Here is a 71,907-nt window from a genome sequence, read left to right as displayed (position 1 = left end):
GGAAGTCATTGTTTAAGGTTGTTTAAATGAATATTTTGAAATGTAATTTAGAAAAATGTAATAAAAATTATTAAAAAACAAAAACAAAATGAATATTAGCACACTCCAGTGTTCTTTCATTAGACTGCAAAAATTAGAGCATGATCTGATTAAGCATTTTTTTGGGTTCCATTGATTTTCATAAGCGAGTTCATTATCTGTTTCATTGAAATAAATAAACAGCACAAATAACACGCTAAACGTTAGAGAAGGAAGATTGCATTGACATACTAAACTGTTTGAGCGACAGAACAAACCACAAACTTACTAGTGCTATTTCATGAATTAGTGAAAGAGAGCCTAGCCTAGAAACTGAAGAAGAGTGTAGGGCGGGACAGGTTCCTTCTGACACCCTAGGATAACCTTTATTAGTTACCTTTGATTCTTGTCACCAGCCCACATACAGGCAGGTGGGCATCTGTTCTACATTACAGAGGACCGCAATTTTGTTTGAAGGTCTATCTGTTGCTGATGGACTCCAACTCCCATCAGCCCCAGCAAGCCTGACAAATGGCCAGGGATAATGGGAGCTGTAGTTCAGCAGCATCCAGATGGCAAAATGTTTCCCTCACATGACACAGAGTTTTAACTTCTTTGCTCCATTTCAGGCTTTACCTGACAGTTCATCTTAGTCTATGACAGGAAGAAGAAGTGATTTTGGCCTATTGCAATTTTTCACGCAGAGAAGCCACAGCTGCTTTAAATACAGTGGTACCTCGGGTTAAGTACTCAATTCGTTCCGGAGGTCGGTTCTTAACCTGAAATTGTTCTTAACCTGAAGTACCACTATCTAATGGGGCCTCCTCCTGCTGCCGCTACGCCGCAGGAGCACGATTTCTGTTCTCATCCTGAAGCAAAGTTCTTAACCCAAGGTACTATTTCTGGGTTAGCGGAGTCTGTAACCTGAAGTGTATGTAACCTGAAGCGTATGTAACCCGAGGTACCACTGTACTCACTTTTGTTTTTCTATTTAAGTTAGAAAAGCCCTGGTCTCCTTTGTATCTGTGAGAAAGGGGAAAAGGCAGTACCTAAAACGAAAACATAAGCCAAAGCCTACACCAGTGCTGAAAAATATGACTTGATTTTGCAGAATAAACGTAATAAAAAGTTCTATTATCTTTTGGTTCTGAAGGGTAATACAGTCAAATGTGATTTGTTCTTTAGAGGCAGAAGCAGTGTTGAGTGGTCCACTTCCAGTGTTGAGTGGCCACTGGGAAGACCTTCACACAGGTCAATCATCAATAAGGTGGTAAAGCATAGAGTCTGAAGTGGTTGACGCTGGGAAAGTTGCTCTTTTAGGTGCTTGTGCCCTGAGCCACTTATGGCTCTGGTAGTTCACTGGCAGCCAGTGCAGTGCTTTCAGGACCAGGGATCCATTGTCCCATTGAGCTGCCGCACTTAGCAGCCTATCAGCTGCCTTCAACACTAGGTGCAGCCTCCAGATTGTCTCAAAGGGCAGCCCCACACACGGTGCATTGATGTAGTCCAGCTATAGGGAGGTCACCATAGCATGGATAACTGAGTCCAAAACTGCAGAGAAAATGCATATGAGAAAACAAGAGGAACTCACTGTCTGAGGATAGGAGAGAGGTCTCAAGCGGTCATAGTCCTCCTGGCCAGCCGTATCCCACAACCCCAGGTTTACAGGTTTGCTATCAACCATTACATTGGCAGAGTAGTTGTCAAATCTGTAACAAAAGTAGGTGTCAGTTCCTTAAAGCTTATTGCCATATTTCAAAAAATGGAAATCTGGACACAAAAGTTGTTCAGTTGTTGTTGTTTTTGCCAGTTTCTACCCGGACACTGCTTCCAACTACAGTAACATGAGCTGTTTCGAAGGGGAGGATCTTTGCCCATTTTAAGTCAAATTTAGGAAGTTCACAGGAGGAGCACATCTCAGCCTACCCCTTCTTCACCCAGCAGCCACATGTGTCCCACAGAAAGCCTCTCCAGAAGGAATGGGTTTATGGGGTGGCTGTGGCGAGGGGGATGGGGAATTGCTTAAAATTGGGCATGGGAGAATGTGTGCAAACTGTCATGATATAGCTTAGACATTAGGTGGCACAGAAATTTATTGTATCTGGGTGGAGTCAGGCGTTTCCTGTTACTGTTCTTTTTCGTTTAAGGGAGAGAGGCAATATAGTTCAAGTTCTGGCTTACTGACAAATGCAACCTCATAGGTTTTACATGACAGATCCTAAATAAGTTAATTTAAGGAAGTTAATGGCAGGAAAGTTTCGCACCTCCACCTCTCTTTTAACACAGATTGGGAGAAAATATAACTACAGCCCTCGATAAACCTTTTAACTTTCTATGGTTGCTACTTAGGGGACACGTGACATGTCATTCCAACATGTAACCTTGGCAGTGATATCACAGCATGCCTGTGCATCGCAACAGTGGCCTGCTTTTTGTTTTTTGAAATTAATAATTGGTTAATTTTTACATGATCATGATCTGGATCAAGGTGAAGTATTGTGCTTTTATAAGGGATAAAGCACTACAGCTTCTGCCTTGGAAATCAGTTGAATGGATTCCATTTCAAACTGCAAAGAGATCCGTTTACATCCCAGCAGGCAACAATAGCACCTAGGGTGACTCAAAAGTATCTCTCAACTACTCTGCCTGTTCTGACTCAAGTGGTAAAATTCCGGGCTGCACCACTTCAGATTGGAGGGGTGTTTATGTGTCAAAGCTTTAATCATCTCTCATATAAGTAACTCCCTGCATGTATACTAAGCCTAAACTAAACCTTTTCCAGTCAGATGGCAACATGCCGGTGATGGGCGGGGCCAGAGACAAAAGTGGGTGGAGCAATACATGACAATGTTACCTTTGCACAGCTAGCTAATTTCTACACACACTGGATTATCAGAGTTCAAGGACACATAACAGTCAGGCGAAAACACACAAGGAGAAGGGGTGTAACCCAGGGAGTCTCCCAAAGGCCAAGATAGAGAAGTCTTGGAAGCCTGAGCTTCCAAACCCATTCTCTACACTAAACCAATACACAAATGAAGCAATGGACTCCCAGCTATAGTCTGAACAGCTCGAGAATGTTACCATGTCCTTCCAGCCCCAGGCTAACTCAAGATGGTGCCCTCCAGATATTGTGGACCCCAACACCCATCAGCCCCGGGCAGCATGACCAATGGTCAGAGAGTTGTAGTTAGCAAAACACATTATGCGGCCTCTGAGCTTTCCCAACCATCATGAAGTGTGTTTTATCCTAATTAATAGTGATTAAAATTTACAACAACAAAAATCCCATATTCTCCTCCTTAAGCCCACTTGTGAGGAGGATACAAGAACTATATCACCATTGCATTCATTTTATCTGTATACTGCTTTCCCACAAAGAAATCATGCTCAAAGGGGCTCACAGCAAAGAAACAGGGATGCATATCAAGCACACTACAAAAACATTTTCAAAATAGCATAGCAAAACCACAGCATGGCAACCATTTCATGGCATAGCAAAAATAAGAACCATTTCATAATAACATAGCAGAAAAAGCACATTTCGAAAACACACATTTCAATACTGAGAAGGCAACATACAGCAGAAGAGAAACTAGCCTCTCTACACTGGACTATAAGTAACACTGGATAGAGCAGTAATACTATTATTTACATATAAATTAAACAACGCTGCTGCACATCCCTGGAGGTTTGGATATTATTGGATAGTTCTCCAGAGTGTCCTACCCTTTACTGAGGTATGGATAGTGAAGCCCTTTGATTAAATAAAGTGGTCTGCCATCAATACTGCAGTCCTGTCTATTAAAAAGAAATGCCCTGCCCACCTGGTGGTGTCCTAGTCCTCTGCTTGAGAAAAAGCTGGTTCACAATTTTCAGTTGAAATAGACCGAGTCGTATAACAAATATATGTAGCAATATACTTCCTTTTGGTCATGTGCTGTGCAGAAGGCTGGATGGGATCTTTTGTTTCTATCTTGTTTTCAGTGTGTGTTCTCAAAGCTACTAGCATAAGTTTGACCAAACTGCGGGAGGCAGTGGAAGACAGGAGTGCCTGGCATGCTCTGGTCCATGGGGTCACGAAGAGTCGGAAAAGACTAAACGACTAAACAACAATGTGGGGGGGAGCAGGGTTTGTACAATAGGCGGCCTCTGGCTAACTAATAAAGACCTTGACTATTAAAGGTAAAGGTAAAGGTACCCCTGCCCATACGGGCCAGTCTTGACAGACTCTAGGGTTGTGCGCCCATCTCACTCAAGAGGCCGGGGGCCAGCGCTGTCCGGAGACACTTCCGGGTCACGTGGCCAGCATGACATCGCTGCTCTGGCGAGCCAGAGCCGCACACGGAAACGCTGTTTACCTTCCCGCCAGTAAGCCGTCCCTATTTATCTACTTGCACCCGGGAGTGCTTTCGAACTGCTAGGTTGGCAGGCGCTGGGACCGAGCAACGGGAGCGCACCCCGCCACGGGGATTCGAACTGCTGACCTTTCAATCGGCAAGCCCTAGGCGCTGAGGCTTTTACCCACAGCGCCACCCGCGTCCCTACCTTGACTATTAAAGGTAAAAGGTAAAGGTACCCCTGCCCGTACGGGCCAGTCTTGCCAGACTCTAGGGTTGTGCGCCCATCTCACTCTATAGGCCGGGGGCCAGCGCTGTCTGGAGACACTTCCGGGTCACGTGGCCAGCGTGACATCGCTGCTCTGGCAAGCCAGAGCCACACACGGAAACGCCGTTTACCTTCCCGCTTGTAAGCGGTCCCTATTTATCTACTTGCACCCGGGGGTGCTTTCGAACTGCTACGTTGGCAGGCGCTGGGACCGAACGACAGGAGCGCACCCCACTGCAGGGATTCGAACCGCCGACCTTTCGATCGGCAAGCCCTAGGCGCTGAGGCTTTTACCCACAGCGCCACCTGCGTCCCTACCTTGACTATTAGGCAGATCCAAATACACACACACACTGCTCCGCCATTAGTTTACAACTAAAGCAGTGGTTCTCAACCTGTGGGTCCCCAGATGTTGTTGGAATACAACTCCCACCATCCCTGACCACTGGCCATGCTGGCTAGGAGTGATGGGAGTTGTAGTCCAACAGCATCTGGGGACCCACAGGTTGAGAACCACTGACCTAAAGGAATGCAATTACTGTGATACTGTGGGGTGTAACATCACAAAAGGCAGTCAAATACAACATTGCCTGTTTGCCCAGAGTGGGCACACAGGGGGATGTTCCTCTCACACCTGGTCTGGAGCTTCCTCCCCCTGCATGTGACCAGGTAGACTGGTGTGACCCTGGGAAACCCCATAAAGGGGCTAGTCATGCAGCCATCTTCCCTTCTTCTCTTGATGCTCTTGATGCTTTTTGCTGTCTGCTGGCTCTCAGCCAGCAGCACATGGGCTCATTCCTCACAAGAGGAATCCACACCTTTCTCTGTATCTGTAACTACAAGCTAAATCCTGCCTTCAGGATATTGTGAACTGAATGTAAGTAAACTTCCTATTACTTTTAAAAGAAGACTGTTGTATCTTTATTGTTTTTAAGATGGAATAAAGAGGAATTTACCTGGAACAAATCCAATCTGGACAAGCTAGACCAGATTGCTTAACTCAAGTGATTCTAATGAATCTACCAATTAGCTTCCTGCTATGTACAAGGGAAGGTGCGCCGCTATTAGCTCACTAGTGTGAGTAAGGAAAGATAATATTTAATCAATATATCATCTCCTACTGTCCACAACTTTCCCACAGATAGTGCATTGACATGAGCTGTGGGGACTTGCTACCTTCTTATTTTCTCTCTACAGGCCAAAGACTTAGTGGAGAAACAAAAATAAGCTTTATCTCAATTCTTCGAAAGCTCAAGGTTTGCAGGCTCCAGATCCTTTGCCTCTGAGCTGCACTATACTCACACGGTAGGGATGTATTCTCCTGGGAAGGCATTTGTGGTGTAGCTGATCAGGAGGCAGGTTTTACCCACAGCTCTGTAGAAAAGGGAAAAGAAGCACATGGCACATATTATTCCAGTTTCTGCAGTAATATGCCTGCTAATGAAGCAGAGCAGGAAGTACAGACAGTAAGGAAAGGGGGAGCCCCTTCTAATCCCAAGGTAATGAAAAGCTGGAAGAAACGCAAGAAAAGGTGTCACTTTCATTCATATATTCATTTATTAAATTCACCTTCCCATTTAACAGCAGCAGCAGCAACAACTCAGAGCAACTGGTATGTTTTCAAACCAGTTGAAATACACAGCAATAGTAAAATAAAAATAATTTAAATGATTTTTAAAACTCTCGATAATTTAAAAGCTGGGATAGTTGGATAGGTTTTGGGGGGACGTTATAAATGGGAAGGGGGTTGGTGGAGTAGGGTTTCAATCTGCTACAAATCTTGAGCAGTGAAAAGGATTAGTGGGTGTGCCTGGGGATATTCTGTGACATTGTGGGCGCCACCACTGAAAATACCCTGCTGTACACATTTACAGATTGTGCCTCTCTAAAAGAAGGTATATAGAGCAGGACATCACATGTGATGGTGACATGGTTCATACAAGATTTTAACAGGGCGATCCTATACATGTCTACTCTGAAACAAGTGTCACTGAGTTCAACGGGTCTTTCTCACAGGTAAGTGGGTATAGGATTGTAACCTAAACTAGGACCTGAACCCAATGAAGCTCAGGTGAGCTCTCAACAACGGCCAAAATAGGAACCCATTTTTGCACAGTAGAATAGAATAGGGCTCTGTGCTTGGCCTCCTGCTGCCCACACGACATTGGGTGGGGAGGAGGAGGCAGAGTAGGGACACAGGATTTGGGAGGGGCAGCCCCATCCTTGAAAATTGGGGGGGGCCTGAAGACCCCTCAGCCCCCACTACTACAGGATCTGTCATATCCTTTTCGTTAGAGATTGAATATGTAATCTAGTTCATACACGTAGTTGCGCTACTGAACTGCTCAAGAGAACGGTGCTTTCTGTTTTCTAAAATTTGCATGCATATGTGAGAAAGAGAGCTTACAGACTTCCTCTTTGGGGTATTTTTTAAGAGGAAGGGACTGGTAAAGTGCAGGGAGTGGGAAAGTCTCTTTGTCTACTGCTGGCCCAGGTGATACCCTTATCCAAAACTCCTGGCATTGCAATATGCGCCACCCTCTTGATGCTGCATTCAAAACTTCTCTTCAAGCTTCTCTCCTCCTCCCTAACTGTCCATAGTGCTACTTAGCAGATACATGCACAGATCCTATCCAAGATGCAAGAAACTAAAGTTGCAGTCCAAGGAAGTGCAGGGGTGGGGGAGAAATGGGACTGAGTTTGCTTTTAAAGGGAAACCTATCAAATTGGGACTTTCCAAAACAATGTGTGAATGAAAACCTAGGCATCTTTCAAAATTCACACTTCTCTGAATTTTGCATTGTAGTTCTCCAGCCAATTAATGTGCACCAAAATGCTTATTCTGGGGCAAAGTGTGTATAAAAACGTGTTCATTAGAAAATAACATGCAAAAATGTGTTGCATTAGGGGAAACTGACACCCTCCCAAAAATGTGTGCATTAGCAGAAATTGCCTTCAAAAATGTGTGTGTTAGGAGAAATTCTCAGTAAAATGTTGTTTCTTGTGCAATTTTTTTAATGATGTGGAAATGTGGAGAAGTGAATTTAAGATTGCAAAAATGGGAAACCAGAACCTGACAGATTTGTACATTCCTAAACTGAGTCAGGCTTTCATCTAAGAAAACATGCGTAGGATTGGGCTGCAAATCTCAGACATAGAGAAGTTGAAAACTTGTATGGAGCTAGCTTCTGTTTGTGGAAAATAATATGTTTTTGAGTCACCCAGAGCACATCAGCAGAAAGGAGGTGAAGATGCTGCCCAGTGAAGAAGTCTTTGTACTGCAAGCACTTTCCTGAGCTGAACCTTTTACAAGCTGGTGCAGTAAAAGATGCTCTTGTTTAGTACTGCTCATTTCTCACCCCACCATCCATCATGGTGGTTTCTGACTCTGGCTCTCTCCAATCAGCAACTAGTTTTACTGGGGGAGTACTTAGAAAAAGGAAGAGGTGTGTGTCAGGCCAAAGGCCTAACTCCACCTGCACATGTCTACTGCTGCATGGTGGGAAGCCCACAATCCATCTGGCTCCCCATGTTTTCACCTCTCACTTAGAAACTGTTGGGCCAGGTGGTATTCTCCCAGAGGTCCACATTTAGCCGTTGCCCCTCCAGCTGCTGGCCCAATTGCTGATCTTTAGCAACACCAGGAAGTGATTATTCTGGTTACACTTTTAAAGGTCACATAGGTGCCTTATACACAATAGAAACTCTTAGTGCCTTAGGCTGCCACGGTGCAAAGACCTCCTCTTTCCCATGTAAGCTTTTGCCTGTGGATGGTCACATGCATGTTCTCTCTTGAGAACCCTTAGGGGTGTTCACATGCTGCATTCAACCTGCATGTACAACCTGTGTACACAAATAATTGAGCTGTACACTCATACAATGATCCACACGTAGCATTCAATAAGTGCCCATTCTATGTACCCGATAACCTAAGCTGCACAAATCAAGAGCTGTACACTTTCACACAAGCACTCGTTGTACGTGTGTTGAGGCAGATCGGTGTAATGTGTGAACAAGCCTAATGGAATGTAGACGGTTGGTCCATCTAGCTCAACCTTGTCTACACTGACTGGCTGTGACGCTCCAGGGTTTCAGGAAGGGGACATTCCCAACCATACCTGGAGTTGCAAAGCAGATATTCTACCACTGAGCTGTGGCTCTTCTTTCAAGGGTGTTTCAGATTAATCAAACTCCTCAGCACAGCAGGGAAAGATCCCAGGGAAGGATTCAGAAAGCAATGTGTGTGTGGTGCATGTAGGTTTAATGCAGAGAAAGCATGGCCTAAATGCAGGGTTGCCATTACAAGGGCCACATCTTCACTTGCAATTCATTTCAGAGATGACTCTGCTGTCTCACCCTTCAAACCCACCAACCCACAGAATACAACTGTTTCTGGATATGCTGTCAGAAAGACCAGGGAAGTTCTCCAATCATTCCCACAGAAAGTAGCCTCGTACCATTTGGAAGTGGACAATAACCTTCTGCAATCTGTCCTCAACCCCACAAGCAACGCCATAAAATGCAACACAGAAATAACACACACTGTATCCAAGTCAGAATTTATAGAAAAGCACCTTCTTCTTAAGCAACACATTGAAATGGGGGTGGGGAACCTGTGGCCCTCTAAGATGTTGCTGGACTCCCATCCCTGACCACTGGCCATTCTAGCTGGGACTGATGGACCACTGCTCACACTAGCTGGAGCCCCACGATATCTGACAGGGCCACAAGTCGCCCACTCCTGGCCTAAGGCGTGCTCTTCCCCCACCCTTGATTGCTCTTGAAGCAAGTCACAGTTCCTTCCTGTGCTTGCGAGGCCTCTCTGAAAGACACACAGAGAGAAGCTGTCAGCTCTGGGGCCTCGGAGCAAGGAAGGATCTACTCCAAGGAAGAGGCACGCCTTCCCTCACTCTCCCCTGTCCCCTCAAGCAAATGGTACATACCCATCTCCAACCACCACACACTTGATGGCTTGCATGGCTGTGGCCTAGCGGACTTATGGAGTTCCGTTGAGTCCCCCGGTCAAATCTAACGGCTCGCAAGCGATGATGGCGGAAAGCCTCCGGCAGTTATGTCAAAACGGAAGCCGAATTGAACAGCAGATTGTGGGTTAGGAAGGAAAGGGAAGAGAGGCTGTTTCTCAACCCGCCCACTGGTCCCTTCCCCCCACCAGGCAGCCAGGGAGGGGCATGTGCAAGCATGCCATTTCAAGAGATATTTTCTATCTTTGCTTGCCCCATATGGCTAGCCATTTCCTCTCATCACACTCTGTGACTCCAGGCTTTGGACTTGCAGGGGAAGCTACTTGTGTAGCTTCCAAACATCCAGAAGAGCAGATGGAGGGATGGGGGAAGCACAGAAGGGGAGCCTCTTCTCTTTCGTAGCATTCCTAGTTTAGGAGAAGATATCTGGGTGAGGAATGGATTGGGCTCATGCTGTAGCTCTTTCCAACCCCCTGGTGAAGAAAGAGAGAAGCTGCTTTCTTCCAATGGGGAATGAAGGGTTTCCATGTTAATAAGACACTGACAAAGTTGCAGGTTGCCTCCGATATTTTGCCGGAGGGATTCAAGAGCATACCGGAAATTTAGGTTTGTGCAATTAAAGTGGATTAAAGCGCTCTGTCATCCAATTGCAATCGACGAAAACAACTTTCTGCTGTTAGACCAAAGGCTCAATAAAGACCAAACACCGTCTAAGCTTTGTGCAAGCAAGCAAGTCTGAATGGATGCTCATTAAAGAGATCACCTGGAGGATGAAATCAACACCTCCCAAAAGAAAAGGGGCCTCTTATAATTGAGCCATAAATCTTTCAATCACCCAGTTTATGTCTATTCTTTGACGCACAGGAAACCACAGGAGGGGGGCTCTTGTGCTTCTGTCCTGCTGGAGGGTTTTCCACAGGCATTTGGTTGGCCACTGTGAGAACAGGATACTGGACCAGATAGGCCATGGGCTGATCCAGCAGGCTCTTGTGTTCTTATAAGTAATGTGGCCCAAGAAGAGAGTGTGTGCCCACTCACTGGAAACCCGCCCCTTTAAAAGCAAATTGGTGTGTTTTAATGAAGGGTGAATTGTCCATGTGATCATTGCAGCTATCACTTGACAAATTACAGCTTTCATTAGTCGCCACTCTGCTCCGCTAACAAGCACACAATTAATTACTGCCATTGCCTGTACCAAGTCATTACGAAACAATGGGGAGCAGTGTGGCACCTTAGTGATCTGTCATGTGTCAGCTACTGAACCATAGTGAGGTAATTTAGCTCCTGTGGAGGGGCAACTGGATCATGTCCTTAGATACTATGAGGCTGGCATGGTTTCCCACAGTATTCTCAGCCTTTCAGAAGAAGGGATTGTGACAACAGTGATTACACAACTCAAAAGATAATTGCTAAATTACCATCAATATGTCTTCCCATTCCATTGCCATCTCTTCTTTCTGCAGGACTTTCTTCCAGAGCACTTTCAAGATCTCTCCTCTGCAAATTTCCCCCCACTCTGCTGTCATGGGGCATCACCCATAGTGGTGCAATTTGGTCATTTCAGATTTGGGATATAGTGGTCTCATTACAAGCTACTGTGTATCAAGGATGGACAAAATTTGCAAATTAATACATTCTTGTGCAAATTTCAGTTTCTCTCGGTTTCTCATTTTTCCTTTTGTAAAAAAAATCGTTTTTATTTGATTTTACAAATACAAAATTATAACAAACCAAATGCATATCCATATATAATGATTACTCTGAATCTCCCGACTTCCCTCCACCCCCTCCGTGGGTCTTGTTCTCAACTGCATATTATTCCATAATCTATATTGTATATCAGTTCATATTATCCATGGTATTTGTTACATTACAAATGCAATTAAAATCCTGCTAATACACTTGGAAGAGCAGACCTACACAAATGAGTTTCTATATTACATTGCCAATCAGACTTTACAGTCCACCATATTGTCTTTGATGATCGTTCTCAGTTTTGGGGCTGCAACCGTGAATTTTGCCACTTTGTCTGTCACGAACCTATTGGTGCAGACAGCAAATACGTGATCTTCACTTGATCATCCACATCGAATGGCAGATTTCTTTTTTAAAAAGCCATTGCCTGATGACCAGCACAAAGCCTCCAGTTTTCTTCTTATCTTCTTCTCTGTCCAGCCAGGGGCGCTGTTGCCCAGGGTTCTCTGTCCTGTACATAAGAAGCAAGTGGAGAAAGGGTGGTGCTGTCTTCTATTTCTCAGCCTTGCTGTTTGAGGAAGAAGATGCTAAAAGGAAGTGGAAGAGGAATTATTGACATGCTGACGCCGCCTGGCTGTGCCTTGTGACCCAGAGGAAACAAATGTGGTAGTAAAGACAGGACTTCAGTGCTCATGGCCTGCCTTCAGTCTCCACTCATGATCAGAGAGGCTTCCCAAATGATGAAAATAGGCCTCAACACATCATTTCATTCCCATAGACCAGTGGTGTCCAAACTTTTTTCAAAGAGGGCCAGATTTGATGAAGTGAAGGGCAGTGAGGGCCGACCAAACCAAAGGGCCGACCAAAGTTGTTAACCTTTTTTCATTTTAGGATTGAAGTTGTTGAGCTTTTTTTTTTTTATTTTGCCTCAAAGTTGTTGGAGTGAGATTAAGGGGAAAGGCATAAACTACACAAATCCTACAAAGAATCCCATTGCATTATGGCTCCAAACTGGGACCACTATGGATAATATTGAGGCAACGGACCACAATTTCTATTGCAATTGCATGGTAGTCGCCTATACAGAAGTCAGAACAGTGTCAGGTTAGGATCTTTGTGCTTTGCACACACTCTCAATTCCCCAGAGCTTCCTGCTTTGTTGAAGAAGCAGAAGTGAGTTATGCATATTGTCTTTAATGGGCAAGACTGGGAAACAGAGACTGTATGCACATTGGGGCATTAATGCATCTTTGGGTCTCTTTTTCCATATGCACTTTGGTTCACTTTCCCCCATGCATGAGCACTTCTAATTTTATGCCTCCCAAATCTATCTCGAAGTTTTCTGTCTAAATCATGGGCAGCACTTTATGGGATGTATTTGTAAAGTGTGCTGTTGTCCTCTCCTCTCCATTACTACTTCCCTACCTCCAATAGTTCTGGAAATGTGAGGTGCACATTATCATCATCATCATCATCATCATCATCATTATTAACCTGCCCTTCACCATAAGCCCCTAGAGAGCATGTTTGGCATGGTGATTAGAATGTCAGACTAGGACCTGGAAACCAGGGTTCAAATCCCTACTTGGCCATGAAGCTCCTTGGGTGACCTTGGGCCAGTCACTGCCTCTCAGCCTTACCTACTTCATAGGGTTGTTGTGAGGATAAAATCAGGCAGACAGGACTACAGTGGTACCTCAGGTTATAGACGCTTCAGGTTACAGATTCTGCTAACCCAGAAATAGTACCTCAGGTTAAGAATTTTGCTTCAGGATGAGAACAGAAATCGCGCGGCGGCGGCATGGCAGCAGGAGGCCCCATTAGCTAAAATGGTACCTCAGGTTAAGAACAGTTTCAGGTTAAGAACGGACCTCCAGAACGAATTAAGTTCTTAACCCGAGGTACCACTGTATGTACTTCATTTTGAGCTCCTTGGAGGAAAGGTGGGGTACAAATGAAACAAACAAACAAACAAACAAACAAACACACACAGTAAAATACAATTTTAAAAAGAGTTTAGAACAACTTACACAGGTTCACTTAAATATGTTTTGTCCATGGAATTGTGCAACAAGTAACTTCAGACAAAGCAAACATTTCAAGCCTGTTTCATGGTGGGCAGAATGGCCATTTAAAATAAATAAATAAATACAAATGTGTTTTTTGATGTTCTGGCTTTACATGATGTTGAAAAATAAACGTACAGCATTTTCAAAAATAAACAAACATGAGCATGTTGCATCTAGCGAAGCACTGTGCCAGAATGCCAGGGTACAGAATGGCAATGGGTATCTGTAATACCCAGACCAGAACTTGAGGTAGAGTAGAAAATATGTGGTATGTTTCACACATATATACATATGGCTAAGGAAGGATGAGGAGATCAATTTTGGGGTGAGGGGATAAATTAGTGTGTTCCTTTCCCTTTCCCTTTTTATTTCACACCTCCTGCAGTGGCTGATTCTTCCTGAAAAGCCTTTTAATATCTATATCCATATTGCTGTTTTGTGCAAGAGCAGTTCTATACAAAACAGCTTTAAAATAAAAATAGAATAAAATTACCATGTATGTGCCTTCAGCAACTACTGCTGGAAACAGGGAGACTGTCAACTGCATCCTTTTCTTTCTGCTGATGAAAACAAGATAGTTCAGGTGTGCTCAGGCAAGGAGCAAACGGAAGTATGAAGTGTGACAGTAGACAGTACCCAGTGAAACATCACCACACACATGAACCCCTGCCTCCCACCCACACAATGCGCTTTATTGCATCCACAACTGGGTACCTTGCAATTTTATATTGGATTTTCTTCCCTTATCAAATTAACCATAGATGGGGGAAATCCAACTTAATTGGGGAGAAAGTGTGGGCTTCCACTTGAACGAGGAAGATTCTGTTCAGCTTCAAACCCACATTAAAACCTCGTGTGAACAAGCCCAGAGATCCAGGATGCAAAGAACTGAAAAACTCCCCTCCTTTTTATTTACTCGGCTGATTTGCTGCGCGGAGCCTGAGGACTAAAAAACAGATGGGGATACATTTGCAGCACCAACTCATCCTCTTAATAAGCAAATCCTTTTTGCACTTCCAAGTTCCCTTTTCCTTCCCAGAGCATGCGGGGTAAAACAGCCATCACAGACCTGCTCAGTCCTAGACTGCATGACAGCTCAGGCCACAAAATCCCATTTTCCTCAGCAGGGCTGACATTTTGTCTGTAAACACCTTGCAAACTGTTGCATTGCTGCACATCTGCTGCTCAAGACCCTTTTCAGCAAGAACAGAACGGCTGCTCATAGCAGCAACACTGTGGCTTTTCTTTCAGGAAACAACCAAAGAGCATTTGCACTCGTTTCTGAACCAGGACCACATGGCTTCCTCTGTCAATCTGAACCCACAAGGAGGAGGAACCAGAGAGAAAGAAAGGGGTGGAGTCACAGATGAGTGCAGTCCTCCTGGGCTGCTCCCTACATTTTAGTTACTGTTCCTCTGTAGTCACTTTAATTCCAAAGAAGCACAAAGGGAAGAGAAACCCACACAGCTGTATCAGAGTTGGGAGGATTGTCTTCTCAGCCCGGCTTCAGAATGGATGCACGTCCCACCAGTAAGTCAACTCTTTAGAAAATGGGGGCCATATCTTTATTCTGCCTCCAAGTTATACATGCTGTGGGGATCCAGAAGGGTCTGCCTCATAGGATCACCGCCAGCCTAAACCAGTTATTGAAAAGAAATGAGACAACAGGGATCTCTTGGGCAAGAAGTTGAGGTTTGCCAGTCTGGTCTGAATGATTTATTTCTTTTACTTCCACCCTCCCAAAGCCACCTGTGACTGAAAGAGGTCTGGCTCATGTGTCCTTTCTGTGTTTGATGCTTTACGGCTATGTGTGAATGGAGGGATACCAGGGCCGGCTGTACCATTAGGGAGAAGGAGGTGGCTGCTTCAGGCAGTGGATGCTGAGAGGCTGGGAGTGGCAGCAAGAGCTACCTGTGCCACACAGCCTGTCTGGTGTGCTCCTAAACTAGCCTGTGGAGGTGCAGTGGAGGTTGCTGCCCTGTGGCCAGTGTTGACTCAAGATTCAAGTGCCACCAGTTTCCTTGGTTTCTGGATATGGAATAGGAAGGGTGTCCACCTTCTCCTATATCTCAGCATTCCAGTGTTGTTGGTCCACAAAGATGTTGTTGGGAGACAGCCAGATTTCACCCTGTGCTTTTTATTTTATGCCATCCAGAGGAAAGCTTTCATATTCTTTGAAGTGTGCTTACAAGTACACCTATTCTGGCTCAGATCGTGGATGAGCTTCCCCAGTTTGCTGACCTTTCTGCATAACTTTCAGATTGGGTTCAGCAGACCCAGCACCTTGGGGGTGAAGGGAAAGGATGTGTGCCAAATGACCTAGAGAAGTACGTTCGGTTAAGGGGAAAGATTGGAAGAAGGGGCGATCCAAACTGGGCAAGCAGAGGTGCCCGCAGGATTTTTCCTGGGGAGGCAGAAGAAAAACACTGAAAGGAGCGATCAGGTTAGTTTTCCAGGGAAGGGTGTGTGGCTAATATTGCCTGTACGTTTTGCCTCAAACCTCAGGTTCTACAATTGGTAAAAACTTATTTTAATTAAAAAACCACACACAACTAATGTTGGGAATCTGGGTTTCATGATTTATCTGGGGTGGGGTGGGGACTGTTCCATTGCTCCCCAATTGTGGATCCCTATGTGTGAAAATGCTGTTTGTGTCAATGGTCTTTACATGGGAGTTTTGAGACTTCCATTGCATTCTCCATTGTATCCTCCATTGCATCTGAGAAACAATAGGAAAATTTGGGACAGTCAAGTGTATAGGGCAGAAAGGGTTTGCTGAAGGCAGGAAATGAAGGGTGGTATTCAAGTAAGGGTTACTCAGAGTAGACCCGTTGAAATAAATAAACATGGTTATGTTAGGTCCATTAATTTTAGTGTGTCTAATCTGAGTAAAACTTAGTTGGATACCATCTGAAGTAGGGGTTGTATTCAGCTAGGAAGCCTCTGCCCATTTCAGTTTTCTCAGTTTCTCATTTTCCCAGACTTAAATTCAGTTCTCCATTTTTGCAGCAATTTGCAAAAAAAAAAAAAAAAAAAAAAGAAAAGAAAAAAAGGAAAAAGAATCCTCACAAAAATCCACCAGCAAGATTTCTCTTAAACACATTTTATATGCAAGCATTTTCCTCTCATATAATGCATTTTGTATGTTGTTTTGACTAATTTATTCCTTGTCATCCACATGTTCCCCCAAAATGTGCATTTTTGCAAACCTCGTTTGGTTGGAGAGCTGCCTTGCAAACTTCAGATAAGTGTGCATTCAGAAGGATAGCTGCGCTATGGTTCACGTGTTGCTTCAGAAAGTGCAGATTTGATAGATTAGGTTTTAAATGAATATTGGATCAAATTTCCCCTCAATCCCTACTCACCATAGACCTGTTGGATTGTATCTATTTATTTATTAAAATTTATACTCCTTGACTGAAAGAAAAAATCCTCAAAATAGTTTACAAAAAAAAAAAAAAGTTAGTCCAACTCAGGAGTAGACCTATTGAAAATAATAGACCTAAGTTTCTCATGTTCATTAATTTCAATGGATCTGTTCTGAGTAGTACTGGATCCAACCGAATCTGCTTTCCTATTAATTATTTTACTTGAAAACTTTCTGCAATTGTGGCATGTAAGCTGAGGGGACACTCTGCTTCTCTCCCAGCTGTGGCAGCCCCACCAGTTGCCAGAGCCCAGAGAGGCAGAGTGGGGCAGTGGTGAGGGTGAAGGAAGCCACTGGGCTGGTGGCATCCCACCTCAGTCGCCATGTTTTAACTCTCTCCAGGGGGCTCAGAGCCTCTCCATGGTGAACCCAGCTCTTTCGGCATATGTCAGCTGTACCTTATCATTGTTTCAAAAACATGTAGGTGTGCTTTTAGCTACCTTTTTATCCAGGTGATAAATTCTTAGAGCATGTTGTTATTTAGATTTTGTGACGTTAGTCTGTTTTTATTGACTGTTGATTTATTTTAAGTGTTTTTTTCTTGAAGACTATTAAGTTTTACGGGAGCGTCTTAGGCAATGAGGAATTTATCACTTAAGGTGGAACACAAACAAAAACCTCTTGTGGGGTGTAGGCAAGGGAAATAAACACATGTGGGTCTTCAAACTGTGGCAACTCTTAGGCACTGAGATGGCTGGTGCCCATTGGGCCTAGTAGGGCAGAAGGAAGGAGCCCATAATCTTGACGGCCATTTTCGGTGCTCCTCTTGCTCCCACCCAAAAGAGTTTTTTCAGGGGCACATGAGATCTCATCCCCAAATAAACTCTTTTTCAGGGCAACAGTGAGGTGCAGGTCAAGTGACTCACACAGGACTGTGTCCCAGAATACACATGTCTCAGTTTTGCACTGGGAAAAGTTGGGAGGTTTGGGAGTGAGAGTAGGTGAAGCCAAAGCCAATGACAGACAGAGCCAACTAATTCTAGTTTTGTGCTCCATCCTTCCCCCTACTAAGGCAACACTGAGGCCTAAGGAGGAGAATGCTGACAGGACGTACCATCCCTTGGACTAGCAGTTGGCATGAGGGCAGATCAAGGTTGGTGGGGCAGCGCCCCATTTGCCCTAATGGACTAGCCTCCACCTGTCAGAGTTTGGGAAAGGTGCTCTCTCAATATATAAAATTTATTTCTACAATTCACTACCCATCATTCTGTCAGGGATACATAAACATTTAGCTTGGCTTCTGTTTTAGATTCCTACCTCTTGGACGTGGACCAGGCAGAGAGTTGACATCTGCCTTTGTTATCACATATCACAAATAAATTGTATCCTAACGGGCTGGAATGTTGGAAGTGGAGAAAGTTCACGAGACAAGGGTCCATGACAAGCTCCTCAGGGCCTTCTGAAAAATGAGCAAGGAACATGTGCCTACTTTCCCCTCTTCCCAACCACCCCAAAGCATCTATAGCTAACCACAGCTAGATGGATGGATGGGGGGAGATTTGTCTCCTTGTGGAAGTAGGCCAACTGTGATCCCTTCCCCTCCCAAGGCCCCATGTTCGCTTTGGCTGTACATAGGGTAGTCATAGTGGCTTCCAAATGGGATGCTGTCTTAGGTCTGGGTAACAGAAAAGCTGCCACCCACTTCCCTCCAAATCTAAGAAGACCCTTGGAAGCTCCATGTTAGAAGAGGAAATCAGGAACTGGCCAATTACTGGTTCCCAACTAAAAGAGTGGGAAGCCAAGTCTTGTTTTTCAAGGAAGATGAATCTTGGGAGACTCCTCTGACTCCTTCTCTCTCCCCCGCCCTCTGGATTTTGTTATAAGAAATTTGATTTTAAAAAATTGTCACTTTATCCACTATCTGACCAAGATCTAGGTCCATAAGTTGCCTTCGAAAGTATCATCAATAAATGAAAAGGGATACATTAAACTTAGTTAGACTAGAGTAATGTACCTGTGCCTTTCCACATGGTTCAACTATCAATCTCTCTTTCAAAGGGAACTCTGGGATTGCAGCTCTGTGAAGGGGAAAGAGGTCTCCTGGAAGCTCTCAGCATCCTTAGCAAGCAACAATCCCCAGAATTCTTTGGGGAAGAAGCTTAGAATGGTATGATACCACTTTACAAGTATAGAGCTGGTGGGCCCCTAGTCCATCTAGGTAAAGGTAAAGGGACCCCTGACCATTAGGTCCAGTCGTGATCGACTCTGGGGTTGCGGTGCTCATCTCACTTTATTGACCAAGGGAGCCGGCGTACAGCTTCCAGGTCATGAGGCCAGCATGACTAAGCCACTTCTGGTGAACCAGAGCAGCGCACGGAAATGTCGTTTACCTTCCCACCAGAGCTGTACCTATTTATCTACTTGCACTTCATGCTTTCGAACTGCTAGGTTGGCAGGAGCAGGGAGCGAGCAACGGGGCTCACTCCATCGCGGGGATTCGAACCGCCGACCTTCTGATCGGCAAGCCCTGGGCTCTGTGGTTTAACCCACAGCGCCACCCGCGTTCCTCTACACAACTATTAAAGATGCAAGAAACCTGCCTACTTTCACATCTGCCCCCCCCCCCCAATTGGGACACCCTGATTGGGGTAAGGTTAAAGCATATTGCATTGTTCCAGTGGTTGTGGTGATGGTTCATTATTTATGTGCCACTTAGTATCAAAACAGGCTTCTAATGTGTTTTATAAAACAGGAATAAACCCTGATCATGCAACATGGTTAGAACACATTATAATTAATAATACACCATAATTAAAATGCACAATAAAAGAATCCCATTAAGATGTAAACAACCGTAATTAAAATATTCAATAAAACAAACCCATTAAAATACGGTAATTAAATCAGGTGACTCAGAGCAGGAAATCAAGAGGATGTTTGTGTAAACAGTTGGTGTCCAGAGCCATTTAGAAAACTGCCAGCTACAGAAGTGCAGAGAGAGTGGAAAAGGGGGGGTTAGCAGTGCAGTCCTAGGCATGTCTACCCAGAGGTAAATTCCAGTGGATACAATGGGATTTACTGCAAGGTAAGTGTATTTAAAATTGCAGCTTTATTCATCCTCATTCATAACCCTGAACTTGGAGTCTCTCATGAGATTGATTGCTAGTTGATTCAGGATAGATTAAAAAACAAAGGTAGTTCTTCATGCAACACCTAACTAATTTATGCAATTCATTGCCAGGAATTGTGGTGACTACTAGCTTCCAAGGCTTTAAAAGGGAGTTAGGTGACTTCATGAAGAATATGTATCTGAACAGCTGCTAACCATGGTGGTTAAATGGAAAATATGTGTTTATTTTCAACTGGGCAGGAAGACTGAGGTCTCAGGAGGGTGGGGAATTTTTATTAACATATTTTAAATGGTCAAGTCACTCTTTCTCCTCAAGGGCGGTGGACCAGTTGAGATAATCTACCCCCAGGGCAGAAGTTGTGCCAAAAGTGGATGCAGATTTGCATAGAATGTGCATGTGCTAATATGTATATAGCTACAAATTTAGAAACAAGTGTCGTGATATAAATAGAAATACAATACATCCCACCATAGTGAGGAGGACTGTGATTGAATGACCTGTGTGTCAGCCTGCTCAGTCTGTTGTCCGGGTGCTAACTGTTGATGTGCAACTTCATGGCCCCTGTTTTTCATTCATAGGGTTCTTTGTCTCTAAACTTGGCTATGGAAACCAGGTAGACCTTCAGATAGAAGTTTGTCCTCTACATGGTAGGACACATGGCTAAACTATCCTCCCCTTCAGGTTGATGCACCTTGATGGTTTCATGAGTACCATTCTCGAGTTAAAAGTTAGCATGACTGTTGATACCCTGGTTGGTCTGTGGAATATATGGAGATGACCAGGTATTCCACATAATTGCTCCTGAGCTTCATTTCCTATTAAATGAAAAACAGGTTTGACTCCTTGGTGTATCATAGAATCATAGAGTTGGAAGGGACCACAAGAATTGTCTAGTCCAACCCCCTGCAATGCAGGAATCTTTTGCCCAAGATGGGGCTTGAAACCCTCACCCTGAGATGAAGGGTCTCAGTCTCTACCAACTGAGCTACTGCAGAGCAATGGTACAAATATTGTGGGACTCCACCACAGCTAAGTCCAAGCAAGCATGGTTTTTGGTCACTGTTGGAAGCAGGATGTTAAATCAGATGGACTTGGGGGTTGATCCACAAAGATTCTCCTTTTGTTCTTGTATATGCCACACACCAGTGAGCCCCCACCATGATGCTACTGAGAGGTCCTTGGCTAGTGCCAACCTGGACCCCTACCCAGCACTACTGCTGCTGCTTGAAGTGTCTCAATCCACCTCCCCAGGGTTGATGGAAGGCACGGTTTAACCACAACTGGAGATCTATGGGGTTTCTACCCTGCTGTATAGGATTGCAGCCTCTGCATAGCAACATTGAGCTGCTGTATTTGGAATCAATTTCCTTCGGAAGTTCACCAGTTCAAAGAATCCTGAAACGCCTTCATCCGCTGGAACAAGCCTCAGGCCTCCCAGGAGCAGCTTGGTTATCTTGATCTTTTAATTGCTATCTCTTGGGCTCTCATTTGAGAACTTTATTTAATTTCAGCCCCATGACTTTGAATGTTTCCAGAGCTTCCTACAGCCTCTGGTTCTGGTCTCCTCAGATCAAAATGCCATCTGTGAAAAGCTTGGTGCTCTGGATATCTTCAGAAACATGCCACTTACCCTCACTGAGCAGACGGCTCTGCAGAACGCCTCTCAAAGAGGAATTTGCAGAAAGAATATCTCTGAAGTAGGAAGTTGAAAGTACCCATCAGGGCACGTTCTGTGTCCAAGGGCACTTTGACAAAACACAAGGGAGATTTCGAAAGGTGGAAAAATACTCAGCCACAGCCAGCTTCTTAAATGTTTCTTCTTGCATTGGCTGTGGAAAATCCCACCAACTTGGGCACATCAAGGTACTGATGCAATGTTCCATCTTCTATTTATCCAGTTTTGACCATCTACACTGCTGCCTCTTTTTCCTGCTTTCAGGTGCTTTAGTAGTCTGCCGGATCATTCTTGTCTGAAACCCTGGAGGGATGCCAGTTGGTGCAGACAGCATTGAGCTAGGTGGACTTGGTATAAGGCAGCTTCCTATGTTCTTTACATTTCTATTTCACATCTAGAATCCAGAGGCTGGTACAATTTGGCTTTGCCAGTTCCATGAATAGTTTCCCTTGTGCCCTAGAGCAGGAGTGAGGAATCTGTGGTCAGGGATGATGGCAGTTCCAAGTTAAGTGCTTATAACAGTAATAGGAAACCTGTGGTCCTCTATGTGTTTTTGGACTCCAACTCCCATCAGCCCCAGCCAACACTGCCAGTTGTAAAGGATGATGGGAGCTGTAGTTTGGCAACAACTGGTAGGTCGTAGTTCCCCACCTCTGTCCTAGAATAATGTTTGGGACAGCAATCCTATACCCGCTCACCACTGGACCTGAACCCCACTGAACTCAGTAGGACTTACTTCTGAAGTCTTTTTGCAATTAACAAGACCTCGGCATCCATTTAATCACTGAAGTCCTTTTGCTTTCATTTGGACTTATGCACATTTAACCTGGATTGTATGCTAGGAATGAATCCTCTGTTCTGTCTAGCAAGTGTGGGGGCTCTGTGCCATTGAAATCAGTGGGACTTTGCATCCTATGCTCTCTTTTTAAGAAGTAAGCCCCACTGAATATGAGGGACTAAAAGCTGAGCAAACAAATATAGGATCAGGCTGTACAAAATATTTAGTGCAGGTGAGTTCCGGCACCTCTTTTCCTAGAAAAATAACACTGCATAAGCCCCTCATATTATCCTCACAACAGCCCCATGAGGTCCTTTCATCTGAAAGATAGTGACTAGCCCAAGGTCATACAGTTAATTTCACACATAACTGGGGATTTAAATTCTCCCAAGTTCTAGTTTTATACTCTAACCCCTAACCTGGTACCCTTCACAAAGCATGGCCCATGGTCAGGGATGATGGAAGCTGGATTCCTTCTGGAAGGCACCAGGTTGAAGAAAACATGTTGGCTCTCATTATTCACCTTGCTCATCTGAGGATGAGCATCTAACTTTGCAGAAATGCTGCATGCCTCCCTGTGATGGGTTAACCACACAGAGCTGCTGTATCCTTCAAGGTCTCTATGAAGAACTTCTGGTGGCTACATGCCTCCTTCCTGTCCATCCCAGCAGTGCAAAGGTGATGTGATGGCCTCACCCCCAGAGCACAACTGAAACTCAGCTTATGTTTATCGCACTACAATGTGACCAATGGTGTTAGTTAAAGTGGAAACTGTGCACATAGTTGTGTGACTGGCCCCCGAATGCAGTCGAATTGTAATAACCAGGAATGTATGAGGGTGGGACCTTACTTGAGTGGGTCAAACCCACATGCTAAGAGACATGCATGACTAGGCTCCTTGTTCCTACCTCTACACCTCAAAATCTAGGTCATTGCTTCCCCTTTTCTGACCATATATTTAGCAATGGTATTGCATGTGCACTGTAGCATAGATAAAGAGTTTCCAGGACAAAATGGGTGGGACTTCCCTTTTTTGTCCAGACATGAGAAAATAAGATAAAAATAAAAGAATGGTTTACCACAGACTAGTGGCTGTGTTTGGAAAGAAAACACAGGACTCAGCTATATAGTTGCAAATGAAACATTTTAAGTGTGTTTTAAGTGCAGTATACAATGAGACACTAAATGGCGGTGGCCATTGAATTTATGGAAAATTCAATGTATTTTTATTTTTATTTTTTTAAAAAAAGCATTTTCAGAATGGTTTTTATATGTGTGTAGATTCCACCACAATGTGTGAAAAGCATAAGGAGCCAAAGTCAGTCCATAAGGGGGGGGGGGCGGGGGAATTCCAAAATGGAAGGCTGGGCATAAACCTTTGTTAGGACCAACCAAAATGTCATGAAATTGAGGTGAGCTTTGCAGAGGGATTCAAGAGGACACCAGGACATCAGGTTTTGCACAATTAAAGGGCTCTGTTGCCCTAGTGCAACAAATCCACTTTAAGACAGAAGTGAGCTTTTGGCTGTTTGAAAAGTGACAGCATTGAAAAGCAAGGGATGAACAAAAGACGAATGGGAAGATGCATACACAACGCACAGTAACTCACATAACCACCCTGCAAACAAACTGGAATAAATGCTCATTAAAGACTGGAGACAATACTTTTGCCTAAGCTTTGTGCAAGCAAGTCAGGATAAAGGCTCAATAAATACAGGTAGGTAGCTGTGTTGGTCTGACGCAGTCGAAACAAACAAACAAACAAACAAACAAACAAACAAACAAATGTATGTCCAGTAGCACCTTAGAGACCAAATAAGTTCTGGGTATAAGCTTTTATGTGCACGCACATTTCTTCAGATACACTGAAACAGAAGTCACCAGACCCTTATATTAGTGGGAGGGTGGGGTGGGGTTTTTCTCAGAAGGGTGGTGGGAGATGAGTGATTGACTCAGTGGGCATGGTAAACCTGTTGACGACTGTTAACGACTGCAATTAGTCATACATGAAAAAGCAAGGGATAGTATGCAGATGACCAAAAATAGCTTTAGCATATGTAATGAGACAAGAATCTAATATCTCTTCTGTTTCAGTGTATCTGAAGAACTGTGCATACACATGAAAGCTTATACCCAGAACAAACTTAGTTGGTCTCTAAGGTGCTACTGGACTATTTATTTATTTATTTATTTATTTATTTATTTATTTATTTATTTATTTATGCATGCTCAATAAATAAGTTGCCTGGAGGAGTCCTTTTATAATACTTTTTTTTTTTTGCTATCATCATCTAAAGAAGTTAGCATTTGCTGCAGTTTAACAGTTACCCCCAAATCTGTCATCTGAAAAGAGGGGTACCTCAGTCTGTCTAATGGTGCAGCTATTCCTGATTCCCACAAGGAAAATATTGTGATTTCTGAAAACTGTTGAATTCAAAGTCCAGTCTGAATACCCAGTTCCGTTTTTACAAACGCTGCAGCCTTCAGAGAAAGAGAATCTTGATGCTGCTGACATTTATTTTCAGCTACTGCAACAGCTTCCCATTTATTGTCAGAATCTTGCTGAGTGCTCTGAGTAATCTTTATTTAACTATGGAGCTGCTGGCCCCCAGACCGCTACTTCTTCTTCTTTTTGGTCTGTAGTGAATCATTCTGTGGTTTTCTCATCTCTGACATCACCCACCCAGTTTCCTAAGAATAAAAGAGGAACTACGTACAACCTAGAGTAACATCTATATGTAGCCACTGGTTGATAAATAGCAAGGCCTCCTCTGCCCCTTTAAAAACCACCAGACACCTTAGCTGCCGCCACCACTCCTTAAAAATGGGAGTCAGGGTATGCAAGCCCAGTCAAGGGGCATTTCCACCAAAGATCTAATGTAAATGTTAGGATCTGGAATGCTTTTGCACTGGGTGTGAATTTGTAATTGTTTGTTAATTTCAGCAAAATATTTATCTGATTTGGATTCTTCCCACTCCAGGATGCTTTGGAAGGAAATTATGGACTTGGTAATATTTTGGGAGCGATACTTCTAGTAGTTTGGAGAGAGGGTCATGGGGAGAATTTTAGGGCAACAATCCCTATGTGTTTTTTTAGTCTTTTTGGCTTGTATTTACCTCATAAACCATAACATGGGCCCTGCTGGATCAAACGAAAGACCCAACTAGTCCAGCATGCTGTTTTCTCAATTACCAACCAAGATACCTGTGGGATGTCTACAAGCCGGACATGAGCACCATACATTCTTCCCACTTGTGTTCCCCAGCAACCACCTCTGATACTGGTAGGGATGTTTCCATCATGGTTTGTAGATGCTGATTGCCTGATACTCCATGGATTGGCCTAATCCCCCTTTTAAAGCTATCCAAGTTCATGACCATCACACTGTCTTGTGTAGCGAACTCCATAGTTTAAGAACGCAGGACACTTTCAAGTCCCCAAACCGCTTTTAAGACTTTAAGGAACAGTTTGTGGGAACAGCGGGGCATGCGGGTGGTGCTGTGGTTCAAACCACTGTGCCTCTTGGGCTTGCTGATCAGAAGGTTGGCGGTTCGAATCCCCACAACGGGGTGAGCTCCCATTGCTCGGTCCCTGCTCCTGCCAACCTAGCAGTTCGAAAGCACGCTAGTGCAAGTAGATAAATAGGTATCGTTCCGGCAGGAAGGTAAAGAGCGTTTCCGTGCGCTGCTCTGCTTTCGGTGTTCTGTTGCACCAGAAGTGGCTTAGTCATGCTGGCCACATGACCAGGAAAAACTGTCTGCAGACAAACACCGGCTCCCTTGGCCTGTAAAGTGAGATGAGCGCCGCAACCCCAGAGTCGTCTGCGACTGGACTTAACTGTCAGGGATCCTTTACCTTTACCTTTTGTGGAAACAGCACCTGAAGGACCAGCTCTGAGAAAATGTAGGTGGTCTAAATGTCCGTATCAGACAAGGAGTGGTGAGACCTGGGTTGAAATCCCCACTAAGGCGTGAAGCTCACTCAATGGTCTTGGGTCGACTGCTGATTCTACCCCATAGAGAAGTTATGAGGACAAAATGGGTTTGTGTGTTTCCAAGAGAACCTTGTATGCTGAGTTGTTCAGAAGATGAGCAGCTTGAAAATGTGCAGGTCAAAAAACAGCCATGTTCTCTTCTGGATCATATCCTTGACATTCAGAGCAACCTCAGGTGGAAGTAAAAAAAGATTATTTTTCTTTCAGGCACATCAGATTTAAATGAAACCGAGGAAGCTGAGCTACAGACCATCAAAAAGCATAAGGAAGAGCTGCTGGCAGACATCCAGGTGGGCACCACCCCAAGGGCAGTTAGGCCAAGGCTTCCCCAACCTGGTGTTAGACTACAACTCCCATCAGCCCCAGCCTGCATGGTGAATGGAATGGGATGATATGAACTGTAGTCCAACATCGTCTTCAGGTTGGCAGTGGCTGCATTGCCAGAATTATGACTATTGCTGGGAAGGGTCCAAACTCTAGAAGATGCCTTATTCTAAGACAGACCACCATTGGTCTGTGTAGCTCATTATTGTTGATGCTGCGTGGTAGTGACCCTATAGCATTTTAAACATGAGTCTATTCCAACTGTACCTGAAGATGGTGGAAATTGAATCTAGGACCTTTTGCATGTAAAGCATGGGCTCTGCTGCTGAGCTATGGCCAGGGCAGGTCCTCTCATGAGGCCAGGTGAAGCAACCACTTCAGGCAGCAGGATCCACGGGGGCAGCGGATCCCAATGTAGATCTTTCTCCCCCCTTTGTTCCTTCACTCACCCCTTCTTCTCTGGCCAGAGTGGGGGCAGCATTTGGTAGTCACTTCAGGTGCCAAAATGTCTTGGGCTGGCCCTGGCTAAGGCCCTTCCCCCAAGGCCAAGGCTACACCTTTCCTCCCAAAACACACATTCATCATAATCACGGATGCAGCCCCAGGAAAGAGTCCCAGCCTTGTTGCTAGAAGAGTTGTGACCAACCATCTCTATTCAGTCTCTGGCTTGCAATGTATCTTAAAAAAATTTATTGACTTGCTACCAAATCAATTATATTTTTGATTTGCTTTATATTTTTTATTGATTTGCTACCACAAAAAAAAGTGCAAACACAACAAAAAGAAAGAAAATGAAGAATAAAAAAATAGAAGCCATAGTCTGGAAGGACAAAACCCCACAGATACAATGCTACTCTAAAGGGACAAAAAAATAGTTTAACCGTCAGTCATCTCCTTAAAGGGAGCTCTGGGAATTGTAGCTCTGTGAAGGGAATAGGGGGTCTCCGAACAACTCTCGGCACCCACAACAAACTCTAGCTCCCAGAATTCTTTGGCTGAAGCTATAAGTGCTTAAAAAGTATGGTGTGAATGTGGTCTCAATCTCCCTCTGCAGATGCTACTCATCTGTAAAATGGGAATAACCACAGCAACCTCCCCCTAATGACTGCTCCAGGATAAAGATTGTACAGCAGTTACCAGGGCTGAATCCACAGCAAACAATTTCTGGGGAAACTACTAAATGTTTTGGCCGCTTGATGGACAGCTGACTTTAAAAACAAACCAGCGGTATGGGTTCCCTTCAGATGGGAGCGAAATGACTGGAACAAGCCCCAAGTCTATTTTAGTAACCAAGTGTAACTGGTCTTTACTTCCTTTTCACACGTCAGACTTCTGCAGTGAAAAACTATTTTGCACGCTGTTCTTTCTTCTCTCAACCCTCCCCTCCCCTCCTTCTCTCTCTCTTCTCTCATTTATAGAGGCTAAAAGATGAGATTGCAGAAGTGTTTGAAGAGATAGATCGTTTCCAGCAAACACAAACAAGGTGAGGAGCCAGGGATGCTCCACAAGGAGGAGGGATGGGAAACTTCTGGCTCTCTAGATATGTAGGACTCCAGCTCCCATAAGCCTTAGTTAGAATGATCAATGATCAGGGATGATGGGAGTGGTGGTCACGACCACGTTAAGTGTTTATAGCTTTATGGGAGACCCTATATTTCCTGGTTAGCTGATAACTAACCCATGTTGTCTGAATACCAGGTGTACGATGCTCTCTTTGTGTTCTTCTGAAAGAGAACCTAATCTACTGTACAAATTTCTTTATATTTGAAAAAATAATGATGATGGGCTCATGTGTTTCAGGTGACAAAGAAAGGAACTGAGTTAAACATTATTTAACCATGGCGTATTCATTTCACCAACATTCCCAGCGATGATCTGTGAACCATGTTTATTTCCCAGCATCTCCCAATAAACAGATTTTCTTTAATTTTCAAAACAAGATACCTAACATCTAAGTCAGGGTCGAGCCCCCTACTTTTGACTCCCACTGCATTTTGGGCTATGAGCCTGAGCCTGAACTGCTTTGAACTGTGTATCACTCCAAAAAAGCATTTCATATAATCTTTACTCCGTTACATCATAAACAGAGAATATCAACGATAGTATCTTTAGCAGCTGATCAGTTAGGTTTCCTCTGAATCTGTTATCAGCACCATATGTCTCTGTAAGTCTAAGAATGTGCTATAAGTGTAGTTGTGGCACTGCCAGAAAAATTGCCAACTAAAAACAAAGCAAAAAGGGGGCTGCGTTTAAGAAAATAGACAAAAAGCATGAGACTAAAGAATAAATCTATCCTGTGCAAATAAATCTATCCCATGTTTTAAACATATACTATTATGAAAGTTGGCATAGAAGAATGTGTACAGTATATACAAAAATATAGATGATTTACACTGGAAATGTCTAACCAGGTTCAGGAACACCCAAGATGCTACAATAAGAATTCTAAAAAAGGAGTGCAAAGGCATTAAAATGAATCTATATATCCCTAATATTCATAGCAAATTCTTGGGAAACCTGATATGAGATAACTATGCCATCTTGCATGGGGCAAACAATAAAAGTGATATACCGGTACATGTCAGTCTTTAGAACAATGTTCTTCAACACTGAGTCCCCAGATGTTGTTGTACTACACCTCCCATCATCTCTGGTCCAAGTGGCTGAAGGTTATGGGAACTGTAGTCCAACAACATCTGGGAACCCAGGGTTGAAGAACACTTTAGAGCAGAACATGGTTAGCAGACCCTTGCAATGATAGCTACTGCAGTGTTTCCCAACCGGTGTTCCGTTGCCTGGTGTGCCGCGAGATGTTGCCTGGAGGGAGGCGGGCGAGTCGGGCGGCGAGAGGCGGGGCGGCGGCGGCGAGGAGAGGCCGCCCAGCGCGGGGCTCTCGCCGTCTGCCTGCCTGGTTGCCTGCGTGGCGCTGACGTCACGGGGCTGTAACGTGCCCCACATAGGCACACGCGGGGCGGCGAGCGAGCTCCCTCCCACATCCCATCGCCGCTCGCTTCGGCCAACCTACTGGGCTGTCGCAGGCGGAAGGCCTGCGCATGCGCGAGGTTTTCGCGCCTTCGGGATTCCCTTCACGCCTTCCTCCTCCCGGGTCCTTGAGAGCGCGGGAAGCGGCAGCGCGAGACCGGCGTTGAGCCTGGTAGGTATTGCGCTTGCCAAGGCAGTCATTTGGGAAATGAAAACTTGCAAAGCAAGCAACCAGTTCAATCTGAAGTACGTGTATGCTTAATATCCTGTATCTGAAACCTGTTCTGCCCCCTCCCCCACACTTGGTGCCATTTTCATCTACACATGCAGCAGAGTAGGTTGACCCAGAATAGTACCAATTCAGATGGCAGATGGGAGAATGACAGTGCTGAATGCTTTCCCATGTAGAACAGTCCCTGCAAATAAAAACCTAGCATATTTGGAAGAGGGATGCTAGCCTAACCATTACCTTCTATGCTGTTACTATTTTTTTAATTTTTTTTACATAAGTAAAAAGTGACCTTTCCCCATCTGGCATGGTGGTGTGCCTCGAGATTTTTTTCATGAAACAAGTGTGCCTTTGCCCAAAAAAGGTTGGGAAACACTGAGCTACTGCTCATTTACATCCAAGTCAATGAGGTTGAAATGCCATGACTCCAAGTCTCAGTAAAGTGCCAGGGCTTGAGTGGACGGACTCTTGAATGGCCCATCTTAAGGGAAATACATTTTAAAAGACATCTGAAGGCATCCCTGTTCAGGGATGTTTTTAGTGTGTGATGTTATATTGTGCTTTTACTATTTTTTGCTGGGAGCTGTCAAGACTGGCTGGTGCAACCCAGGTGGAGTCTACACACATATAAAAAAAGTTCTGAAAATGCTTTTTAAAAAAGCACTTAAAAAAAAATAAAATACATTGAATTTTCCATAAGGAAATTTCACCATCTAGTGTCACATTGTATATTGCACTTAAAACACACTTAAAACATTTGCAGCTTACAGCGGAGTCCCCAGTAAGATGGGTGGCACATAAATAATAATAATAGTTGTTGTTAGGTGAATGGGGAAGCTGTCCATTCAAAGCGATGAACCATTCAAATGTGCATTTTAATATGTTGGCCTTGTTGAAAAGCTACACACTGTAACCTTGGTGGGGGTAGCCAATGCTGTGATGTGTATTAATTATTGCTCAGAATGGGCCAAAGTACATGTCACATGCGAAAACATGTAACAGTAACCTGATGGTCTCCCCCACCCCACACCTTTGGATGAAAAGCTGTAGGAGGAGGAAAGAACTGGGAGCAGAGAAACAGTGGAGGGTGCCTAACCCTTTCCCTATGGGTGGTTCCCCTAATTCAAGTATACACACAAATGCCCACCAAGCTACCATAAGCCATGATCCTACATCATGTTTAATTTGACCCTGCGGTCTGGCTCAGGCTGGAGGAAGGTGAGCCATAAATGGGTTCAGTGCCAAAACAAATTGGCAAAATGGTGGAGCATCTTCTGACCGAGCCAGAATTGAGGAGAGATTTGGATTATTTTGCTGGGAAGCCAGCGAGCACCCAGGAGGAAAAGTCTAGAAGTCATAGGTTGCTCTTCTTCAATCTGTTCCATATTTAATCAAATCTCATCTTGGTTTTTGCAGCAAGCTGGCCCAGAGGGATAAAGAAATGTGCGTTGGACGGAAGAAATTTAACATGGACCCTACTAAGGTCAGGTCAGGTCTATGTGTATTTGTACTGTATAAGTGGAGATTGACTATTACATGTAAAATTCAAGATCTGGAGTTTTCGTTTAAAAAGAAGCACATTTCTAGTCCCTAAGGTTGTAAAGCTTTTGTTTTTAAAGAACAGAGTAGGCACAGGCCTACAGAAGACTCATCAGTGCAGTTCCTAAATCATATTCAGATGTCCTCTCACGTGACTTTACAATCACCTGGAAGGAAGGCGGGGCTGTTGCATCCTCAGTTCCTACTGCCTACAAGCATTTTGTGGGGAGGAAGTCACATTTGTTGAGAGGAGATTGCTGTATGTACCTACGATGCTGCTGTGATCTGGATAGACAGGTCCATGTGTGGAGACACAACAGTGCCCTTAGTTCAGAGGAGGCAGCCCCACCCTTCACCGCCATGTGATTCTTAATCACATAAGCAAATGTCCAAGTGCTCGGAGAACTTTTTGGATATATATTCAGTTAAGCCTAACTTCTCCAAAGATGGCCAGCAGTTAAGCTAAAAGACAGTTTTCAATAGGAGATGACACCAACAGAGAAGGCATCTCACAATCATGGCTCTTAGATGTTGTGGCTACTTGGAGTCTGTCACAATCTTGACAGCAGAAAAGGTGGAGTCCAAGAACAAAGGAAGTCCCTTTCACTGAGTCAGACCATTGCTCCGGCTAGCTCCATGTCTTCTACACATTGTGGCCTGCCTTTCCGTCTGGTGGTGCTGTTGCTTAATGCAAGCTCAGTCCACAATAAAACAACTCTCATCCACAATTTGATGGTGGGTGAGGTGGCTGATCCAGTGTAAATCTCAGACACCTGGACTGGTGACCTTGCCCAGCTTTTCCCACCTGGGTATTCAGTGCAGCACCAGTCCAGATTGGTTGGAGTGTGGCAAGGATCCACTGAAACCCCACAATTCTCCCCAGGAGGCAGACATGCTGTTGGTGTCGGGAGGCAGAGACGGAACAGACTGTCACTATATTCAAGCGGGATTTGAATATAGCTAAACTCAATTTGGAGCTCTTGTGCAATAAACCCACTTCCAAAATAATCAAAATGTCATTTGCGATAAGGAAAGTGACAGGAAAATGCACAGGGACAAATGGCATTTGTTTGATGCAACGTGGCATCTGACCTCCCTGCAAAACAATCAGAATGAATGCTCGATAGTGATGCAGAATGAAGAGGAACAATTAGGAAGGACTGAAAAATCAGCAACAAGAGGCAGAACAGAACTATTCTAAGAATTCTTCTTCACCAGGAATATATGACCCCATCCTCAATTCTTCTCTCTGGAATTGAATGAAAATGTTCTAAGGACGCCCAGAGCACTATCACCTCCCTTATAGTCCAACCCCAACCAATGTTGCAACAGCCAAAAATGGAGAGGCAGTGTAGCATAGTGGTTAGAGAGCCAGACTGGGACCTGGAAGACCAGGGTTCAAATCCTCACTTGGCCATTCAGCTCCCTGGTAATCTTGGGCCTTTCACTACCTCACAGGGTTGTTGTGAGGATTAATGAGGAGACGTAGAGCCATGTATACCACCTTGAGCTCTTTTGAGAAAAAGGTGAGCTAGAAATGCAACCTAAATAAATAAATAAATAAATAAATAAATAAATAAATAAATGTCACCTTAAAAAGAAGATGGGAACATTAAAAAGAGACCTGGAGTGTCTCCCTCCTCTGGGTGGTTCATGCAGCATCTACTTTAGAAAGAAAACCAAAAACAACAATAAAAGTATTTGCAGCCCTCTTAACTGGGAGATCTTTCAGCTCTTGGTCTTGCGCCATCTTTCTACAACAAGCCCTCCTTTAGCCCAGCAAGAGAGAGACCTGCAAGGAAAGTTGATGAGGCCCAAGCCCAGAACTCACCCTGGCTGGACTGAAGAGAATTGAAGTTGTGTCTGCTCTTATCTCTCTTTCTTTGGCCTAATTACATCTGTGCAGTCTATCAGCCCGAACCCAGTCTTCACTGCACTTCCTGCCAACCAGTTCCTTTCAAAATACTCCCAACTTAATTACTCCCCTCTTACTGTCAGTGCTGCAGTCAGGAGCAGAAGCTCCACAATTAAGCAGTAGCTAAGCCTCAGCAGAGCAGCAGATACACTAGTGGGGAAAGGCATCTCTGTGGTGTAGTGGATGGGAAATGTCAGGAAGTGCAGCCCTAGTCCTTTGAAAGCAGTGATGTTAACTGCTAGCGCTCCACAGTAAACAATGGGACTTCCTTGCTCCTCAAAATGAATGAGGCAAGAATGAGGCTTTCAAGTTTGACTGTTGTTTGTGACCTGTTAGCTTTGAGGAAGTTAGGGAACCATGCCAGCATACTAATATATGCCTGCCAGCTGATTGTAATAGATTGGGTTTTGTGCTATCCTAATGAATTGGGTTTTGTGCTCTGTGTGTCTGTAATGGATTAACACAAAACCTTCAGTTTTTGGACTCTATAGTGGTACCTCGGGTTAAGAACTTAATTCATTCTGGAGGTCTGCTCTTAACCTGAAACTATTCTTAACCTAAAGCATTCTTTAGCTAATGGGGTCTCCCACTGCTGCGCGATTTCTGTTCTCATCCTGAAGCAAAGTTCTTAACCCAAGGTACTATTTCTGGGTTAGCGGAGTCTGTAACCTGAAGCATCTGTAACCCAAGGTACCGCTGTACTTTTGGGCATGGATAAGGGAGCTGTCCTGATGAGCTTCTGATATTGGACCATTCCAATAGTGGGCATATTCTATGCTACCATGGTAGGGTTAACTGCTTCTGATAACTGCGGCACTAAAATACGGTTGGAATTATTCTGGAGGCAGGTAAGGAATGTTGATTAGGGTTGAGGCTCTTTTCTTTTGCCCTGTTGGCATCGCTGATCACCTAGGTTTTGCAGGTTTTGAAGCACTGCAACTACAAACCAGCAGAACCTGTTTACAGTATTTGACTAGAGAATGATGTCCAGAACAAATTATCAGCCTTCCTTCATCAAGAGTCACTATAAAAATATAAATATAAAGTGCAGCACCTATACAGTGGTACCTAGGGTTAAGAGCTTAATTTGTTCCGGAGGTCCGTTCTTAACCTGAAACTGTTCTTAAGCTGAAGCACTTGCTGAAGCACTTGCCGCACCGCCGCTGCGCAATTTATTTTCTCATCCTGAAGCAAAGTTCTTAACCCGAGTTACTATTTCTGGGTTAGCAGACTGTAACCTGAAGCGTATGTAACCTGAGGTACCACTGTATTTAATTCCAATAAAGTATCCAGTGTAAGGAGTATAAACACAGTGACAAATCAGAAAAAGCTGAATGAATTTAACAAAATGAAAGTGCAAGAAGGGTGTTTCATGGGCATAGAGAATTTTAGGGAGCTGGTGCCAGGCAGGTAAGGTATACATTTTTGCATATAAGCAGTATATAAATGTGTATTATTACTATTATTGACTCCTTCATGATAATCGAGTCTGCTTTTCACAAACAGGGCATCCAGTATCTGATTGAACACAAAATACTGTCATCAAATGTGGAAGAAATTGCCAAATTCCTTTACAAAGGAGAAGGCCTCAACAAGACAGCCATTGGAGATTACTTGGGAGAAAGGTGAATACTCTTTCTCTCTCTCTCTCTTTTCCCCATGTAACCACCTGAAATCATTTCCCCCACTGCAATAAATAAATATTAGTGGTGGAAAACAATTTCAAGTAGAGAAATATTTCATTCTTTTCATAATATTTCATTATTTAAAAATGTTCTTTTCTTATATTTATATCCACTTTCTTCCATTCTGAAATACAAGCAAATTGTTAATGAGAAAATGTCTTAACACCCCACAAGTCAGGATGAATGTCCATTGTGGTATAACCACTCTGCAAACAAATCAGAACAAATACTCAGTAAAGACGGGGCATAGTCTAACCCCCTCATAGGCTTTGTGAAAGCAAATCAGAATGCATGATGAATAAACAAGTTAGGGGTGAATAACCTTCCTCTTTGCTTTCTCCCCATCTCACGCTGTTATTTTTCTTCCACCAGGGATCCACTGAACCTCCAGATTCTGCAGGCCTTTGTAGAATGCCACCAGTTTGCCAATCTCAACCTTGTACAAGCATTAAGGTATGCTCTAAGTCTAAGCAAAGCATTAAACACCTACAGATGGATAAATTCAATTCCATTTGTATTTAAAGGTGAACTTACCTAATTTACCATTTCCGAAACAACGTGCATACTGAAACACAAACTTCCTTCAAGATTTGCACTTCTCTGACTTTTGCAGTGCTGTTTTCCAGCTTAGTATGATGTACATATACTCTAGTAAAGTGCACATGTAGTTGCATATATGAGTGAAAATAATGTACAAAAATGCATTTTATGGGGGGAAATTTCATACGAAAATGTGTCTATTCAGAACAATTTGCTTTAAGATGCTGATGAATTTCTATGAGGAAACATTTAAACAAAGAAGCAACAGCCTGCAAACTGATGTTTAGATGTGGAGAACTAAACTTAAGATTGGAAAAACAATTGACTGAGAGAAGCTGAAATGGGCATTTTCACTCATTCCTGCCTGCAGTATCCTATGCTGATTTGAGGATGTGTGCTGTGTCTGCTTCTTGACACTTCATGATGGACACCCTTTTGGATAAAAGAAATCCAGGTGCTGCTGAGCCAGATTAGTTGAACCTGGAAAGTCCGGGTTTTCAATTCATGCAGCCACCCTTTAACTCATGGAGAGCTGACACAAAGAAGAAGATGATGAACCAGAGGCTCATGGTTTGGCAGGGAATTCCCTCTCCTCCCCATGTGATTGTTATTACGAGTTCACGCAGAACGCCCCAATAGGGCTTTGTTGAAGCTACAGTTATACATTCTGATTCCTGTTGCTCTTTGAACCAACTGGGAGTGACTTCATTTCACATCACATGAGCTAAAACTGGTACTAGAAAATCTACTGTTTCCCCAGATCCCTAATACCTGATTAGCTGACTGAGAATCTGCTCTTGGTGACAATTTGTTGGAGGAGATAGCTTCCCTTTTGCACTTTGACGTTTTCCCCAAATGCTTATTTGTCAACATGAGGTGGGTCTTGCTTGTGAAGAAGACATCTTGGAGCAGAGTTGCTTTGAGATAATTCCTGAGAAGGGAGCAGTGAGGAGGATGAACTGATACAATATTGACTTAGAGCTGCTGAACACATGATGAATTTCCTGCTCCAAAATCAGCCAATCAGCTTATTGTATACCCTTTGCTGTCACCTAAAAACCAAAGCAAGAACTTTTCAAGGAAATAGTCATTAAGGATGAATTACATTTTGAGTCATTTGTTACGTGGAATTTGAATAAGATGATACATACAAAGAGACATAGAACAAGTTGCATAGATCCTGCTCCAGCACAAAAGATGATTCCACATTTATGTAATTCATGCTGTGTGGCAAGTGGTCAAATGCACTTTCCTCAGATGTGAAGAACCCATGAATCACCCATGTACAGCATCACATGAGACAATCTGTCATTAAAATTCCATAGACTCCATGTTGGCTTCTAGTAAACTGGCCCTCAAGAGTTTCAACTTTTTGTAGGAAGATATGTAGTCTAATCAAATAGGATCAAATGGAATGAATATTAATACTTTCTTCAATTCAGTAACCTCCAGCCAGTTGTTAAGAGAATTCAAGATTTCCAGGATTGATACCAGTTTCAGTGGAAGACTCTCCCATCCTTATGCCAATTAGCAGACTCTGATGGTTTGGTTTCTCATTCCCAGACAGTTCCTGTGGAGCTTTCGGTTGCCTGGGGAGGCACAGAAGATTGACCGTATGATGGAGGCCTTTGCCAACCGGTATTGTCAGTGCAACCCAGGAGTTTTCCAGTCAACAGGTAGCTGAGAGGAAGGCTGTGAGATGGAATTTGCCAATGTGGTGCCCTCCAGATGATGGGCTCCAACTCCCATCATGCCTCTCCATTGGCCATGCTGGCTGAGGCTGATGGGACTTATAGTCCATAACATCAGAAGGGTGCCTCATTGGCTATGCCTGATGCCGGGAAACATTTATTCAGGATTTTGTCAAAATGAATCAAAGGGTAGCCCTAGTAACCACCGGGCTGCTCTGGTTGAGCTCTTCTTCCCTAGCTTTGGGGGGGGGGGCTCTCCCCTGAAATTTTGTTTGTCTTAACCCCTCTGCCGAACCACACACTGACCCCATGCTTCCACAAGATAGCACCCCAGTCCCCCCACTGCTGTCCATCTTTCCCCTTCCTTCAGCTACTCCCATGCTCCAACTGTGGGCATTTCTATTAAGGCTGGGCTGAAATCCCCCTGGATTTTCCTAAAAAAATACCCTCCCGGCCATGAAAATAAGGTGTAATTTTCAGGTGCTTTCTTGGGGTAGAGTGGGAGAAAGTTCTATAGAGATTTGGGGAGGGGGCTACTTGGTTCTGCCAGGTAATGAGGCTAGTCGGAAGGTGTGGATAGAGCCTCACGTCACTTCTCAGTAGAACCACAGTCCCTTTGCAGTGATGCAACACAACACAATGTCTCTGAAGACATTCCAGGAAGTGGGCCAGGCAGGAAGCTGTGGAGAGAGCCCTGTGCTGCTGTGAAAAGCATGGGGCTTTAAATGAAAAAGGGGAATCAAGGAAAAATTAAAAATCCTTGGTTACCTTGTTAAGCTAAATAAGGCCAGTATGGATTCCTTCCTGGAGGATTTGAAAAAAATTCTTACCCCTCCTCTCCAGTTTTTTGCAAGACTCAAATTTCCATAAATGTGTTCTTTTTCTTACTACTGTACTATGTGTACATAAAAACGTAAAAGCTGGCCTGTAGTCCATCTAGCCCATCATTCTGCTCCCACAGAGGCCAACCATTTGCCTGTGGGAAATCACCGATAGCCTTATGCTCCATGAATCTGATGGACCCTCTTTTAAAGCTATCCATATTGATAGCTATCACTGCCTCCTATTTCAGGATAATCATAGATAACCACAACTGAATATGAACGCTGAGCTTAGGAAGCAAGTCTGTCGTATTCAACTGCATCTACTGAAACTAAAGATTCTCTTTGAAGCTTGCCACAATGCCTATTCTTCGAGCTTCCTAGAAATCATAGGCTTTAGGCACACCACTCACTCGCTTGTTTCCTTTCTTTGGCAGACACCTGCTATATCCTCTCTTTCTCCGTCATAATGCTGAACACCAGCCTGCACAACCCCAACGTCAAAGACAAACCTCCCTTTGAGAGGTTTGTGTCCATGAACAGAGGCATCAATGATGGAGGGGACCTTCAGGAACCACTTTTGCGGGTAAGAGAGCTCTGTGCTTCCCTCTGCTTTTCCTGCTAGTTGGAAGTGGAAAGAGAGATCTTCAAGAATGGTTGAAGAGCCCACATATTCACCTATGCCATCTAGTTCTGGCCATATTACCCAGAAATCCTCAGGCACAATGACTTCAGAGGTTTTGCTTCTCTCTTCTCAGAAGTTGGGTTCTCTCACTAGTCGTATTGTAAGTGAGGCCAGGCAGTAGATATTTAGTACTGACCTAACAACACCAGCAGTCAATTTAGCCTCTGTCCATTCTGGAAAGGGCCTGAGAGATGCAAATATTTATTTGGGATTGAAAGATGCATTGCAGTGAGAAGCAAAGGAGGAAGGATAGACAGGAACTACCTTGTTATATACCACTTTCTTACAACAAGCAATGAATAAATTTTATAAAATAGATGAACAAACTGAACTGTGGGAAATCCAAATAAGAAAGGCGGAATAAAAATCTTGGACAAACTAGTTACGATTCTGGGTGAAAAATGATAGCAGAAAAAAAATATGTATACCTAGGATTGTCATCTATTCCACACACACACACACACACACACACACACACACACACACACACACCAGTTTTTTCCTGCAGGATATCTGCATTGAAGACCATTGTGGATTGTTCAGAAATCCTACAGGTATGGCTTCTCCAGCATGGCTATGAAGTGAAGGGGAGCTTCACCTGTTGGATTTCTGAATGGTATCTAACCAGAAAAGGGAGACGCTCTGAACCTATAAGCCAACTGATCCAAAGGTGCTCCACTAATGTATGGAAAGAAAGCACCAGGGGAGCTGAGCTCACAACTTATAGAGCAAGTCAAACATAATATGTACCTGTAGTAGTTCAAAATCCATACATTTGCTTAGGCATGTACAAATGATGCCCTCCCTCATGAGAGGAGAAAGGGATTATGCCAGAGGACATGCCCCAAATGCCAACACATGCAGTTTGAAAACTCATCAGAGACTCCAAAATAATTGTGTGTCTATCATACTCCTCCTCCTGTGCCAGACTCCACTCTACAGCAGGCGGTTCTCAAAGCACCTCGTAATAATGAGCTCTCCAGCAGACAATTAATAGACCTGTACAGAAAGGGAGCAATACTAATTCGTATTCGATAGCCCATCAATTTTCCAGGTGTGGCAATTTCTTCCAAAGCTTCAGAGGACGTCATGAATCATTGTTCCCTCTCCACTAGAAATATTAGCTTCCTCTACTTAGTGAAGCCCTTAATGAGCTCAGGTTTTCTGCAGTACTGACACTGACTCAGCCCATTCTCCCGGGGAAATGTTGATGGGAGTTATTTATCTGATTGCATGTGATTATTTTCACAGGCACATAATATGTGTTAACCATTACCTATATACCCTTTGCCTTAGTAGAATGCTATGTCGAATGACTATATATAGCCATTGATCTAATAACAAATTTGGGTGACCCAGTGCCTGCCAGTTTGAAACAGGAATGGACCATCCCCAAAATGAGGTGACGATGGTGCAAAGCTGGGGGATTCCCTAGGTTTGAAGATGTATCAAAATTTAAGAAAGGGAAATATCAAAAATGGCATGACAAGGACCCGTGACCTTCTAATGCAGACATAATGCCAACACATCAACCGAGGAGGAAGCGGAAGGAAACGGGAGCAGGGGAGAAGGAAGGGTTGGACTGCTCAAGTTTCTAATAAAATATAGCAAGTGTATGATGGAGGGAGAATCAGGGTTTGTGGGAGAGTTGTGGGCCAAGAGGTTACACTCTCCTCCCTGCACTACAAAGCAAGGCTGCAGGAAAAAAGGAGAGGACCAAGAACACGTTTCTCCTTTCCCACTCTTCAAAATGCCACCCACCCTCTCACCCACTATGTAGCTATAAAATATTCAGAGTCAGGGCTAGCTATGATGTTTCTGGCTGCTGAGAGTAGGTGGGTTATGAGCTCTTTATGGTGTGAATAGGTGTTATTATCTTGGAAGATGTTGAGTAGGGCCAGTTCTGGGGTGACTTCTAATACTTGTTTAGTTATTTTGCATATTTCTTGTATGATTGCTGTCCAGAAGAGTTGGTTTTGGGGGCATTCCCGCCACATGTGGAAGGATGTGCCTGTGGAGGTGCATCCTCTCCAGCATTTTGGTGAGGTTCCTGGGCGTATTTCCGTGGTGTTAGGTACCATCTGTAAGTGAGTTTCATAGTGAGTTCTTTCCTTTTCATTGATAGGGATTTAAAGGGAGATTTAGACCACATTCTAGTCCATTGGGTGGGGTTAATCTCATGTACATTGAGCACTAATAATGAAACATATGTTGTAGATTCCCACCCCCCACATTTATTATGCTATCTTTGTGATGTACAAATGACATGAGAAAACTTGGTATACTTGTTTGTATAACATTATTCAGTTTGTATAACTGCAGCTGGCTGAAGGAAAGAAAGGGGCGAGCACGGGCTGCCCCGACCTTAAATGACCTGACCTAAACCCTGCCCCTGACGCCAGCTGATTGGCTAGCGGGGTAAAAGCTAATCCCCGGGATTCCCAAGTCCCGCGGGGCCGAGCTAGCCCCGCGAGGCTGTAGATGGGGCGTGAGCCCGCAACCCCCCCTCCTTATGTCGGGAGTGGCTTTGTATAACATTATTCTTGTTTATAAAACCCATTTTTTTTAAAAAAGAGTCAGGGCTAGCTGCCAGCCCCAAATCTAAGCTCTATAGTGCTGGACAGCACAACAGATAAAGGGTTTTTTTGGGGGGGGGGAGGACAGGAAAACATGTTGCTCCCTCCTAAAACTTCTCTCCCCTCAAGGAGGCTTGAAAAACACTATAAGCACTAGGAAGGGGCAAGGTGAATATAAAATGGAAGAATGGTATAAAGAGGTGCGGGGTATAGCTATTAATGATAAATTAACATGTGCTATTAAGGTAAGATGCCGAATATGCGGGAGAAATGATTTTGAGGAAGGTGTTTGTATAATTTGTACTGTAAAATGGAAAGGGGTCAAACCATCGCGAGAGCTGTTGAATTTTTGGGAGGTTGGATAGTAAAAGTGGAATGGTATTGGGGGTGTGGTGCACATTTTTATTCTCATTTGTTTATTATTATTACTTCTGGCGGTTCCGTCATTGCGAGAAGTGAGGTTACAGGGAACTAGACAGAGGGCCTTCTCGGTAGTGGCACCCGCCCTGTGGAACGCCCTCCCTTCAAATGTGAAGGAAATAGCTATCTTACCTTTAAAAGACATCTGAAGGCAGCCCTGTTTAGGAAGTTTTTAATATTTAATGCTGTATTGTTTTTAACACTTGATTGGAAGCTGCCCAAAGTGGCTGGGGAAACTCAGCCAGATGGGCGGGCTAAAAAGAATAAATCATTATTATTATAAAATGAAAAAGAAAATTATAAAAAAATATAGAAAAAGAAAAGCACTGTAAGGCTTGGGTCCTAAACAGGAGTGCTTTTTCTAAGGGTCAGGATATACCACATCATTTTGTTGCAGGATGTGTGTGTGTGTGTGTGTGTGTGTGTGTGTGTGCATGCACCCACATACCCCTGCCTGCCTGCCTGCCTGCACGCACCCAGCTCTCTAAAACTTTCTTACATTTCAGTGAGATTAGTGTCCTTTTTTATCTATGTTTGACTTCTGAAGACTTGGGAGGTTTACCAGAAAATGCTGCTCTTACACACTTACACACACACACACACACAAAATGTCCTTACCATTGGAAACATTGGAGGTGCATGATTACAGGGCAAGAGAGACCATATTCTAAGCAGGATTCGCTTTTGTCAAAGTGTGGCTCAGACAGTCAGGGGAGGCTTCTCACAGTGTCCTTTATTCACTAATGCTACACAGCCTTGGACAATTTCTTCAGGAATTTTGCAATTTCTTCCAATTTCAACATAGCCTACCTATCAAAAATTATTCTGAAACACCACTCAGGGGGCAACTCTGATTTTATATAGCAACCACTGAAGTGCCCTTCATATGAAAAGATTGGATTTCCTGCTGCTGGCAGTTTGGAGGAAGTCGCAGTGACATTACATAATGTGTGACAGCATGTTCCAGTAGTCCCAATGTCACTATTTTACTGGACAAGAAATGAGAAAATCCCCTTGTGAATGAGTCAGATGTGCATAACTGGGACTTTATGTTCCTCCAATTTTGAAAATAAAGAAAGAAACCATATAAAGGAAACCCACTTGCTGAGTATAGAATAGCTTATGGAAATGAAAGGGATGTTTTTGATTCTATTTGGAGACCAAGAATCAAGTTCATTATGCTTGAAAGGGAGAGAAGAGTGATGAGAAGAGGAAATGGGTTTGAGGTAGGAAGCATTGGATACTGTGGAAACTGCTGAAATCTGGGTTGCTTCTACACTGGTCCTTTTCTCTGAAAGTGTCATCCTTTGCCCTCTCACTTTTTGCATGTTTAACTAATCATTCCATGCCAGTCATTAATTATAGGTTGGCCTACAGTTTATATTTCAGACCTGATTCGTGGCCGTTTTTAAATTGGAAACGCATTTGCAGTACCTTCCTGTCCCATGTGCTCTTTGGGGCTCCTGTGCCTTTAATTAAAAGCATCCTGCTGGCAGTTTCACCTCTTGATTCCTATTGAGCATAGGATTCCTGGCGAACAGCCTCTTAATTGCCCCTTGGTCTCTCTTAATCGCACCTTATCAGTTAGTGTCCCTGCGTTGCTTATGTGCATATGAACGCTTTCATTCCTTATTTCATTCATGGCCTATTAACTTTTGTGTGGAAAAATGGCACTATTCCTGTTATATAAAAACGAAAAGGGAAACACTTTGGCCAGTATTTTACTAAGTCAGAAGGAGACTTCATTGGTTTCAGAGGGTCTACTCTTGAGTATGACCCACATAGGATATCTCCCTGTGAAAGGAAATAAGTGATTAAACACACAGGTGGGCAGGAGGAAAGGGAAAGGGAAAGGGTTGAGGGAGGAACCATAGCTCAGCTAAAAGGCTCCTCAGTGCTCAGTTTGAGGGATCAGGCGGTGGGAACGATCTCTGCCCGCGATGCTGGACAACTGCTGCGTTGAATCACCATTACTAATACCACACAATCCTAGAAGGCACCAACCTCCTGTGTCCCTGTGGTGAGATGTGTGGCATTCCCCTTCAAGATTTTCCTCTTTCTCCTTTTCCTGAGGCAGAGTTTGTTTGACAGCATCAAGAACGAACCATTCTCCATCCCAGAGGACGATGGGAACGACCTCACCCATACTTTCTTTAACCCCAGCCAGGAAGGCTGGCTCCTTAAACTAGGTAACATGTTTGTATTTTGCTGAAAACCTTGCTGCCGCCCCTCTACCCCAGGTTAGCCCTCCCTACCCCCCTCAATCTCTCGGAAGGAAAACCAGCAGAGCCTTTCCTCATGAGCTCAGGACTGCAGCAAGCTACCAGCCAGACATCCTTGTCTTGTGGTGGGGTAACAGTGACCCCTGGCGTTCAGTTCTGCTCTGTATTCCCTAGAGATTCCCTTCTTTCAATGCGCAGGCTGTCTTGAGCCTGGATGAAATAAATGATCTCCTCTGCCCTTATCCGGCTTGGTTCTTGGCCTGGATTCTTGGGGCAGGAAGGAAACGGTACCTGTGTTGCTGGAGAAATGGCCCTTTCGGAAGATGCTCAGAGCACAGATGTGGGTGCAAGGATCCATTCCAGCAACACAAAGGCTGCATACATGCCGTGCATCAAAAACACATTTCCTCTCTCCCCCCCCCCATACAGAATCCTGGGAATTGTAGTTTGCTGAAAATTGTAGCTCTCTGAGGGGTATTTGGAGGGAAGGGAAGAGGTATGCTTTAAATGTGTGTTGTGTGCACAGCCAAAGATCTAGAATAAGGTTAGCCACGCACGTTGTGACCATGAACAGTCAATGTTTTACCACCCCTAGGAAATATGGTCATTGCTTTTCTGCCATTTGCCTGCAATCTGCTATATTGTTCTGATGTGTTCTCAGAGAACACTAAGATTGCATGCACACCATACATTTAGAGGAAATTTAAAGTGCATCTTGCCCACACTGCCAAAAAGAATTGTTAAATTTGCTTGGAATTCTAGCTCTGTGAAGAATATACTAGTTTCCGGTATTCTTTGAAGAGAATGTGCTTTAAATGTTTGGTGTATGTGCAACCTAAGCCTTCTAAGATAATTCTAAACTAACTCAAGCTATAGCAAACATAGCTTAAAGATTAATCCAGTCTTAAGCATGTATGTGTGTGTTTTTAATTCCTTTTGCACTAGGAGGCAGAGTGAAGACTTGGAAGCGCCGTTGGTTCATTCTGACGGATAACTGCCTGTACTATTTTGAATACACCACGGTAAGAGTTGTGTCCCTTCCATTAAAAAAACCCACAAACTTTATCTGAAAGATGTATCCTCAGAGAATGTGAGGGACATTCTAGTGTGGTGCAGGGGTTAGAGTACTGGTCCGGGACCTGGGAGATCAGGGTTCAAATAACCTGGACCAGTCACTGTCTCTCAGTCCAACCTGCCTCACAGGGTTGCTGTGAGGAAATAAAAGATAGAGGGGGAACCATGTATGACAACCTGAACTTCTTGTATGAATAGGGGGATAGAAATATGGTGATAAAAACATACATAGAACAGGGTGCTCTTTTATTTATTACAATTATATACCACCTTGGTCTTCAAGGTAGTATACTTGGTTCTCCCAATTTAATCCTCACAACAACCTTGTGAGGCAGGTTAGGCTGATGGTGAGTGACTGGCCCAAGGTCACCCAGTGGGCTTCATGGCTGAGTAGGGATTCAAACCCTGGTCTCCTCGGTCATAATGCCAGCCTTGTTCTCCAGCCCAGGGTCAGCGGGCAGCTGCTAGCACTAACTTCCTAGGTACTGCCTGCACATTGGGAAGGTAACTCATCTCTGATTTGAATTTTTTTCAGGACAAGGAGCCGCTGGGGATTATTCCACTGGAAAATCTATCTGTTCGAAAAGTAGAGGACCCGAAGAAACGAGTAAGTCACTGCTACTAACTGTGACCAGTGGTTATCATCCTTTCCTTAGACACAGCAAATATTTTTTCTTCCCCAGTTCAGTAGATTTGCTGTAGCTTGAAACTCCAGACCAACAAGGCCTCTACTTCTGGTTCTTTGGTTGTAAACTAGATGGTCCAAGCAGAGTCCACAATAAAATGTCTTGTGGATAGCTCTTTTTTTAAAAAAACAAAAACCCTTTATTATACTTCAAATAACAAAAAGTAAACATAAAACCATCCAGAACATTACATTACATTACATTACATTACATTACATTACATTACATTACATATAATACATACCTTACATACCTACACATCCTACGTGTACACCACAAATATTAGATTTCCAACTCTTCTCTTTGTGTTTCATGTGGATAGCTCTTGTTTAGGACTCCAGACATCAAGTGGTCCCCCCTCCCAGATTTTCCATTTGCTTTTCTACTTCAACCGTCAGTCAACCTGCCATGCTAACTGAGCATTGCTCGGTCCTTAGTGAGCTGTTTCTTTCCCCCACTGAGGATTCTTTCACCTATATTTACTTTGTAGTTCTACAGACTTTGGGGTTTCTCTGGGTTTGCAGATCTCTCTGTCTTGTGCGTGGATGATACCATATTGGGCACATAATGATACTTCATTAGCAAGACCCAGTGAAAATATGTTACTACTAATTGGTGTCTGTAAAGCCAGCAAAACACAGGTTCCGCCAAGCTTCACTGCATGACCAACCAGGTTCCCTCTGACTCTCCTGTGATGCACTAGATTCCCCCAGCCTCTGCTCTGGCTTCACCTTCATCCACACCCAAGTTCCAATACTTTTGAAGTTCAAAAACAACAGCCTTGTTGAGGATAGTTCTTGGAATTCCCAATGGCAAGGAAGTGGATAGAATTAGATTTGGTAGTCTAGCTTCCCTCTTCTTCTTTTCCTCCACCTCCACCTTTGCTTACATCAAAAGATCCATCGTAAATTTCCATGGAACACCAAAATCCAAGTCTTCCAATACGTATGTTATGCAGCAAGCCTGTACCAACTTAGCCAAGAGTAAGGCTCATTAAATACAGTGGGATTTACTCCTGAGTCAGCATGCATTGTAAATAATTTTCATCTCTAAAACTTTGTGGGGGTCTTTTTTTTAAAAAAGTAATGAATTAAGGACCATGTGCTTTTCAATCATACATGTGCGTTGGCATTCAGAACACCATAAAGTGGGAGACAACTTGCTGCTTGCTGAGTAACTGGTGTAATTCTCTTCCCTCCCAACCCACTCCAAAAAGGACTAGGGCAGCCTTCCCCAACCTGGTGCCCTCTATACATTTTGGACTACAGCTCCCATCAGCCCCAGCCAGCATGACCAATCATCAGGGACTATAGAAGTTGCAGTCCAAAACACCTGGAGGGCACCAGTGTCATAGCTCCGCTCCAACTCCCATTGCCAAGCAACAGGGTGGAGAAATGGGTGGAATCAGATAGGAGGTGAGACTGATACACTTGCCTCGAAGTCAAATCCGCATGCGAAGTCCTGCCCATTCTGAGGGTCAGGCGAACAGCAATCCAAATTGTCAGATAATCCAGAGGTCACAGAATGCAAGCGGTCATGAAGTGAAAGGTCCAAATGGAAGCAGCAAGGTAGCGCTGGGAACCACAGACATTGTTTCCAGCATCTGACTGCTGCCCAAAGTCCTGTTTAAGAAGGCTGAAGCTGGTGGTTCTCCTCTGTGTCCTTGAAAGCTGACTAGCTGCAGGTGGAACCACTCCACCTTCTCTCCCTTCAGGCTGCTGTTCAGTAGGGGAAGTTGAGTTCTGGCCCATCGCAACCAGATTAGGTTTTTTCGAATAAAGAAAGTGAAAATTTCAGAGAAGTGGACTGGGATATCCTTAAGAACTTGACCAGCAAAAATTCCCTTCCTTTAGCATCTGCCCCTCTTGCTTCTACACACCATTTGTTTCCTCCACAAATTACCGGGGAAAACCAGGTGCATTTTGTAGAATGCTTAACATGTATGAAAATGCACCAAGAGGGAAGGTGAGCTTCTCTTGGGGTTCTCAAAAGCTCATTTTGGAGCATCATGGTACATTGAAAGAGGCACCTGAAACCCTCCAATTACTTTTGCATGTCAGTACCTTCCGAGATGGATAGCAGCGGGAGCAATACACCTGTCTTTAAAAAGAACATTGAGTAGCAGCGCTTTGTTACTGGTGTCTCGGCTAATCAAGATCTTGAGGGAGCCCACCCCTTAGCGGTGTCCGTCAAGGAGATCTCATCTGAAAGTTACACTGAGGAGGGGGAAACGGGTGCCAGATCAAAACGGACGATTTCTGCCAATAGCTTTTCCCTGAGATTGGAGTGCATCCATTCAGCAGATTACTTGATAGCTTAACTAGGAGTGCACTTGAGAGACGGGAGGTGGGAGTTAGAATTCTTCTGACAGGATCTTACAAAAGCTACATGGTGCCACATCAGGAAAAACACCATAGAAGGCAAAAGCAGTCAGGCAGTTCTACAAAGCTGCTGCCAAATCACCCAACTTTCGGCATCTCTTTGGGACACAGAGCAGCCCGGGTTGGTGGTCCTTGCCCAAGGATACAGGAATCAAAATGCCCTTCAAGTGGGCAGCTGCCTATGAGCGCAAAGAGATTCCTAGCCTGCAAGTTGCTTTTCATTAGAAAGCTGACAGTAAGGCTGCCGAATGTAATCTTATTATGTGCACTGACTTAGTAATAATCCTTATAGTACTCACAAGTAAAAATGCACAGGATTGGGCTACCCAGGAGTAACTGCTATAAGGGTCCATCTAAGTGCCCCACAAAGGACTGTAGTTTAGTGGTGGAGCAGCTGCTTTTCATGCAGAAGGTCCCAGATTCATTTCTGTGCATCTCAAAGTAGAGCTTGGGATTCCTGTCTGAAAACCTGGAGTACCACCCTCAACCAGTGTGGGCAAAGCTGAGTAGATGGGCCAGTGGTCTGTCTTGATATAAGCTTCCTATGTTGCTGTGTTCTAATGCAATGGTTCCCAAGCTTTTTCTTGCCCTCGACCACTTGAAAATTGCCGAGGGTCTTGGCTTAATTATTCTCCCACATGTTGCTTAGAAATTGTAATATGATAGATGCTGAAGTATTTTAATGGAATTTTAATGAAACACAACAAGAGCTCAAAGAAGCAATAAACATAGAATTAAAAATCAGTATTAATATTTTAATACTTCTTTCCCTTTCTCGAGACCTCCCCTTGTCTTGTCACCAGCCATGACTTCATTCTGCTGAGGAAGGCAGAGCTTTCCCCCCATCCTATCAACTTCCAGTCTGCCCCACTCACCTTCCAGGAGAGCCATTGAGTTCTAAGAATGACGGAGCAGCCACTGCACTCACAATTCTTCACACAAACACACACTGCTCTTGTAGCTGTGCCTATTTGCAGAGTTACTTCCCTAGGCCACCTGAAGGAAGCTCATGGACCACCGATGGTCTACAGACCACACTTTGGGAACCGCTTCTCTAATGTGTAACAACGTACATCTACATCCCCACTTTTACTTCTATGAAGTCAGAAAGAGGATTTGTTGTACTCAAGTTATTCGTATCTCTTTTGTTACAAAATGTTTGACAAATGAAATTCTTTGAAGGAAAGATTACGGATGCAAGGGGGTATTGGTATCAAGGCATATGGAAAGACAACATTTATACCTTCATTTCCCAAGATGCAATGGGGTGTTTTTCACACCCCACCTACCTGTAACTATTCTTTTTTATTAAAAAGAGACAAAGCTGCGCATTACACATTAAGCCAGCCTTGGTAGCTCTCCAGATGTTGCCCTGCAGTTCCTCTCATCCCTGATGAGAGATGGGCTCCATTTCTTGCCTGTGCTGGCTTCATACTCGTGGTTTTTATCACACTGGCTTGGATGACTCCAAATCAAAGTTTGCATTTTCTCTCAAAAATACATTATGTATACAAAAATTTTTTACATACCACTATTTGTTGAAAAAATAATAGTACAATAATAGTTTACATAATAGTACATAAAACCATACAGTGAAAACCATACGAAAAGGTTAAAATCAGAAAACAGCGAACTCTTGTGGAAAGACATATTCTTAATAGCCTGCAGACTTTCAAAAGTTGAGGCGGAAAGCCCTGGTGGAATCTCTCTTGGCAGAGTATTTCACAGTACTGGGCCAATGGCACTAAAGGCTATTTTTTGTTGTTGTCAAATGAGCTGCACCGACTTGGAGAAAAACTAGCAATGCTCCTGCAGATGATCTCAGTGATTGAGCTGGAATATAAGGGTTCAGGCAGTTCCTAAAGTACCATGGACCTAAGTTGTTCTTGGCTTTGTAAATTAATAAACAGACCTTTGACCTGGTTTGGTAGTAGATGCACAGCCAGTGAAGGTGCTTTATTAATGGCGTCATACATTTTCAACAAGATGCCCCATCAAGATGCCTCATTCTGCACCAGCTAGGGCATCCTAACCAGACCCAATGGTAGCCCCACATACAGTATGCATTAGAATATGCATGTGAATATATGCATTTCTGTATGTATTTTCTCTCCAACGTGCCTTGAAAAAATAAATTTTGATATGGAGATGTGCAAGATCAGATGAATGGCTATGTTCCGATCCACAAATTTGCCCAGGAGACATGGATCGGGTCAGCTCACGCCAGAATTGGCAAAGTTCAAATCCCGCAAGTCAATAAAACGAGTAAATAAAATGGCATTCTCTGTTGCAAAGCCATCCTTCTCTAGATAAATTTCAGTCTAAGTACACAGTTGAGGAATGCAATGTGAAGTGTTTCCCCAAGGTCAAGCAGCCAGTTCTTCTCAGAAAAAGGAAATAAATCCCAAGTCCTTCACAGCGCAGTGTCGTTGCCACGAGATCACATAGAATTTCAGCATTATTGTATATGTGAAAATCTGAAGGGGGATGCCTTTGCAGCTTTGACCTAAAGCACAGCAGAAACAGAGGCTTGCCGCATGTTGGATCTTGTAGCTTTGTTGATTTCCAGTCTCTTGATTCCCTTCCATTTTCTGTCCTTAGAATTGCTTTGAGCTCTTTAATACAAACAGCAAGGGGCAGAAAATCAAAGCCTGCAAGATGGACGGAGACGGGAAGGTGGTTGAAGGCAAACACCAGTCTTACAAGATCTCTGCACCCTCGGCGGAGGAGCGTGACCTATGGATTGACGCAATACGGTGAGAAGGAAGGCTGTCAGGGTGATGTGGCAGCATGGTGGTGCTATGAGAACAGTGGGCACAGGAGGGGAAATTGGAGGGGAGAAATACTCAGGGATAAGGCACACCATAGTTTCCCACCAGTGTGACAATCGAGAGCCCAGTGTGGTCCTGATGGGTGGTGCACCCACGAACCCTCACAGATCTGTGCACCTACATGGCCTCAATTGATTTCTAATCTCCCGTTAGCTCGTAAGTAATTCATGGCAGAATGTGTGGACTGTCTCCACTGCAAAGCACAGTGTTTTGAACTGATGCAAATGGTCCGTCTGTGCCATTTGATCTATGATGCTGATTCATCTTTCGGTGCTGCAGTCACCAAGCGAGGAACACACATGTATGATCCACCTCATTCACAGTTTGGTTCAGGATCTTTCCAAAACAAAATAACGAGACTGCCAGTTTTTAGTTATAAAAAGGGGCAAGACCAGTCAGGTGTAGACACATAGACACATACTGAATTAACCTGGTACCATACCTTTTGGGGTTTGAAAGGCCAATGCAGCATAGGTACATTGGTTAAAAACCATGTAGCTCACTTTCAGTACTGATATCTTTGCTAGCTCTGGGAAGGAGTGAGCCTTTTGCTCCATTCTATCAGCCACAACATCCTGCCTTTCCTTCAACTTTGTCCCTTAAAGTTTTGTGCTGATCACCAGGTGGCTTTGATTCTCCTATGAACAGCATCCTACTTCCTACAGTGGCTAACCAGATGCCTCTAGGAAGCCCCTAAGCAGGGCATGAAGGAATCTGCCCTTCCATCTTGTGCATTCCCAGGAACTGGTATTCAGTGGCATATCACCCCCCACTCTGAACATGGAAGACAGGGCCTGGGCCATAGCTCATAGGCAGAGCATCAGCTTCACACATAGAAGGCTCCAGGTTCAATCCCCAGCATCTCCAGGCAGAGCTGGGAATGTTCCCTGCCTGAAGCCCTGGAGAGCTGCTGCCAGTCAGTGTAGACAATACTGAGCTAGATGGACCAGTGGTCTGACTCGATATGAGACATCTTCTTACCTTCTTATGAATTTCTCATGGCCTCATTTGACTATTTCCCCATAGCAGATGCCTAGGAGCCTTGTCCTGTTTATTGTCCTGCCAATAGCATTGTTCTTAACTGAAAGGTTTTTATGATGTATTCACGATTTTTAACTGTGTATTTGCAATATCTTATAAGCTGCTTAGAGGATCCCCACCTCCTTTCTAAAAAATATTAAGTGCTACATATTGTTTTCTAAATAAATTAATAATGTCCTCCTGGTTCCTGTGATCAACACTTTGCTGGTGGCCGAGCCTTGAATATCTCCCATTTCCAACCCCCCCTTTTTTATTCCAGAACCAGCATCACACAAGACCCCTTCTATGATCTGGTCGCTGCTCGTAAGAAAAAGATCGCCAGCAAGAAATGAGCTCCCCAGCCTCCATCTTGCTAATGTTTCAACCTCAAGAAAAAAAAATTGGCTTCCATGAAGTCCTTCCTGCAAAGGAACTCAAAAACACCTCCAGCTTCCTGTCCAAGGAAGGAAAATGACTGACAGGCTGATGGAGGGTCTCATTTTGTCACTCCTGGAGTAAAAATCTAACATGACTTGAGACTGTAGCTCATTTGCCTGAACAGATAGCAGGTCCTTGCATCGCATGGAGCAGGGATTGGATGCTGATATTCATTGCTCAATGATCTGGGTCAAGGAGAATCATGGAATGGAGCGACCTTTTCTTAAACTAACCAGCACAGCTGCCACTTATATACCAGGAAAGTCTTGTGGACGTGGATTCCTGTCTCACTCGTCATTCCATGGCCTTCCGGGTAATTGAGTTTTGCAGTATGTAATGAAAACACTCATTTGGAATAATAAGATGAAGGATAAAATTCATCTGGTGAGAGGCAATACAATGGGGTGGTGGTGCTTGTCCAGAGTTAAGTCCATCTATGTTTTTGGTCTACTGAGCTTGCCGTATGGTTCTTTTGAACTTTGTCTTTTCAGGACAGAACCGCCCAGGCAGAATCAGAACCACCCAGGCAGACTCTGGCTCTAAAAAGTCAAGTAGGAAGTTGGTGGTTCCTGTGTTCTAGCTGCCTGTTCCAGCATAGGGGTGGGTTGTATGTGTCTTGTCATTTTATATTGGGCTTTTGGGAGAGCCACTGAGCTGATGGATTGAGACTTTGGTCTGGGAGGTATGCATTCAAGTTCTGCCTCACCCATAACAGGAGGAGCAGACAAATTGCTCTCATTCACCCTCAGATTCTCATCTGTAAAATGGGTATAAGGGCACCTGCTGCCCTGGATTCTTAAGAACTGGTACTGTGTAGAGCACTTTCTGAACTGAAAGTGCTATGTAAATTATAAATAGAAGTAATAATAATAATAATAATAGTAATAATGAATTGCCACAGTGGCAATAAATAAATAAAATTCAAGCAAATGTAAAAATACATATGCCAGATGTACTTACACATGCACACATACCACCAAGTAAGGGTGCAGTTTTCTACACACACACACACACACACACACACACACACACACAGGGTTAAACAGATGGAGAAATGACAACTTTTCTTTATAAATAAAAATGTGAAAAAACACTGCAGCCTCTTCTGCTCCGTTTTTGTTTTGTGTTATCAACGCCAAACAGAAGCAGTAGGAGTGCTGTGTATTTGTAGTCTTCTTTCCTTTTTCCCTTTGATACATGCAGCCTTCTAGCTGGGGAATTCGAAGAAACCAAAACATCGGCGCAGTTTTGAAGCCGATGGTTCAAATCAGTGCAGTTTTGAAGAGGCTCAGTCCGCCGTCTTTGATTCAAAATGGCATCCAATTGGCTGCAATCTCATAAGAAAAGTTGCACAGTGAACAAGCAACTTGCCCAGATACAGAGTAATGAATCCCAGCTACATAAGTCATGTCTACTGGGAAAGGAGCTGTAGCTGAGTGGTAGGACACATGCTTTGCATGCAGAAGGTCCTGAGTTCAATTTCTGGCATCTCCCGGAAAGAGTGGAAAAGCCCTGCATCTGAAAACCCAGACAGCTGTTACAGCACCTTTCTAGGTCACCACCTACCTGGTTCTGAAATACTTTGATGCCACTGAAAGATGCAGACAATGTCCCCCAGCGCATTGAGTTTAGCTCTTCATTCCAAACCCCACCTCCGCTCCTGGAAGACATTGAGCAAGTTGCAAATAACAGGTGTGGGGGAAGGTTGGTTATGACTGAGACCTCAGCAGGGGCAAATGGTTAAAGCACGCCACCAAACCATGGTCTTAATCTTGCTTGGGGTCAGCTAGTTTTGTTTTTTTTTAAGCCACACAAGAACTTTGTCCATCCACACTTCCCTTTGTCCTGCGAGTTCTTCTGTTTGTCCCATGATTTCTAGGGTCTGATAGGTTTTCCTTCTCTCTCTCTTCTTTCTCCGGGAAAACCCACAATTGCTGCTGAATCAGAACAAGCATCAATCCACAGGTAACATGACTGGTGTTTGTTCCAATTCAGCAGTGAATTGCCTAGAAATCACAGGACAGACAAAAGTGAGGATGAGCCCTGTGTCTAGTTGGACTCTTAAAGGTAAAGGTACCCCTGCCCGTACAGGCCAGTCGTGTCCGACTCTAGGGTTGTGCGCCCATCTCACTTAAGAGGCCGGGGGCCAGCTCTGTCGGGAGACACTTCCGGGTCACGTGGCCAGTGTGACGAAGCTGCTCTGGCGAGCCAGCACCAGAGCAGCACACGGAAACACCATTTGCCTTCCCGCTATTAAGCGGTACCTATTTATCTACTTGCACTTAAGGATGCTTTCGAACTGCTAGGTGGGCAGGAGCTGGGACCGAAAGATGGGAGCTCACCCCGCCGCAGGGATTCGAACCACCGACCATGCGATCAGCAAGCCCCAGGCGCTGAGGTTTTACCCACAGCACCACCCGCATCCCTTAGTTGGACTCTTAGCCCTCTGCAAAACTGGAATGTTACTTGCCAGATCTCAGAAGGCTATTGCACAGCTGTGCAGTGGAAGGACTGTTAGACTTGAGCTGATGGCTGCTATCCTAAGAGCTAGGAATAATGCTTTCTTTTTCCAAAACAAAAGTACAAATGAATGATCGGAGCACTCAGCTCTGAATCCACCACCCCCTTGTGCACTTCCACAGCCCCACGTGATAGAGGACTCGGACCCCGGTATCCTGATAAGTCCTCCTTTCGTTTTGAAAAAAGAGCAAGTTCCTAGCTCTTAGGATTGCAACCATCGGCTCGCAAGAGGTTCAGAAGGTCATGCCAAACAGTTGCTGGAATAAGCTGCCCTGGCCTGCCTCGTTCTTCTCTGCAAAATGTAAAGCCAAGATAAGAAATTGTGCAAAGCTATTCCATTTCCATAGTTTATAATTGGTGGAGAAATCGGGGTGTGGGGGGGGGGCGTTGTGACATGGCATTTAATTCCCCTGGGTGCAGAATTTTGATGTGGTTTTCTTGCAGAAATGGGGAGCAGCATACAGTCCTGGTGAGGATAAAGTCCATGATGCAGCAGTAGCCAGGGGGGAAAGCCACTGCGTCAGCTGCAGAGTGCAAGGCACAGAGGCTACCCTGACCTCTCTCCCTCCCCTCTCCCTCCCTCTCCTTGGCTCTTTCCCCTGTTGGCATCCAGTGCCCTTTTCCATTCACTGGCCTCCCTTGTTTACCTTCCTTGTCCTTTCCATCTGCAATCTCCGCTCTCATTTCTCACCTCTCCTCCTGAAGGGGGCTCTGTCCACAAGGAAATCTGCAGCGCGAAGGCTGCGCACCAGTTCATCTACTTTCCCCTCCTCTTTTTCTTTTGCCAATGCAACAGGGCAGTTTGAATTAATTCCAATAGGCAGAGCGAGAGAGAGACTGTATCTTAGAGTCAAGGCACGTGCAGACCTGGGAGAAGAACACAGAGGTTTTCCTCTAATGACGGCATTGCGCAGGTCTTTCTTTCCTCTAATGACGCCAATGCGCCGAGGATCTTATTGATTGATTTTGCTGGCTTCTGCGTGCCATGGGTCTCTCCCCCCCCCAACTCCAACCCATCGAGAGAATGAAGCCCTCCACCCCAATAGAAATCCCAGTGGGTTTCAGATGCGGCATTAGCAGGAGGGAGGGGAAAGAGCATTTTACTCCGCTGGAAATGAACCTGCAGAATGTATACTGAAGGTTGAATTTGCCAGTCGCTTCGGTTGGCTCTGAATCAGAAGCGCTTTGGAGAGTTTGGGCGCACTATTTGCTCAAGGTATTTGCTAGAGACGGCAAAAAGATAATCTATTCTTAGGGCCCAGAGAGTTGTAGGGGGGTTGTTTCATTTCTTTGCTCTTGCCCAGAAGAAGCCACCTCCAGAGTTCATTCCAGCCAATATGAAATCCGGTTCCTGTTGTTTTTTTGTTGTCCTCCCTGAGCAAGGCTTAATTTTGAAAATGAGACAGACCCACCCAAATGGCAACAAGCCCAGAGCATCCCTATGCATTTAATGACAGTAGATCAAGCAGCATATCAGTCAGTTTAGTCCTTCTCCACCGTAAGAACACAGATGTGCCAAATTTCCCCCGATATGGGGAAGGGGCATTGTGCATGTATGACATCACACATGCACCACCCTCTCAACCTGGCCAGGCTAACGCGGCCCATCACTTTGACTGCCAGCCACCTTACCTTCATGAAAGAGATGTGCCAGGACGAAGATGCTTTGTGCTGGCATTTCCCTGGGGGAGAGTGCCTTCCAAGGGACATGCTGGGGTGCATCCTTTTGAGGATCACTACTGGATTTGGAATGGGTGGGCCATCTTTGAAAACATTGGGCAGCCCGGCCCCTCTAGGTGGCACCCCTTTAAGAGCATAAGAAAAGCCCTGCTTTGTTGTTGTTTAGTCATTTAGTCATGTCCAACCTTTTGTGACCCAATGGACCAGAGCACGCCAGGCACTCCTGTCTTCCACTGCCTCCCGGAGTTTGAAAAGCCCTGCTAGATCAAGCCAAAGTCCTGCTAAAAGGTAAAGGTAAAGGGACCCCTGACCATTAGGTCCAGTCGCAGACGACTCTGGGGTTGCGGCACTCATCTCGCTTTATTGGCTGAGGAAGCCAGCGTACAGCTTCCAGGTCATGTGGCCAGCATGACTAAGCCGCTTCTGGCAAACCAGAGCAGCGCAAGGAAATGCCGTTTACCTTCCCGCTGGAGCAGTACCTATTTATCTACTTGCACTTTGATGTGCTTTCGAACTGCTAGGTTGGCAAGAGCAGGGACCGAGCAACGGGAGCTCACCCCGTCATGGGGATTTGAACCACTGACCTTCTGACCAGCAAGTCCTAGGCTCTGTGGTTTAACCCACAGTGCCACCCGCGTCCTGCTAGATCAAGCCAAAGTCCTGTCTAGTCTAGCATCCTGTTCTCAGAATGGCCAAAAGCTGGACCTGAGCACAACAGCACTCTCTCCATTTGTGATTCCAAGCCACCGGCATCCAGGAGAATACTGCCTCCAATGGTGGGTGCAGAATATATCCATCATGGTTAGTAGCTGGATAGTAGTCCTATCATCCACAAATAGTGATCCTATCATCCACAAATTTTTCTAATCCCCTTTTAAAGCCGTCCAAGCTGGTGACAATAACATCTTGAGGGAATGAACTCCATAGTTACTTATGCACTGTGTGAAAAAGTGCTTTCTTTTTTCTGCCCTGAATGGTGGTCCCAAGTTCCACCATAACAAGAGAGGCCTTTCCATTTTCTCCACACCAGGCATAATTCCAGGGCTCTTTTCCAACTCAGTTCTGGCGTCTCTCGGGTGGGCACCATTGCCAGTCTAAGAGAACGAGGGAGGCATTCATTGGAGACGTTCTAGAAAAATAGCACTGCATAATTCTATATGCCTCTATTATGCCCCACCCCCAAACTCACCCTGTTTTCTAACTGAAAAACTCCAAATGTAGGAACCTTTTCTCACAGGGGAGTTGCTCCAGCCCCTTCATCATGCTGTTTGCCCTTTTCAGAACCTTTTACAGCTTTATAACATCCCTCTTGAGGTGAGGTGACCATTCTGTATGGAATTATTGCACAAATACATTGTATCAGGGAATTTGCTTTCAAAAATGTGCATATGAGGCAAAACACCATACAGGAAAAAATGGGTGTATATGGAGAAATTTGCACTAGAATGCTGATGGTTTCCATGAGGATTCCAACATACACACAATGAAGAAATGTAGAAAGCTGAATATTGGAATAATAAGAAATGGAGAGAAAATGAAAAGGTGAGATTTTTCCCTCCCTGGTTCCAGGGCATCAAGAGTAGGTCCTATGAAGCCAATAGGGACCTGTTCCCTCCCCGCTCTCTCTCTCTCACACACACAATGCAGTTAACATTTTCCCCATCAGACATCACTACTGGTTCCCTCCGTTGAGACTTGTAGCAGCCCATTCATGCCCACTGCCTGACCGCCTGTGTACACCTTCCCGTCTGCACATATACGAATATACAATCCCCTGTTGGATAGTAAATTTGATGGATTGCCGGCCAGCTAGTGTGTTTCCGTCCCTGCTTGGGAACGCAAGCATGCTTGGAGACAGAAAACGAAGGCTGTCATTTGGGGCTCTCTCTCCGCCACCCACCCCCTGCATCAAGGACTTCTGAGTGCAGCTGGTAATTTATTTTCATAATAAAGGTCGATATATCTTCATAAAAAGCCAGGAGGCAATGGGCATAAAGCAGAGGGATATGTCAGGCTCCCGCTTTGTCCCGCCTGCACCTTCCCCCTCCCACCTCTGTTTATCAGCTCCTCTTTTGAAAGATAATACATTTTAAAGGGCTTCAAGAAATCATTTGCCAGCGGAGGAGATTGAAACTGGGAGGCCAGCCAAGGATTTTGTTCAGCTGAGTTTAGAGAGACGTGCAGGACAGGATGCAGAAAACATACTATGAAGAAGTGGGGCTGCTGTGGGGTTTGACGTGCAGCAGGGAAGGGGAAGTAGAGAGAAAGTCAGCAGCCTTGGGCTCCAGATGTAATTCTGCACCCCAAATGCAGAATTGTGGATCCTGATTCCAAATGCAGTTTCAAGCCAGGTTTTGTGCTAATCCAAACTAGCTGTCGCCAGCTAACTATGGGTTAACCCCTATTCCATGTGTTGCAACCGCAAACTAGCATGTGACCCACCAGCTGAAAACCAAAGTGATCTACTTGGCTCTTGTTTATCATTTTGCTAAGGACCAGAATGGCAGAAGGGGGCCTGAGTTGGGTAGGCATGGTGAGAGGCAGGAGGACACACACACATACTGAGGTCCTAATTATTGAAAGTCCCATTTCAGATCCTCTTTTGTAGCTGAGCCTACATGCACGGTTTCAGAAATAATTCACAACCATGAGGGCTAGAAACTTGCTTTCAAAAAACAAATGCCAAGGAAATTAAATTCCACATCATCACTTGTTGGGCTCTGCAGAATGCATGCAAGCGGAATGTATGTAGATCAGTGGTGGAGCATCTGTTTTGCATGCAGGAATCATGGAGTTGTGGAGTGGAAGGGACCCCAGGGAGGTCTGGGAAAGATCCACTGTCTGAAATCCTGGAGGGTGGCTGCCAGTCAGTGTGGACAGTGCTGAGCTAGATAGGCCTTAACTCAGTGTAGAGCAGCTTTCTACATTCCTGTGAGACAACAGCACAGAGCCCTGATTTTAGAAAAAAATCCTGCTCTCTATAAATTCAGGAGAAGAAAATGTAAGCCCCACATTGCCCTTGCTCTTTTCCCCACCTGTGCTTGCCACTTGAACTATAATGAAAAGTAAATCCAGGCAAACCGAGGCAGATCATTTTAATGTTTCGCATTCATTCAGATTAGATACCTAAATGCTTGCTGAAGGCAAAAAAATATTAAAGATGTTTACTGCTGCAGTGCTTTGCATTAAGGCTGTGCAATAGGTTTACATTTTATTCTTTCTCCGTTCTAATTTTGGCATCTCTTCTTGTGGTGCAGGGGCCAACTAGCAATTAATTAACAAACCTTGTGATACTTGAGCTCCTAGAGAAATTGCTCATGTCCTGCCTGTAAAATCTCGGTGCTGATGCACCTAGTTTGGCCGAGGTAACTTTGTTTCCCTTGCAGGGGAGTTAAGCTGCCTTTCATGAGATCTAGCAAACAGTGATCTTAGCAAGTTTGCCACAACTGCAGATGGCCTTGTGCAGACATCTGCAAAATGTTCAAATGAAGATAGGCACGGGATGCGATGGCCCCACCTCAATTTCTGTGAACTCCAAAGTCCCAGGCGCTTTTGTCCATACTAGGACTGTCCACCAGATTTGGGCAAGCTGCAAACCAAATTAATCATATTCAGAGGGACCTGGCTGTTGGATGAGTTGGGTGTTTGGTACAGATATCCACAGGTTGGACTGGATAACCCAGAGCTTTCCATAGCTGTCAAGGAGCAGAGCCTCAAACAGGAAGGAGAGGCGGGCATTAGGTGTGGAAACACCATGAAAAGGCTGAGACCTAGCCTGACCACATCTTTCCAGGAGATTGTCGCCTGGCTTTCCTTCAGACCACAGGTCCCTGAAACATCCATGTACCTGATCTGTCTTCCTGCCAGAAATCTCAGAAAAATATATTCCGAGACATTTCAGCTCAACTCTAGCTCAGGCTGTCGATGTAAAATTGAATCTTTGTGTACCCGGGGCGGGGGGGGGGAGTGGAACCAGAACCCCCCCACTTCCTGCTCTGTTCCTCTCCCCTCTGGTGCTCAGAGGCATACTGGCTCCCCTGAGTGGGTTGAGAGGAACCCACATCAGTCCCACCCTCTCAGGGCAGGGATAGAGTTGGGAGTGGGAGTGGCTTTTCTGATCTCGATGTTTCGGGGAAAGGGAAGCCTGGACAGGGTATCCCTGCAGGGCTGGCCAGTTTGTGGAAGCCCAGAGAAGGGAGGACAGCTTTGGCATCCTCTCAGACTAGGCAGTCAGTTCTACTAGTTGCTGCCTGTGGGTTGTGCCTGGTACAGCATCAGCAATCAGCTGAGATTCCTGCAATGCAAGGGGTTGGCTAAATGACCCTAGGGGTTCCTTCAAACGGTACAATTCGATAATTCTATGATTTACAGAGACAGCCCATGGATGCCTGACAAAACAGGAGGGTTGCTCCCATATTCCCACTGAACATAGGTGCAAGCTATCTGTAATGGGATGATGAGCTGCTTGTGCGTAAAATGCAAGTCCCTCAGAGTTTGGTCAAGTCCTCAAACCTCTGCCTACGACGGAGCCCCTCCAGCATGGCTCCGTCAGTCGCTAGCAGCATCCGAAAGTGGTCTCTTACGGAATCTCTTCCAGCATAAAAGCTCCTTAACGGAAACACGTCTTCTGGACTCTCGGCGTGACAGTTTCCGGCGAGGAGTGGGTGTCCCTATAGGAGGTCTTGAAACCTCCCCACTGTTTTCGCTGGAAGTGTCTCTGAGCCATCCCTCCGACTCACTTTCCCCTGGAGCCCCTCCTCTCCCCCTGCTGGTTCCCTCTTCAGCTGCTAAGTCTGTCTCAACCTCAGGGAGCCCTTCCACCTCCTGTCCTTCCGATGGCAGTTCCCTGACATCCACCTCCCCTCCAGGGCCCCCTTCACCCCCTCCCGTCCCCTCCTCTATGGGCGGTGAGGAAGCAAAGCCCCTGAAAGAACCTCCCTCATCTTCCGAAGTCTCGAACACTTCCCTCCACCGGTTGCTGTTCCTGGTCCCCAAGTACTCCTCGTCATCGGAGTCAATTTCTTCTTCCAGCTCCGATTCCGTGAATCCTTCCATTTCCTCCTCCTCGTCGGTGGTGCCGAAGTACTCCCTCCTGAACCTTGCTACAGGCTGAGGTTTCCTCGGGAACCTTTGGTGGAACGTTTCTATTAAGACCTCGTCATTGACATCCTCTGCAGTTACCCAGGTGTTTTCTGACTCCGGTTCCCCTTCCCACGCCACCAAATACTCCACCTGATTCCCCTGCCACCTGGAATCGATGATTTCCGCAACATGGCTGCTGCGTTCCCTTTCTTCTAAGGCTGGTCCCCTGGTGGATTCCCCTTCACGTCCCCCCCTATACGGTGACAGTAAGGACCTATGGAATACTGGGTGCAATTTCATGTGATTGGGTAACCAGAGTTTGAAAGCCACTGGGTTGACCTGCTGAATGACCTCAAAGGGTCCCAGCCTTTTGGGTCTCAACTTCTTGCAACCCCCTTTGAACGGCAAGCCTTGGGTTGACAGCCACACCTGATCCCCCACCCTTACAGCTTCACCTTCCCTTCTGTTCTTGTCTGCCTGCCTCTTATATTCTTCTTTGGCCCTTTCTAAGTTGAGCTGGAGCTGACGATGGATTGCTTCCATCTCTTCTACAAAATGTTCGGCCGCTGGGACGCTCCATCTCTCCCCTCCTCCCCCTGGAAATGCCCTGGGATGACACCCATAATTGGCCAAAAAGGGGCTCATCCCTGTAGACACATTCTCCGCATTATTGTAGGCAAACTCTGCCAGCGCCAACTTTTCGACCCAATCGTTCTCTCTGTCATTGACATAACACCTCAGGTACTGCTGGAGGATACCGTTTGCTCTTTCCGCCTGCCCGTTGGTTTCAGGGTGCCGGGCAGTCGAAAAATTGACCTCCACGTGCAGTAAGCTCATGAGCTTCCTCCAGAACCTGGACGTAAATTGTTTGCCTCTGTCTGAGACCACCCTCAAGGGGGCGCCATGCAACCGAAAAATGTGTTCTACAAACAATTTCGCTGTCTCTTCCGCTGTGACTGCATGTGAGCATGCTACAAAGTGGCACATCTTAGTTAACAGGTCTACTACTACCATGATGGCTGTTTTCCCCTTGGACTTCGGCAGATCCGTCATGAAATCTATCGATACCGCCTCCCATGGCCGTTCGGGGGTGGGTAAGGGTTCTAATAACCCTGCCGGCGCCCGCCTTTCCCCTTTAGCTCGCTGGCATTGGTCACACCCTCTTACATACTCCCTTACATCTTCCCTCACCTTAGGCCACCAAAATTCCCTGGTAACCAACCACATGGTCTTGTGTTGCCCAAAATGCCCCGCTGTGGGGCTGTCGTGCAGCTGCTTGAGTACTCTCCCCATCAATTCTCCTTCGGGTATATACAGTGCCCCTTTGTAATACAATGCTCCATTTCTTTCCTCAAAGCCTCCGGAGCTCTCTCCCTCCCCCCTGAGACCTCTGAGCTTATCCTGGGCGTATTCATCATTCTCCGTTTCCTCTACCAGTTCTCTTTGCCCCACCAGTGCCGCCCCACACACCCAGCGGTCCTCAGGGATGACATGTCTCTCTTCGGTTGCCCCCTCCCCCTCCCAATACTCAGGTCTGCGTGAGAGAGCGTCCGCCCTGACGTTTTCTGGGCCTGGCACGTAACAAATTTCAAAGTGGAATTTGGAGAACTCCTCGGCCCATCTCACTTGTCGTTGGTTGAGCACTCGTGCTGTTCTCCAATACTCTAAATTCTTGTGGTCTGTGCACACTTGCACCTTATGTTGTGCACCAATCAATAAATGCCTCCATCTCCGGAACACTTCGTGAATGGCGAGTAATTCTCGGTCATACACCGTGTAGTTCCTCTCAGACTTATTCAGCTTCCGCGAGAAGAAGGCACATGGTCTCCACTCCGACTTACTCTTCCCCGGTTGTAGAAGCACCGCCCCTACCGCCCGGTCTGACGCATCTGTTTCAACTCTCATAGGTTCTTGTAAATCCACATGCAGGAGTTGTTCTTCCAAAGCGAACGCCCTTTTCAGTGCTTCAAATGCTCGCTCCGCCTCCGCCGTCCAAACAAATTTCTTCTTGCTGCTGAGACAGTCAGTGATGGGAGCCGTCAGGTGGGCAAAGTTCTTTATGAACTTCTGATAAAAGTTTCCAAACCCTAAGAATCTTTGCACATCCTTCTTCGTTTTCGGTGTTTTCCATTCCAGTACCGCTTGGACCTTGCCTGGATCCATGGCCAATCCCTTGTCTGACAAGCGGTACCCCAGGAATTCCACCTCCTTGGTATGAAACTGACACTTCTCCAGTTTCACCCACAGCTGGTTGGCTTGCAGCTTGCCCAACACCTCGCGGACATCCCTCACATGCTGCTCCTCATTCTCTGAATATACCAACACGTCGTCTAAGAAGGCTACACAATTCTTGTAGAGCAAAGGCCCCAGGACGTGGTTCATAAACGATTGAAAACACGCTAACCCCGCTTGTAGACCGAAGGGCATAACGAGATATTCAAAGGCCCCCAAAGGGGTGAACATGGTGGTTTTCCATTCATCCCCCTTCCTTATTCGTATCAGGTTATACGCCCCCCGCAAGTCCAGTATTGTAAAAATCTTTCCCTTCCTCACCCTGGTCAAAATGTCATCAATTCGGGGCATAGGGAAAGCCAGAGGTTCTGATACTGCATTTAGGGCCCGATAGTCCACTACAAGCCTCGGTTTATCTGTGTTTTTTTTGTCCACAAAAAACACTGGGCTGCCCCCCACCGCTCTGGACTCTCTGATGAAACCTCGCTTCAGGTTTTTGTCAATGAACTCCCTTAACTCCTGCATCTCCCTGTCTGACATGGCATACAGCTTGCCCACTGGGAGTTGGGCCCCAGGGAGTAGATTGATTTGACAGTCAAAGGGCCTATGTGGCGGCAGTTTGTCTGCTTCCCTTTCGCTGAATACGTTGCTTAGATCAGCGTATTGTGGGGGCACCTTCCCTTTGTCCGTTACTTCCGTCCCTGCCAGGGTGGCTCTGGTCCCTTCCGGAGCCCTCCCCTCTTTGCAGTGTTCTAGGCAATGCGCTGACCCAAAGGAGACCACTCTCTGATGCCAGCCCACTAGCGGATCGTGCAGCGCCAGCCAGCTCATCCCCAAAATAATGGGCGCTCCTCCCAAAGTAGCCACATTGAACGCTATTCGTTCGGTGTGCCTTGCCACTCTCATTATCATTGGAACCGTCTGTTGGCTGACTTCTCCTCCCAGTAGCTCCCGCCCATCGATCGTGGTCACCTGCAAGGGGTTACTTAAAGGGACAGTTTGTATCTGGTGCTCAGCTGCAAACTCCTTACTCATGAAATTACAGGAGCTGCCTGAGTCCAATAGCGCCTTTACCTTCAGTGGGTGTCCATTTGGCAGCTCTAGTAACACCTCTATTACTAAAGCAGGTCTTGGAGGTTCCGGCGTGGGCACTTTTACTGCTCTTTGGCCTGGCTGCTGTGCCCCGACGGTGGCAGCCAGGCGTTGGCTTTTACTTGCTCCTTGCCTTCCTCCTCCTTTTCCCCAACAGCTCCCGCCATCCCTTGCCATTCCTTTCTTTGTGGGCAAACTCTGGCAAAGTGACCTGGCTGTTGGCAGAGGTAACATTTCTTGGCGCTCTTCCCCTCCTTCTTCCGCCCTTCACTGGGATTTGAAACTGCGCGCGTGCGCGCTGTGCCAATTTCCATCGGCTCTGCCGGCGGGAAAGGTGGCTCTGGAATCTCTGGAATGCGGAAATCCCTCCAGCGCTCCCCTTTCCCTTCCCGCTTTTCCAACGCTCTCGCCTCCTGGCGTGCTCCTATGGTCAGCGCGGATTTGGTCAGCTGGTCCATAGACTCCGCCCTGGGCGCCCGGGAAAGTTCATCTTTCACCGCCGAAGAAAGCCCTTCTTCGAAAAGCATTTGAATGGGCTCAGCCGATAGATCCCACCCCAATTTATGGATCAACATGGTAAACTCAGTCCAGTACTCACGGACAGATCGGCTCCCCTGTTTGCAAGCCATTAACTGTCTGCGCACCACTCCCTGCTCAATGTCGCTGGAAAACATCAGGTCCATGGCGCGAAAAAACTTCCTCGTGTCCTTTAGGATCTCATTATTCACTGCCATCAGGGGTCTAACCCAGTCCTTCGCCCCCGATTCGAGATGGCCAATCACAAAAGCCACTCGCGACTCCTCGTCGGGAAAGTCATCAAACTTCAGATTGAGAGCATATTGCATCTCTGTCCTAAAGGCGTGATAGTTCCTGGGATCCCCCCCCCCCCAAACTTCTGCACCAATCCTGGCACCTTTCGTGCGAGCGGGGTGGTTTTTCCCTTTTCTGCATCCTGAGCCCTCCTCTCCTCGAGCCTCGCCGTCTGCAGCGCTAGCTGGACCTCCAACACCCTGTACCTTTCTTCCAGGCTTGGACCCGCTCCAGCTCCTCCTGCTTCTCCGGTTTCGGCTGGGTTGCTCATGATGCCTCCCCTTGCACAAGCTGCTTTCAAGGACTTTCGGATTGCTGTAATGGGATGATGAGCTGCTTGTGCGTAAAATGCAAGTCCCTCAGAGTTTGGTCAAGTCCTCAAACCTCTGCCTACGACGGAGCCCCTCCAGCATGGCTCCGTCAGTCGCTAGCAGCATCCGAAAGTGGTCTCTTACGGAATCTCTTCCAGCATAAAAGCTCCTTAACGGAAACACGTCTTCTGGACTCTCGGCGTGACAGTTTCCGGCGAGGAGTGGGTGTCCCTATAGGAGGTCTTGAAACCTCCCCACTGTTTTCGCTGGAAGTGTCTCTGAGCCATCCCTCCGACTCACTTTCCCCTGGAGCCCCTCCTCTCCCCCTGCTGGTTCCCTCTTCAGCTGCTAAGTCTGTCTCAACCTCAGGGAGCCCTTCCACCTCCTGTCCTTCCGATGGCAGTTCCCTGACACTATCTATACACATGTGCAAGGGTTCATTTGTGCAGTTCAGCTATTCTGTACTCAGGCTGTGCACTCACAGAATGCTCCATGCGAATTACAATATGAGTGTACACAGGTTGTACACATCCCTGTGGTTACACATCCTACCCAGCCTTTCCAGGAGATGTCCATGGCGGGCTCAGACATGGTTACTTGGAAAGTCCATAGACCACCCCCTCACTCCTCTTCTCCTCTCTGCAGTTGAGCATGGGAATCAGCCTTCCTCAGCCAGGCTTCCATTTAGCAAATGCTTCTGGATAGATTGACAAAAAATCCATCCTTTGTGGGCTGTGTCACCATTGCTGTGGCCCCAGCCTTGTGCTCCCACTTGGCCCGAGTCTAATGAGCACAACAGCAGCCCCGCTCTAAGCAACTGTGACAGCGATGTGCTGCAGTCTAATCTTGCACGTGTCATTTCCAATATATCCTCTCCCATTTGATGATGATGAATGGGGCCTGTCCCACATAGGAGTAAAGGGAAGAGACCGTGCATGGGGACAGAACCCCCCCCCCCAAATCTGTGCATCTCTACTACTGAAACTCCTTGAACTCCTCCCTGACGAGTATGTGGTGGAAGCAGGGGACCAGGGAAGGTCCGTTCGCTCCCCAGGTGGGCGGTTTTGTAGGCAGGCCCTGGGCCTCCTCTGTGAACCAGCCTATTGCAGGCCGGATCTTCCCTGTGCCACCAAATTGTGGGGTGTCACACCACCCGCAAGACAGAAGGCAGGGATGAAGGAGGAGACAGGGCAGGAACTTGCTCTCCGGGGACATTAACCAAACCTCAAGGTGAGGGGACAGGACTGAGACAGCAGGGTAGAGTGGCCAGCCCAGGCCGCAGGTGATGTGGTAGGGCTGTGCTTCTCACCTGACTTTCATCCCACCAATTCAATGCAGCATCTGATCATAGAGAGGGTGTGAAAATATTGACAGGCAGAGCCCTATGAGTACATTGCAAATCATCTGAGATATATCCCATTTTGACCAAGCTGCAATCTGCCCCAGAGCAGAGCATGCACAGAAGCTGTCCTGCAAGCACATACTGTACTTGGAAAGCAAATGTTTTGCCTGCATGTGGAGTCTAAAATTAGAATCTGGACTTTCTTGTCAGGAACAGAAACGTGCAACGTTCCACTTGCTTCTGACTGTGGTGAGTGAGCATAGTGGGGGGAAGGTCCTCCTGCTCATTCTACCCAGGGGGAGTGTGGACTTGTGTTCCAAAGTCCAGCCCCGATGGCACCACTGTCCGTGGCCAGACACAGCTTGGGCTGCTTCCTCGGCAAAGAAAACCTGATGACTGACATTTCCCCGCTGCTCATGCCACTCACACAGGATGCTTGAGCCGGGCAAAGGAGGGCTGATTTCGGTGCCAATTATGTCTAATCAGCGATATGAATATTTATTGCTGTTACCAAGCGTTGTCAGATGCAGCACTGTTCTTGACGGCCTGGAGTCAGCGTTCAAACCTCCCTCCGCGTCTTGCCGGACTTTTTCGGTCAGAGACTGGCTCCCTAAACATGCCCATCTGCCTGCTCGCTTGCTCGCCACCACCAAATAATTGGTGGAAGATTTGTCTGGGGAGAATTGGCATTCTTGAAAGAACAGATTACAAAGGTGAATGAGGAAGTTTCCTTGTGCCTTTCCTCAGGGTCATTTGGGGAATGAGAAAATGAATTGGCATTTGAGGTAGCAAAAGAAATGTGGCCTTTATCTAACAAGACATTTTGATGCCTGAAGCAGAACCAGGCGTGCCAACTCCTTGGGGCCAAGGCAGTCTCCCCCCCCAAAAAAGATGATTTTTTTGAGAGGGGTGAGCCCCATCCCTGTGGTCCTGTGTCCTTTTAACTGGAGATGCCAGGGATTCAGCTAAGAATCTTCACCCTAGAAAATGGGTGCTTACTCACTGAGCCACAGCACCTGCCAAAGGCAACCAGCTTTCTGCTGCATCGTTTTCTTATAGGGCTTGTGCAAAAACCTGGCAGTCAGTGCCAGCTGCAACCTTGTCGCTTGTCAGTGCTGGTCATGTGGTTAAGGTGCTAAGGGTTCCATCTTCTTGTCACAGCAGCAGAGCTCAAGGGAGGTACTTAAAGGTGGGGGGAGAAATCACCCACCCACTTCCCTCTCCCACCCAAAAGCGCGCTGCTAAATCTGAGTCAAAGCACCTTGGCACCTGCAGCTTACCTGTCGTCTTTATCCAAGCTGGAAGCTTTCCCAACAGATGGCTATTACTTAAATAGGGGAGAAACATAGCTTTCCCCAAGTGGAAGGAATGGGAAGCAAAGATTATAGTGATTTGTCTGGTGTCGGCAGGGCTCCTTTCCTTCCGAAGCCTGGCAGAGCAGGAGAGGGGGACCACCCCCAGGTATATTCTTTGAGCGCTCGGTTCTGCAGCATTTGGAACACTGAACTCAATGGGGAATGCAAGGGCCTCCGCATTAATCATCTGCCTCCAATGGATCATGTCGTCAGACACACACAGGGAGAGAGAGAGACCTTGCAAGCCTAGCACAGCCACCATGGCTTGGAACTGCTTTGATCCTACTAATATATTTCTATATTTCTCGATAGTTCTAAAGCAATAAGCCATTGCCATGACCCCCTGTTAAATATCCTACAAAGTTCTTTCGGAGAAGGTGCATGCCCAGCACATTTCCCGATTCACTCCCTTCCCCGCATCTGGTCTAATAAACAGGCGAATCCAGTCTGTCTTGTCAGCTGTGAAGTCTGTTGTTGGAAGAGTGAGAAATCTGATCTGTTCTGCATATTTCATGGGCTTGTTTGCTTTGCTCTAGCCCTGCAGCATTACCTTGCTGCCAGCCCCAAGCAGCCCTGCTCAGAGCCGTCCTTTTTATGTAGCCAGCGGGAACTGATAGGATCAACCCCTTTTCCAGAAGGCATTCATAGGAGCCTGCACAGAATGGTGTAGGTAATATTTGTTTGCCTGCCCACATTTCTTCCATCAGAGGTAGCCAAGTCGTCGTTTGGGACATCAACGCTATGAGACATGGGCCTCTTGACTTTGCCACCCTGTTTCCTCAGGTTGTGAACAGGGCTGCCTCCTTTCTGTGATGGGGTGGGAAGCAAAGACTTATCAGTGCCAGTGGGAGCTCATGTAGGGTGGCCCTACAAATGTTATCCTTGGTAGTCAGAATAGCACAAATGATGGGGGAGCCCTAGAGCTGAGTCCCATCTCTGCCACTGATGGCCTTCTGCACATGCTTGCCCTTGTCCTCTTTCTTAGTCCTCATTCTGTAAACCGAGAACAGGCTGTTTGCAAAGATAAAGGAATATCAAGAAGGGAAGCAGGGCAATTTCATCACCTCTGCTGAGAATCTAGTTTCCTTCACCTTTTCTACAACTGTCACCTCAAAGCAGGCTGCCAGAACTGGTTTTATCTCAGCTGGTCATTATAAGACCTGAAATGGTTAGAACTGGTACCTGGGCTTGTTTTTCTTCCTTTCCCCTCTCCATCTCTTATCCCTTTTGTGTCATGTCTTTTAGATTGTAAGCCTGAGGGCAAAGGCAGTCTTTCGCCTTGTCTTTGTAAGCCACTTTTTGGGGGGAGGGGGGGTTAAAAATGCTCCAAATAAATAAAGCATCTTGCAAGTTCCAAACGCTTATACAAATAATAACTCAGCCTTGTATTTAAGCACTAGCCTGATTGCCTTAGGCGAGAAGAAGCTGCTTGCAGTTGAGCACATGGGATGCCTTGCAGTCCCTGTACCACACCCAGTATAGAAAGGTAGCAGGCTGCTGCAGAAGGATTGAGTTCTCTGCCCTGCAACTGACAGATGGCAAATAAATAATATTTTTTTTAAAAAAAAATGCTTTGCAGGCTAGTAACTTATGTGGACTTATCTACAAGGCTGAAGTGGTAATATTTCCCTCTCCTATATATCATAGAACTTTAGTGTTAGAAGGGTCCTCAAGACTCATCTGGCCCAACCCCCTATGATGCAGGAATCACAAAACTTTTTTTATCTCTGACAGCTGGCCATCTGTTGAAAAATCTCCAGTGAAGGAGAGTCCCACCACCTTCTGAGGAACAGCTCTTACCGCAGAAAGTTATCCCTAAAGTTGAGTTGGAATCTCCCTTCTTGCAATTTGAGTGCGTTGGTTTGGGTAATGTGCACATGCATGTGAATGTCAAAATCCGGTCAGAGTAAGATGATGATTGTCAGAACTTGCTGACTTAATTTGGGCTGCAGCTTGCCAAAGCACAGCTCTGTTGCTGTGGGATATGTTATTTTTATGAGCTCCATCTCACAGTTTCAATTCAAATTAAGACAGATCCACAACCACTGGCTTTCAGCCACCAGCCAACAATGGGAAAGTTGAGTCTTTTCTTCATGAAATCTTAGCCACTGTCTCTCACCGTTCTCGCTCTCCCACAGCTCTCTTCCCACTCTGCCAGTGGTGCCCCAAACAGCCCATCATAATCTGACATCTGCAGTAGAAGCCTAACTATCTGATTAGGACAGGAATTGCTTGCATGACAACAAGGCAACTAAATTTAGGATTGGTAGGCGAGACCCTACAATTTTAAAAGACCAAGGGGGATGGCCACCTACGTGATGGGTGGATGAACTAGCAGCAGGGTTTATCTGCATGCAAACAACTGAGAATGATGGAGAGAACTTGAAGAGGCATGTACCCAATTACCACAGAGTCATATGTGCTTTTTAGGTGTCAAAAGGGGGAAGAGCCAACACAACTACAGTGGGTTCTGGGGGGACATCCAATCCCACTCCTGGGGTTGTGTGATTCTCCTGCCCACTATGTATCACTTGAAATTGAGAAGGCTTCCAGGAAGTGCCAATCAGGACTGATGGGGCAGAAAGCAAGGAGGTGAATGATTGGTGGAGACAAAGTCAACGAGAGGCGGGGCCAACAAATTCTAGTATTGTCCCCACCCTCCTCTTTTCTGAGTTCTACAAAGGCGATACCGAGACCAATGAGGTCTCGCCCATATTCCACATGCTAATCCCTTTTCAAGTATCAGTGTGACAGTCACACAATCAAAATAAGTGGGTACACAGAAAGCTCTGCCTTATGCACAGTCAGGCCACTGGCCATCTTCCTTAGCACTGCTCTAGGCAAACTGCCAAGGGGCAGGTTTTTCCACCTGTTCTGTCCCAACATGCTGCCTGGGACCTTTCTAAGAAGGCGCTGCCCCCTAAGGATCTGCTCCAGTTCTCTCTGGGATTTCTTCCCCCTGGGGGAATGCACTTTTCCTTTTGCCTGGAACATGAATGTGTGTGACTTTTAGTTTTTCTTGAAATATTAATGTTTCACTGTCTTACATTTTTGTAAGTGCTTTTTGTATTTGCATGTATTTTGTATTTGTGTGTATCCTTTCATG

The 71,907-nt window shown here is 45.4% G+C and overlaps 2 protein-coding genes across 2 annotated transcripts in view; one reads left to right on the top strand and one right to left on the bottom strand.

Moving 5' to 3' along the window:
- The window catches only part of RAC2 (Rac family small GTPase 2), a 21,289-nt gene extending 11,552 nt beyond the window's left edge, over positions 1–9,737 (bottom strand). The window contains exons 1-3 of the mRNA XM_028747155.2: positions 9,570–9,737; positions 5,929–6,000; positions 1,610–1,727 (exon numbers count right to left, since the gene is read on the bottom strand). Coding sequence (XP_028602988.1) covers positions 1,610–1,727; positions 5,929–6,000; positions 9,570–9,604 — 225 coding nt within the window. The 5' untranslated portion in view covers positions 9,605–9,737. The remainder of the gene's footprint in view (positions 1–1,609; positions 1,728–5,928; positions 6,001–9,569) is intronic.
- Positions 9,738–14,758: 5,021 nt separating this feature from the next.
- CYTH4 (cytohesin 4) lies at positions 14,759–53,429 on the top strand. Its single transcript, XM_028747635.2, has 13 exons — positions 14,759–14,902; positions 26,526–26,608; positions 28,061–28,125; positions 31,270–31,336; positions 34,814–34,932; positions 35,365–35,445; positions 37,096–37,208; positions 38,482–38,630; positions 43,803–43,914; positions 44,893–44,969; positions 45,557–45,628; positions 50,690–50,844; positions 52,220–53,429. Exons 1-13 carry the CDS (start codon positions 14,884–14,886, stop codon positions 52,290–52,292), a joined length of 1,185 nt encoding a protein of 394 aa, XP_028603468.2. The 5' UTR covers positions 14,759–14,883; the 3' UTR covers positions 52,293–53,429.
- The last annotated feature ends 18,478 nt before the right edge of the window (positions 53,430–71,907 follow it).

Source organism: Podarcis muralis, chromosome 10 (assembly GCF_964188315.1).
Source record: "Podarcis muralis chromosome 10, rPodMur119.hap1.1, whole genome shotgun sequence".
Classification (NCBI taxonomy): Eukaryota; Metazoa; Chordata; class Lepidosauria; order Squamata; family Lacertidae; genus Podarcis; species Podarcis muralis.
Note: the sequence above shows the minus strand (reverse complement) of the source record. Positions and strands in the feature narration are given on the sequence as shown.

What these genes read in the sequence shown, in the direction of transcription:
- CYTH4 (XM_028747635.2), top strand. An exon ending in TTAACATGGACCCTACTAAG is followed by an intron (nt 31,337 to 34,813) that starts GTCAGGTCAGGT and finishes TTTCACAAACAG; the next exon opens with GGCATCCAGTATCTGATTGA. An exon ending in AACCTTGTACAAGCATTAAG is followed by an intron (nt 35,446 to 37,095) that starts GTATGCTCTAAG and finishes TCTCATTCCCAG; the next exon opens with ACAGTTCCTGTGGAGCTTTC.